This window comes from Anarhichas minor, unplaced genomic scaffold (genome assembly GCF_050575085.1).
Source record: "Anarhichas minor isolate MPS153535 unplaced genomic scaffold, ASM5057508v1 ptg000037l, whole genome shotgun sequence".
Lineage (NCBI taxonomy): Eukaryota > Metazoa > Chordata > Actinopteri > Perciformes > Anarhichadidae > Anarhichas > Anarhichas minor.
In genome coordinates, this window is record NW_027466483.1 from 413,699 (window position 1) to 485,787 (window position 72,089).

Here is a 72,089-nt window from a genome sequence, read left to right on the forward strand (position 1 = left end):
TTCTCAGCCTTTTCTGCTCTTAAAATACGTTTCAGGCTTGGAAGAAAAAAAAAAAGTGGATTTTGTGACAGTCAAAATACTTTCAAAGGTTTTCATCAAAAAACTGGCTCAGGGCAGTTCAGTTTATGATGTTTTCATTAGAACCTGATGATTACCCACCTTTACTGGTTCACGGCACATTCTCAGCCTTTTCTGCTCTTAAAATACATTTCAGATTTGGAAAAGGCCAAAAGTGGATTTTGTGAAAGTAAACATAGTTTCAAGGATGTTCTTCAAAACACTGGCTCAGGGCAGTTGATTTCATTGTTTCATGATGTTTTCATTAGAACCTGATGCGTACCCACCTTTACTGGTTTAATGTAGCCTTTTATGTTGTTAAAATACGTTTCAGGCTTGAAAGAGGCCAAAAGTGGATTTTGTGAAAGTAAACATAGTTTCAAAAAACTGGCTTAGGGCAGTGGATTTCACTGTTTCATGATGTTTTCATTTCAACCTGCTTACCCACCATTACTGGTTTACGGTACATTCTCAGCCTTTTATGCTCTTAAAATACGTTTCAGGCTTGGAAGAGGCCAAAAGTGGATTTTGTGAAAGTCAACATAGTTTCAAGGATGTTCTTCAAAAAACTGGCTCAGGGCAGTTGATTTCATTGTTTCATGATGTTTTCATTAGAACCTGATGCGTACCTACCTTTACTGGTTTAATGTAGCCATTTATGTTGTTAAAATACGTTTCAGGCTTGAAAGAGGCGAAAAGTGGATTTTGTGAAAGTAAACATAGTTTTAAAAAACTGGCTTAGGGCAGTGCATTTCACTGTTTCATGATGTTTTCATTACAACCTGCTTACCCACCTTTACTGGTTTACGGTACATTCTCAGCCTTTTATGCTCTTAAAATACGTTTCAGGCTTGGAAGAGGCCAAAAGTGCATTTTCTGAAAGTCAACATAGTTTCAAAAAACTGGCTTAGGGCAGTTGATTTCACTGTTTCATGATGTTTTCGATAGAAACTGATTCTTACCCACCTTTACTGGTTTACGGTACATTCTCAGCCTTTTCTGCTCTTAAAATACGTTTCAGGCTTGGAAGAGGCCAAAAGTGGATTTTGTGAAAGTCAACATAGTTTCAGAAAACTGGCTCAGGGCAGTTGATTTCACTGTTTCATGATGTTTTCATTACAACCTGCTTACCCACCTTTACTGGTTTACGGTACATTCTCAGCCTTTTATGCTCTTAAAATACGTTTCAGGCTTGGAAGAGGCCAAAAGTGCATTTTCTGAAAGTCAACATAGTTTCAAAAAACTGGCTTAGGGCAGTTGATTTCACTGTTTCATGATGTTTTCGATAGAAACTGATTCTTACACACCTTTATTGGTTTACGGTACATTCTTAGCCTGTTATGCTCTTAAAATACGTTTCAGGCTTGGAAGAAAAAAAAAAAGTGGATTTTGTGACAGTCAAAATACTTTCAAAGGTTTTCATCAAAAAACTGGCTCAGGGCAGTTCAGTTTATGATGTTTTCATTAGAACCTGATGATTACCCACCTTTACTGGTTCACGGCACATTCTCAGCCTTTTCTGCTCTTAAAATACATTTCAGATTTGGAAGAGGCCAAAAGTGGATTTTGTGAAAGTCAACACAGTTTCAGAAAACTGGCTCAGGGCAGTTGATTTCACTGTTTCATGATGTTTTCATTTCAACCTGCTTACCCACCTTTACTGGTTTACGGTACATTCTCAGCCTTTTATGCTCTTAAAATACGTTTCAGACTTGGAAGAGGCCAAAAGTGGATTTTGTGAAAGTCAACATAGTTTCAGAAAACTGGCTCAGGGCAGTTGATTTCACTGTTTCATGATGTTTTCATTACAACCTGCTTACCCACCTTTACTGGTTTACGGTACATTCTCAGCCTTTTATGCTCTTAAAATACGTTTCAGGCTTGGAAGAGGCCAAAAGTGCATTTTCTGAAAGTCAACATAGTTTCAAAAAACTGGCTTAGGGCAGTTGATTTCACTGTTTCATGATGTTTTCGATAGAAACTGATTCTTACACACCTTTATTGGTTTACGGTACATTCTTAGCCTGTTATGCTCTTAAAATACGTTTCAGGCTTGGAAGAAAAAAAAAAAGTGGATTTTGTGACAGTCAAAATACTTTCAAAGGTTTTCATCAAAAAACTGGCTCAGGGCAGTTCAGTTTATGATGTTTTCATTAGAACCTGATGATTACCCACCTTTACTGGTTCACGGCACATTCTCAGCCTTTTCTGCTCTTAAAATACATTTCAGATTTGGAAGAGGCCAAAAGTGGATTTTGTGAAAGTCAACACAGTTTCAGAAAACTGGCTCAGGGCAGTTGATTTCACTGTTTCATGATGTTTTCATTTCAACCTGCTTACCCACCTTTACTGGTTTACGGTACATTCTCAGCCTTTTATGCTCTTAAAATATGTTTCAGACTTGGAAGAGGCCAAAAGTGGATTTTGTGAAAGTCAACATAGTTTCAGAAAACTGGCTCAGGGCAGTTGATTTCACTGTTTCATGATGTTTTCATTACAACCTGCTTACCCACCTTTACTGGTTTACGGTACATTCTCAGCCTTTTATGCTCTTAAAATACGTTTCAGACTTGGAAGAGGCCAAAAGTGGATTTTGTGAAAGTCAACATAGTTTCAGAAAACTGGCTCAGGGCAGTTGATTTCACTGTTTCATGATGTTTTCATTACAACCTGCTTACCCACCTTTACTGGTTTACGGTACATTCTCAGCCTTTTCTGCTCTTAAAATACGTTTCAGGCTTGGAAGAGGCCAAAAGTGGATTTTGTGAAAGTAAACATAGTTTCAAGGATGTTCTTCAGAAAACTGGCTCAGGGCAGTTTAGTTTCATGATGTTTTCATTAGAACCTGATGATTACCCACCTTTACTGGTTTACGGTACATTCTCAGCCTTTTCTGCTCTTAAAATACGTTTCAGGCTTGGAAGAGGTCAAAGGTGGATTTTGTGAAAGTAAACATAGTTTCAAGGATGTTCTTCAAAAAACTGGCTCAGGGCAGTTCAGTTTCATGATGTTTTCATTAGAACCTGATGATTACCCACCTTTACTGGTGTGGAGAATTTCAGTATTAGAAATATTATAAGTAGGATTAAATAACACCCCTAGTGGTGAGTAGAAGTGTCACAATAATAATAATGTCAAAATAGGTTAAAAAGTCACAAAATATTTACTTATGGAATGTATTATGTTTACAATATTCTTACTTGTAGAGGGTATTATGTTACAGTATTTTACTCATTGAATGTATTAAACCATAGAAGTATAGTCACTAAAGGTATTAAAACACTGTATGAATAGTTTTGAGGGTCAGAAAGAGATCATTTTGAGTGAGTCTTTACAGAGGTGCAGCAGAGAACAGAGGGATGGACAACTGACCACCAGGACCTGAGGAGGAGTCCGGACGACTTCAACCAAACACTGAGATGATAACTGCCCCAAGCCAGGAGGGGCTATTGAATTTCGGCCAACCACAGAGGCTGATACTGGACATTTAAACTTTCGGACAGAGACTTTTAAATATAGGCTTAGTTCCAGAGGGTTTTGGAGAGAGTTCGCGCCGTTACCACTCTGGGTAGTTTACCAGCTGGGCTGGGCTATTTAGTGGGCCTTGTGAGAACTCTGCCCTGGGGACATATTGATATCGATAGAGTAATTCAGTTTGCAACTGTTCTAGCTTCTCTTGTTTATTAAATACTTTTTGATTGTTAACCGGATCCAGTTCATTTTTGGTGCGACTGGAAAGTCCAGCGGTCTGGGTCTCCCCTGAAAACATCTAACCCTAACACTGGTTTACGGTACATTCTCAGCCTTTTATGCTCTTAAAATACGTTTCAGGCTTGGAAGAGGCCAAAAGTGCATTTTCTGAAAGTCAACATAGTTTCAAAAACCTGGCTTAGGGCAGTTGATTTCACTGTTTCATGATGTTTTCGATAGAAACTGATTCTTACCCACCTTTTCTGGTTTACGGTACATTCTCAGCCTTTTCTGCTCTTAAAATACGTTTCAGGCTTGGAAGAGGCCAAAAGTGGATTTTGTGAAAGTAAACATAGTTTCAAGGATGTTCTTCAAAACACTGGCTCAGGGCAGTTGATTTCATTGTTTCATGATGTTTTCATTAGAACCTGATGCGTACCCACCTTTACTGGTTTAATGTAGCCTTTTATGTTGTTAAAATACGTTTCAGGCTTGAAAGAGGCCAAAAGTGGATTTTGTGAAAGTAAACATTGTTTCAAAAAACTGGCTTAGGGCAGTTGATTTCACTGTTTCATGATGTTTTCATTACAACCTGCTTACCCACCTTTACTGGTTTACGGTACATTCTCAGCCTTTTATGCTCTTAAAATACGTTTCAGGCTTGGAAGAAAAAAAAAAAGTGGATTTTGTGACAGTCAAAATACTTTCAAAGGTTTTCATCAAAAAACTGGCTCAGGGCAGTTCAGTTTATGATGTTTTCATTAGAACCTGATGATTACCCACCTTTACTGGTTCACGGCACATTCTCAGCCTTTTCTGCTCTTAAAATACATTTCAGATTTGGAAGAGGCCAAAAGTGGATTTTGTGAAAGTCAACACAGTTTCAGAAAACTGGCTCAGGGCAGTTGATTTCACTGTTTCATGATGTTTTCATTTCAACCTGCTTACCCACCTTTACTGGTTTACGGTACATTCTCAGCCTTTTATGCTCTTAAAATACGTTTCAGACTTGGAAGAGGCCAAAAGTGGATTTTGTGAAAGTCAACATAGTTTCAGAAAACTGGCTCAGGGCAGTTGATTTCACTGTTTCATGATGTTTTCATTACAACCTGCTTACCCACCTTTACTGGTTTACGGTACATTCTCAGCCTTTTATGCTCTTAAAATACGTTTCAGGCTTGGAAGAGGCCAAAAGTGCATTTTCTGAAAGTCAACATAGTTTCAAAAAACTGGCTTAGGGCAGTTGATTTCACTGTTTCATGATGTTTTCATTACAACCTGCTTACCCACCTTTACTGGTTTACGGTACATTCTCAGCCTTTTATGCTCTTAAAATACGTTTCAGGCTTGGAAGAAAAAAAAAAAGTGGATTTTGTGACAGTCAAAATACTTTCAAAGGTTTTCATCAAAAAACTGGCTCAGGGCAGTTCAGTTTATGATGTTTTCATTAGAACCTGATGATTACCCACCTTTACTGGTTCACGGCACATTCTCAGCCTTTTCTGCTCTTAAAATACATTTCAGATTTGGAAGAGGCCAAAAGTGGATTTTGTGAAAGTCAACACAGTTTCAGAAAACTGGCTCAGGGCAGTTGATTTCACTGTTTCATGATGTTTTCATTTCAACCTGCTTACCCACCTTTACTGGTTTACGGTACATTCTCAGCCTTTTATGCTCTTAAAATACGTTTCAGACTTGGAAGAGGCCAAAAGTGGATTTTGTGAAAGTCAACATAGTTTCAGAAAACTGGCTCAGGGCAGTTGATTTCACTGTTTCATGATGTTTTCATTACAACCTGCTTACCCACCTTTACTGGTTTACGGTACATTCTCAGCCTTTTATGCTCTTAAAATACGTTTCAGACTTGGAAGAGGCCAAAAGTGGATTTTGTGAAAGTCAACATAGTTTCAGAAAACTGGCTCAGGGCAGTTGATTTCACTGTTTCATGATGTTTTCATTACAACCTGCTTACCCACCTTTACTGGTTTACGGTACATTCTCAGCCTTTTATGCTCTTAAAATACGTTTCAGACTTGGAAGAGGCCAAAAGTGGATTTTGTGAAAGTCAACATAGTTTCAGAAAACTGGCTCAGGGCAGTTGATTTCACTGTTTCATGATGTTTTCATTACAACCTGCTTACCCACCTTTACTGGTTTACGGTACATTCTCAGCCTTTTCTGCTCTTAAAATACGTTTCAGGCTTGGAAGAGGCCAAAAGTGGATTTTGTGAAAGTAAACATAGTTTCAAGGATGTTCTTCAGAAAACTGGCTCAGGGCAGTTTAGTTTCATGATGTTTTCATTAGAACCTGATGATTACCCACCTTTACTGGTTTACGGTACATTCTCAGCCTTTTCTGCTCTTAAAATACGTTTCAGGCTTGGAAGAGGTCAAAGGTGGATTTTGTGAAAGTAAACATAGTTTCAAGGATGTTCTTCAAAAAACTGGCTCAGGGCAGTTCAGTTTCATGATGTTTTCATTAGAACCTGATGATTACCCACCTTTACTGGTGTGGAGAATTTCAGTATTAGAAATATTATAAGTAGGATTAAATAACACCCCTAGTGGTGAGTAGAAGTGTCACAATAATAATAATGTCAAAATAGGTTAAAAAGTCACAAAATATTTACTTATGGAATGTATTATGTTTACAATATTCTTACTTGTAGAGGGTATTATGTTACAGTATTTTACTCATTGAATGTATTAAACCATAGAAGTATAGTCACTAAAGGTATTAAAACACTGTATGAATAGTTTTGAGGGTCAGAAAGAGATCATTTTGAGTGAGTCTTTACAGAGGTGCAGCAGAGAACAGAGGGATGGACAACTGACCACCAGGACCTGAGGAGGAGTCCGGACGACTTCAACCAAACACTGAGATGATAACTGCCCCAAGCCAGGAGGGGCTATTGAATTTCGGCCAACCACAGAGGCTGATACTGGACATTTAAACTTTCGGACAGAGACTTTTAAATATAGGCTTAGTTCCAGAGGGTTTTGGAGAGAGTTCGCGCCGTTACCACTCTGGGTAGTTTACCAGCTGGGCTGGGCTATTTAGTGGGCCTTGTGAGAACTCTGCCCTGGGGACATATTGATATCGATAGAGTAATTCAGTTTGCAACTGTTCTAGCTTCTCTTGTTTATTAAATACTTTTTGATTGTTAACCGGATCCAGTTCATTTTTGGTGCGACTGGAAAGTCCAGCGGTCTGGGTCTCCCCTGAAAACATCTAACCCTAACACTGGTTTACGGTACATTCTCAGCCTTTTATGCTCTTAAAATACGTTTCAGGCTTGGAAGAGGCCAAAAGTGCATTTTCTGAAAGTCAACATAGTTTCAAAAACCTGGCTTAGGGCAGTTGATTTCACTGTTTCATGATGTTTTCGATAGAAACTGATTCTTACCCACCTTTTCTGGTTTACGGTACATTCTCAGCCTTTTCTGCTCTTAAAATACGTTTCAGGCTTGGAAGAGGCCAAAAGTGGATTTTGTGAAAGTAAACATAGTTTCAAGGATGTTCTTCAAAACACTGGCTCAGGGCAGTTGATTTCATTGTTTCATGATGTTTTCATTAGAACCTGATGCGTACCCACCTTTACTGGTTTAATGTAGCCTTTTATGTTGTTAAAATACGTTTCAGGCTTGAAAGAGGCCAAAAGTGGATTTTGTGAAAGTAAACATTGTTTCAAAAAACTGGCTTAGGGCAGTTGATTTCACTGTTTCATGATGTTTTCATTACAACCTGCTTACCCACCTTTACTGGTTTACGGTACATTCTCAGCCTTTTATGCTCTTAAAATACGTTTCAGGCTTGGAAGAAAAAAAAAAAGTGGATTTTGTGACAGTCAAAATACTTTCAAAGGTTTTCATCAAAAAACTGGCTCAGGGCAGTTCAGTTTATGATGTTTTCATTAGAACCTGATGATTACCCACCTTTACTGGTTCACGGCACATTCTCAGCCTTTTCTGCTCTTAAAATACATTTCAGATTTGGAAGAGGCCAAAAGTGGATTTTGTGAAAGTCAACACAGTTTCAGAAAACTGGCTCAGGGCAGTTGATTTCACTGTTTCATGATGTTTTCATTTCAACCTGCTTACCCACCTTTACTGGTTTACGGTACATTCTCAGCCTTTTATGCTCTTAAAATACGTTTCAGACTTGGAAGAGGCCAAAAGTGGATTTTGTGAAAGTCAACATAGTTTCAGAAAACTGGCTCAGGGCAGTTGATTTCACTGTTTCATGATGTTTTCATTACAACCTGCTTACCCACCTTTACTGGTTTACGGTACATTCTCAGCCTTTTATGCTCTTAAAATACGTTTCAGGCTTGGAAGAGGCCAAAAGTGCATTTTCTGAAAGTCAACATAGTTTCAAAAAACTGGCTTAGGGCAGTTGATTTCACTGTTTCATGATGTTTTCGATAGAAACTGATTATTACACACCTTTATTGGTTTACGGTACATTCTTAGCCTGTTATGCTCTTAAAATACGTTTCAGGCTTGGAAGAAAAAAAAAAAGTGGATTTTGTGACAGTCAAAATACTTTCAAAGGTTTTCATCAAAAAACTGGCTCAGGGCAGTTCAGTTTATGATGTTTTCATTAGAACCTGATGATTACCCACCTTTACTGGTTCACGGCACATTCTCAGCCTTTTCTGCTCTTAAAATACATTTCAGATTTGGAAGAGGCCAAAAGTGGATTTTGTGAAAGTCAACACAGTTTCAGAAAACTGGCTCAGGGCAGTTGATTTCACTGTTTCATGATGTTTTCATTTCAACCTGCTTACCCACCTTTACTGGTTTACGGTACATTCTCAGCCTTTTATGCTCTTAAAATACGTTTCAGACTTGGAAGAGGCCAAAAGTGGATTTTGTGAAAGTCAACATAGTTTCAGAAAACTGGCTCAGGGCAGTTGATTTCACTGTTTCATGATGTTTTCATTACAACCTGCTTACCCACCTTTACTGGTTTACGGTACATTCTCAGCCTTTTATGCTCTTAAAATACGTTTCAGACTTGGAAGAGGCCAAAAGTGGATTTTGTGAAAGTCAACATAGTTTCAGAAAACTGGCTCAGGGCAGTTGATTTCACTGTTTCATGATGTTTTCATTACAACCTGCTTACCCACCTTTACTGGTTTACGGTACATTCTCAGCCTTTTCTGCTCTTAAAATACGTTTCAGGCTTGGAAGAGGCCAAAAGTGGATTTTGTGAAAGTAAACATAGTTTCAAGGATGTTCTTCAGAAAACTGGCTCAGGGCAGTTTAGTTTCATGATGTTTTCATTAGAACCTGATGATTACCCACCTTTACTGGTTTACGGTACATTCTCAGCCTTTTCTGCTCTTAAAATACGTTTCAGGCTTGGAAGAGGCCAAAAGTGGATTTTGTGAAAGTAAACATAGTTTCAAGGATGTTCTTCAAAAAACTGGCTCAGGGCAGTTCAGTTTCATGATATTTTCATTAGAACCTGATGATTACCCACCTTTACTGGTGTGGAGAATTTCAGTATTAGAAATATTATAAGTAGGATTAAATAACACCCCTAGTGGTGAGTAGAAGTGTCACAATAATAATAATGTCAAAATAGGTTAAAAAGTCACAAAATATTTACTTATGGAATGTATTATGTTTACAATATTCTTACTTGTAGAGGGTATTATGTTACAGTATTTTACTCATTGAATGTATTAAACCATAGAAGTATAGTCACTAAAGGTATTAAAACACTGTATGAATAGTTTTGAGGGTCAGAAAGAGATCATTTTGAGTGAGTCTTTACAGAGGTGCAGCAGAGAACAGAGGGATGGACAACTGACCACCAGGACCTGAGGAGGAGTCCGGACGACTTCAACCAAACACTGAGATGATAACTGCCCCAAGCCAGGAGGGGCTATTGAATTTCGGCCAACCACAGAGGCTGATACTGGACATTTAAACTTTCGGACAGAGACTTTTAAATATAGGCTTAGTTCCAGAGGGTTTTGGAGAGAGTTCGCGCCGTTACCACTCTGGGTAGTTTACCAGCTGGGCTGGGCTATTTAGTGGGCCTTGTGAGAACTCTGCCCTGGGGACATATTGATATCGATAGAGTAATTCAGTTTGCAACTGTTCTAGCTTCTCTTGTTTATTAAATACTTTTTGATTGTTAACCGGATCCAGTTCATTTTTGGTGCGACTGGAAAGTCCAGCGGTCTGGGTCTCCCCTGAAAACATCTAACCCTAACACTGGTTTACGGTACATTCTCAGCCTTTTATGCTCTTAAAATACGTTTCAGGCTTGGAAGAGGCCAAAAGTGCATTTTCTGAAAGTCAACATAGTTTCAAAAACCTGGCTTAGGGCAGTTGATTTCACTGTTTCATGATGTTTTCGATAGAAACTGATTCTTACCCACCTTTACTGGTTTACGGTACATTCTCAGCCTTTTCTGCTCTTAAAATACGTTTCAGGCTTGGAAGAGGCCAAAAGTGGATTTTGTGAAAGTAAACATAGTTTCAAGGATGTTCTTCAAAACACTGGCTCAGGGCAGTTGATTTCATTGTTTCATGATGTTTTCATTAGAACCTGATGCGTACACACCTTTACTGGTTTAATGTAGCCTTTTATGTTGTTAAAATACGTTTCAGGCATGAAAGAGGCCAAAAGTGGATTTTGTGAAAGTCAACATAGTTTCAGAAAACTGGCTCAGGGCAGTTGATTTCACTGTTTCATGATGTTTTCATTACAACCTGCTCACCCACCTTTACTGGTTTACGGTACATTCTCAGCCTTTTCTGCTCTTAAAATACGTTTCAGGCTTGGAAAAGGCCAAAAGTGGATTTTGTGAAAGTAAACATAGTTTCAAGGATGTTCTTCAAAACACTGGCTCAGGGCAGTTGATTTCACTCTTTCATGATGTTTTCATTAGAACCTGATGCGTACCTTTACTGGTTTAATGTAGCCTTTTATGTTCTTAAAATACATTTCAGGCTTGGAAGAGGCCAAAAGTGGATTTTGTGAAAGTCAACATAGTTTCAAAGATTTTCTTCAAAAAACTGGCTCAGGGCAGTATATTTCACTCTTTCATGATGTTTTCATTACTACATGCTTACCCACCTTTGCTGGTTTAATGTAGCCTTTTATGTTCTTAAAATACGTTTCAGGCTTGGAAGAGGCCAAAAGTGGATGTTGTGAAAGTCAACATAGTTTCAAGGATGTTCTTCAAAAAACTGGCTCAGGGCAGTTGATTTCATTGTTTCATGATGTTTTCATTAGAACCTGATGCGTACCCACCTTTACTGGTTTAATGTAGCCTTTTATGCTCTTAAAATATGTTTCAGGCTTGGAAGAAAAAAAAAAGTGGATTTTGTGACTGTCAAAATACTTTCAAAGGTTTTCATCAAAAAACTGGCTCAGGGCAGTTCAGTTTCATGATGTTTTCATTAGAACCTGATGATTACCCACCTTTACTGGTTTACGGTACATTCTCAGCCTTTTCTGCTCTTAAAATACGTTGCAGGCTTGGAAGAGGCCAAAAGTGGATTTTGTGAAAAAAACATAGTTTCAAAGATTTTCTTCAAAAAACTGGCTCAGGGCAGTTGATTTCACTGTTTCATGATGTTTTCATTACAACCTGCTTACCCACCTTTACTGGTTTACGGTACATTCTCAGCCTTTTCTGCTCTTAAAATATGTTTCAGGCTTGGAAGAGGCCAAAAGTGGATTTTGTGAAAGTAAACATAGTTTCAAGGATGTTCTTCAAAACACTGGCTCAGGGCAGTTGATTTCATTGTTTCATGATGTTTTCATTAGAACCTGATGCGTACACACCTTTACTGGTTTAATGTAGCCTTTTATGTTGTTAAAATACGTTTCAGGCATGAAAGAGGCCAAAAGTGGATTTTGTGAAAGTCAACAGTTTCAGAAAACTGGCTCAGGGCAGTTGATTTCACTGTTTCATGATGTTTTCATTACAACCTGCTCACCCACCTTTACTGGTTTAAGGTACATTCTCAGCCTTTTATGCTCTTAAAATACGTTTCAGGCTTGGAAGAGGCCAAAAGTGCATATTCTGAAAGTCAACATAGTTTCAAAAAACTGGCTCAGGGCAGTTGATTTCACTCTTTCATGATGTTTTCATTACAACCTGCTTACCCACCTTTACTGGTTTACGGTACATTCTCAGCCTTTTCTGCTCTTAAAATATGTTTCAGGCTTGGAAGAGGCCAAAAGTGGATTTTGTGAAAGTCAACATAGTTTCAAGGATGTTCTTCAAAAAACTGGCTCAGGGCAGTTCAGTTTCATGATGTTTTCATTAGAACCTGATGATTACCCACCTTTACTGGTTTACGGTACATTCTCAGCCTTTTATGCTCTTAAAATACGTTTCAGGCTTGGAAGAGGCCAAAAGTGGATTTTGTGAAAGTCAACATAGTTTCAAGGATGTTCTTTAAAAAACTGGCTCAGGGCAGTTGATTTCATTGTTTCATGATGTTTTCATTAGAACCTGATGCGTACCCACCTTTACTGGTTTAATGTAGCCTTTTATGCTCTTAAAATATGTTTCAGGCTTGGAAGAAAAAAAAAAAGTGGATTTTGTGACAGTCAAAATACTTTCAAAGGTTTTCATCAAAAAACTGGCTCAGGGCAGTTCAGTTTCATGATGTTTTCATTAGAACCTGATGATTACCCACCTTTACTGGTTTACGGTACATTCTCAGCCTTTTCTGCTCTTAAAATACATTTCAGACTTGGAAGAGGCCAAAAGTGGATTTTGTGAAAGTCAACATAGTTTCAGAAAACTGGCTCAGGGCAGTTGATTTCACTGTTTCATGATGTTTTCATTACAACCTGCTTACCCACCTTTACTGGTTTACAGTACATTCTCAGCCTTTTCTGCTCTTAAAATACGTTTCAGGCTTGGAAGAGGCCAAAAGTGGATTTTGTGAAAGTAAACATAGTTTCAAGGATGTTCTTCAAAACACTGGCTCAGGGCAGTTGATTTCATTGTTTCATGATGTTTTCATTAGAACCTGATGCGTACACACCTTTACTGGTTTAATGTAGCCTTTTATGTTGTTAAAATACGTTTCAGGCATGAAAGAGGCCAAAAGTGGATTTTGTGAAAGTCAACATAGTTTCAGAAAACTGGCTCAGGGCAGTTGATTTCACTGTTTCATGATGTTTTCATTACAACCTGCTCACCCACCTTTACTGGTTTACGGTACATTCTCAGCCTTTTATGCTCTTAAAATACGTTTCAGGCTTGGAAGAGGCCAAAAGTGCATTTTCTGAAAGTCAACATAGTTTCAAAAAACTGGCTCAGGGCAGTTGATTTCACTCTTTCATGATGTTTTCATTACAACCTGCTTACCCACCTTTACTGGTTTACGGTACATTCTCAGCCTTTTCTGCTCTTAAAATACGTTTCAGGCTTGGAAGAGGCCAAAAGTGGATTTTGTGAAAGTCAACATAGTTTCAAGGATGTTCTTTAAAAAACTGGCTCAGGGCAGTTGATTTCATTGTTTCATGATGTTTTCATTAGAAGCTGATGCGTACCCACCTTTACTGGTTTAATGTAGCCTTTTCTGCTCTTAAAATACATTTCAGACTTGGAAGAGGCCAAAAGTGGATTTTGTGAAAGTCAACATAGTTTCAGAAAACTGGCTCAGGGCAGTTGATTTCACTGTTTCATGATGTTTTCATTACAACCTGCTTACCCACCTTTACTGGTTTAATGTAGCCTTTTATGCTCTTAAAATATGTTTCAGGCTTGGAAGAAAAAAAAAAGTGGATTTTGTGACTGTCAAAATACTTTCAAAGGTTTTCATCAAAAAACTGGCTCAGGGCAGTTCAGTTTCATGATGTTTTCATTAGAACCTGATGATTACCCACCTTTACTGGTTTACGGTACATTCTCAGCCTTTTCTGCTCTTAAAATACGTTGCAGGCTTGGAAGAGGCCAAAAGTGGATTTTGTGAAAAAAACATAGTTTCAAAGATTTTCTTCAAAAAACTGGCTCAGGGCAGTTGATTTCACTGTTTCATGATGTTTTCATTACAACCTGCTTACCCACCTTTACTGGTTTACGGTACATTCTCAGCCTTTTCTGCTCTTAAAATACGTTTCAGGCTTGGAAGAGGCCAAAAGTGGATTTTGTGAAAGTAAACATAGTTTCAAGGATGTTCTTCAAAACACTGGCTCAGGGCAGTTGATTTCATTGTTTCATGATGTTTTCATTAGAACCTGATGCGTACACACCTTTACTGGTTTAATGTAGCCTTTTATGTTGTTAAAATACGTTTCAGGCATGAAAGAGGCCAAAAGTGGATTTTGTGAAAGTCAACAGTTTCAGAAAACTGGCTCAGGGCAGTTGATTTCACTGTTTCATGATGTTTTCATTACAACCTGCTCACCCACCTTTACTGGTTTACGGTACATTCTCAGCCTTTTATGCTCTTAAAATACGTTTCAGGCTTGGAAGAGGCCAAAAGTGCATTTTCTGAAAGTCAACATAGTTTCAAAAAACTGGCTCAGGGCAGTTGATTTCACTCTTTCATGATGTTTTCATTACAACCTGCTTACCCACCTTTACTGGTTTACGGTACATTCTCAGCCTTTTCTGCTCTTAAAATACGTTTCAGGCTTGGAAGAGGCCAAAAGTGGATTTTGTGAAAGTAAACATAGTTTCAAGGATGTTCTTCAAAACACTGGCTCAGGGCAGTTGATTTCATTGTTTCATGATGTTTTCATTAGAACCTGATGCGTACACACCTTTACTGGTTTAATGTAGCCTTTTATGTTGTTAAAATACGTTTCAGGCATGAAAGAGGCCAAAAGTGGATTTTGTGAAAGTCAACAGTTTCAGAAAACTGGCTCAGGGCAGTTGATTTCACTGTTTCATGATGTTTTCATTACAACCTGCTCACCCACCTTTACTGGTTTACGGTACATTCTCAGCCTTTTCTGCTCTTAAAATACGTTTCAGGCTTGGAAGAGGCCAAAAGTGGATTTTGTGAAAGTCAACATAGTTTCAAGGATGTTCTTTAAAAAACTGGCTCAGGGCAGTTGATTTCATTGTTTCATGATGTTTTCATTAGAACCTGATGCGTACCCACCTTTACTGGTTTAATGTAGCCTTTTATGCTCTTAAAATATGTTTCAGGCTTGGAAGAAAAAAAAAAAGTGGATTTTGTGACAGTCAAAATACTTTCAAAGGTTTTCATCAAAAAACTGGCTCAGGGCAGTTCAGTTTCATGATGTTTTCATTAGAACCTGATGATTACCCACCTTTACTGGTTTACGGTACATTCTCAGCCTTTTCTGCTCTTAAAATACATTTCAGACTTGGAAGAGGCCAAAAGTGGATTTTGTGAAAGTCAACATAGTTTCAGAAAACTGGCTCAGGGCAGTTGATTTCACTGTTTCATGATGTTTTCATTACAACCTGCTTACCCACCTTTACTGGTTTACAGTACATTCTCAGCCTTTTCTGCTCTTAAAATACGTTTCAGGCTTGGAAGAGGCCAAAAGTGGATTTTGTGAAAGTAAACATAGTTTCAAGGATGTTCTTCAAAACACTGGCTCAGGGCAGTTGATTTCATTGTTTCATGATGTTTTCATTAGAACCTGATGCGTACACACCTTTACTGGTTTAATGTAGCCTTTTATGCTCTTAAAATATGTTTCAGGCTTGGAAGAAAAAAAAAAAGTGGATTTTGTGACAGTCAAAATACTTTCAAAGGTTTTCATCAAAAAACTGGCTCAGGGCAGTTCAGTTTCATGATGTTTTCATTAGAACCTGATGATTACCCACCTTTACTGGTTTACGGTACATTCTCAGCCTTTTCTGCTCTTAAAATACATTTCAGACTTGGAAGAGGCCAAAAGTGGATTTTGTGAAAGTCAACATAGTTTCAGAAAACTGGCTCAGGGCAGTTGATTTCACTGTTTCATGATGTTTTCATTACAACCTGCTTACCCACCTTTACTGGTTTACAGTACATTCTCAGCCTTTTCTGCTCTTAAAATACGTTTCAGGCTTGGAAGAGGCCAAAAGTGGATTTTGTGAAAGTAAACATAGTTTCAAGGATGTTCTTCAAAAAACTGGCTCAGGGCAGTTCAGTTTCATGATGTTTTCATTAGAACCTGATGATTACCCACCTTTACTGGTTTACGGTACATTCTCAGCCTTTTCTGCTCTTAAAATACATTTCAGACTTGAAAGAGGCCAAAAGTGGATTTTGTGAAAGTCAACATAGTTTCAGAAAACTGGCTCAGGGCAGTTGATTTCACTGTTTCATGATGTTTTCATTACAACCTGCTTACCCACCTTTACTGGTTTACGGTACATTCTCAGCCTTTTCTGCTCTTAAAATACGTTTCAGGCTTGGAAAAGGCCAAAAGTGGATTTTGTGAAAGTAAACATAGTTTCAAGGATGTTCTTCAAAACACTGGCTCAGGGCAGTTGATTTCATTGTTTCATGATGTTTTCATTAGAACCTGATGCGTACCTACCTTTACTGGTTTAATGTAGCCTTTTATGTTCTTAAAATACGTTTCAGGCTTGAAAGAGGCCAAAAGTGGATTTTGTGAAAGTAAACATTGTTTCAAAAAACTGGCTTAGGGCAGTTGATTTCACTGTTTCATGATGTTTTCGATAGAAACTGATTCTTACACACCTTTATTGGTTCACGGTACATTCTTAGCCTTTTATGCTCTTAAAATACATTTCAGGCTTGGAAGAAAAAAAAAAGTGGATTTTGTGACAGTCAAAATACATTCAAAGGTTTTCTTCAAAAAACTAGCTCAGGGCAGTTCAGTTTCATGATGTTTTCATTAGAACCTGATGATTACCCACCTTTACTGGTTTACGGTACATTCTCAGCCTTTTCTGCTCTTAAAATACGTTTGAGGCTTGGAAGAGGCCAAAAGTGGATTTTGTGAAAGTAAACATAGTTTCAAGGATGTTCTTCAAAACACTGGCTCAGGGCAGTTGATTTCATTGTTTCATGATGTTTTCATTACAACCTGCTTACCCACCTTTACTGGTTTACAGTACATTCTCAGCCTTTTCTGCTCTTAAAATACGTTTCAGGCTTGGAAGAGGCCAAAAGTGGATTTTGTGAAAGTAAACATAGTTTCAAGGATGTTCTTCAAAACACTGGCTCAGGGCAGTTGATTTCATTGTTTCATGATGTTTTCATTAGAACCTGATGCGTACACACCTTTACTGGTTTAATGTAGCCTTTTATGCTCTTAAAATATGTTTCAGGCTTGGAAGAAAAAAAAAAAGTGGATTTTGTGACAGTCAAAATACTTTCAAAGGTTTTCATCAAAAAACTGGCTCAGGGCAGTTCAGTTTCATGATGTTTTCATTAGAACCTGATGATTACCCACCTTTACTGGTTTACGGTACATTCTCAGCCTTTTCTGCTCTTAAAATACATTTCAGACTTGGAAGAGGCCAAAAGTGGATTTTGTGAAAGTCAACATAGTTTCAGAAAACTGGCTCAGGGCAGTTGATTTCACTGTTTCATGATGTTTTCATTACAACCTGCTTACCCACCTTTACTGGTTTACAGTACATTCTCAGCCTTTTCTGCTCTTAAAATACGTTTCAGGCTTGGAAGAGGCCAAAAGTGGATTTTGTGAAAGTAAACATAGTTTCAAGGATGTTCTTCAAAAAACTGGCTCAGGGCAGTTCAGTTTCATGATGTTTTCATTAGAACCTGATGATTACCCACCTTTACTGGTTTACGGTACATTCTCAGCCTTTTCTGCTCTTAAAATACATTTCAGACTTGAAAGAGGCCAAAAGTGGATTTTGTGAAAGTCAACATAGTTTCAGAAAACTGGCTCAGGGCAGTTGATTTCACTGTTTCATGATGTTTTCATTACAACCTGCTTACCCACCTTTACTGGTTTACGGTACATTCTCAGCCTTTTCTGCTCTTAAAATACGTTTCAGGCTTGGAAAAGGCCAAAAGTGGATTTTGTGAAAGTAAACATAGTTTCAAGGATGTTCTTCAAAACACTGGCTCAGGGCAGTTGATTTCATTGTTTCATGATGTTTTCATTAGAACCTGATGCGTACCTTTACTGGTTTAATGTAGCCTTTTATGTTCTTAAAATACATTTCAGGCTTGGAAGAGGCCAAAAGTGGATTTTGTGAAAGTCAACATAGTTTCAAAGATTTTCTTCAAAAAACTGGCTCAGGGCAGTATATTTCACTGTTTCATGATGTTTTCATTACAACCTGCTTACCCACCTTTACTGGTTTACGGTACATTCTCAGCCTTTTCTGCTCTTAAAATACGTTTCAGGCTTGGAAGAGGCCAAAAGTGGATTTTGTGAAAGTAAACATAGTTTCAAGGATGTTCTTCAAAACACTGGCTCAGGGCAGTTGATTTCATTGTTTCATGATGTTTTCATTAGAACCTGATGCGTACACACCTTTACTGGTTTAATGTAGCCTTTTATGTTGTTAAAATACGTTTCAGGCATGAAAGAGGCCAAAAGTGGATTTTGTGAAAGTCAACAGTTTCAGAAAACTGGCTCAGGGCAGTTGATTTCACTGTTTCATGATGTTTTCATTACAACCTGCTCACCCACCTTTACTGGTTTACGGTACATTCTCAGCCTTTTATGCTCTTAAAATACGTTTCAGGCTTGGAAGAGGCCAAAAGTGCATTTTCTGAAAGTCAACATAGTTTCAAAAAACTGGCTCAGGGCAGTTGATTTCACTCTTTCATGATGTTTTCATTACAACCTGCTTACCCACCTTTACTGGTTTACGGTACATTCTCAGCCTTTTCTGCTCTTAAAATACGTTTCAGGCTTGGAAGAGGCCAAAAGTGGATTTTGTGAAAGTCAACATAGTTTCAAGGATGTTCTTTAAAAAACTGGCTCAGGGCAGTTGATTTCATTGTTTCATGATGTTTTCATTAGAACCTGATGCGTACCCACCTTTACTGGTTTAATGTAGCCTTTTATGCTCTTAAAATATGTTTCAGGCTTGGAAGAAAAAAAAAAGTGGATTTTGTGACAGTCAAAATACTTTCAAAGGTTTTCATTAAAAAACTGGCTCAGGGCAGTTCAGTTTCATGATGTTTTCATTAGAACCTGATGATTACCCACCTTTACTGGTTTACGGTACATTCTCAGCCTTTTCTGCTCTTAAAATACGTTTCAGGCTTGGAAAAGGCCAAAAGTGGATTTTGTGAAAGTAAACATTGTTTCAAAAAACTGGCTTAGGGCAGTTGATTTCACTGTTTCATGATGTTTTCGATAGAAACTGATTCTTACACACCTTTATTGGTTCACGGTACATTCTTAGCCTTTTATGCTCTTAAAATACATTTCAGGCTTGGAAGAAAAAAAAAAGTGGATTTTGTGACAGTCAAAATACATTCAAAGGTTTTCTTCAAAAAACTAGCTCAGGGCAGTTCAGTTTCATGATGTTTTCATTAGAACCTGATGATTACCCACCTTTACTGGTTTACGGTACATTCTCAGCCTTTTCTGCTCTTAAAATACATTTCAGACTTGGAAGAGGCCAAAAGTGGATTTTGTGAAAGTCAACATAGTTTCAAGGATGTTCTTTAAAAAACTGGCTCAGGGCAGTTGATTCCACCTTTACTGGTTTAATGTAGCCTTTTATGCTCTTAAAATATGTTTCAGGCTTGGAAGAAAAAAAAAAGTGGATTTTGTGACAGTCAAAATACTTTCAAAGGTTTTCATCAAAAAACTGGCTCAGGGCAGTTCAGTTTCATGATGTTTTCATTAGAACCTGATGATTACCCACCTTTACTGGTTTACGGTACATTCTCAGCCTTTTCTGCTCTTAAAATACATTTCAGACTTGGAAGAGGCCAAAAGTGGATTTTGTGAAAGTCAACATAGTTTCAGAAAACTGGCTCAGGGCAGTTGATTTCACTGTTTCATGATGTTTTCATTACAACCTGCTTACCCACCTTAACTGGTTTACGGTACATTCTCAGCCTTTTCTGCTCTTAAAATATGTTTCAGGCTTGGAAGAGGCCAAAAGTGGATTTTGTGAAAGTAAACATAGTTTCAAGGATGTTCTTCAAAACACTGGCTCAGGGCAGTTGATTTCATTGTTTCATGATGTTTTCATTAGAACCTGATGCGTACACACCTTTACTGGTTTAATGTAGCCTTTTATGTTGTTAAAATACGTTTCAGGCATGAAAGAGGCCAAAAGTGGATTTTGTGAAAGTCAACATAGTTTCAGAAAACTGGCTCAGGGCAGTTGATTTCACTGTTTCATGATGTTTTCATTACAACCTGCTCACCCACCTTAACTGGTTTACGGTACATTCTCAGCCTTTTCTGCTCTTAAAATATGTTTCAGGCTTGGAAGAGGCCAAAAGTGGATTTTGTGAAAGTAAACATAGTTTCAAAGATGTTCTTCAAAACACTGGCTCAGGGCAGTTGATTTCATTGTTTCATGATGTTTTCATTAGAACCTGATGCGTACCTACCTTTACTGGTTTAATGTAGCCTTTTATGCTCTTAAAATATGTTTCAGGCTTGGAAGAAAAAAAAAAGTGGATTTTGTGACTGTCAAAATACTTTCAAAGGTTTTCATCAAAAAACTGGCTCAGGGCAGTTCAGTTTCATGATGTTTTCATTAGAACCTGATGATTACCCACCTTTACTGGTTTACGGTACATTCTCAGCCTTTTCTGCTCTTAAAATACGTTGCAGGCTTGGAAGAGGCCAAAAGTGGATTTTGTGAAAGTAAACATAGTTTCAAGGATGTTCTTCAAAACACTGGCTCAGGGCAGTTGATTTCATTGTTTCATGATGTTTTCATTAGAACCTGATGCGTACACACCTTTACTGGTTTAATGTAGCCTTTTATGTTGTTAAAATACGTTTCAGGCATGAAAGAGGCCAAAAGTGGATTTTGTGAAAGTCAACATAGTTTCAGAAAACTGGCTCAGGGCAGTTGATTTCACTGTTTCATGATGTTTTCATTAGAACCTGATGCGTACCTACCTGTACTGGTTTAATGTAGCCTTTTATGTTCTTAAAATACGTTTCAGGCTTGAAAGAGGCCAAAAGTGGATTTTGTGAAAGTAAACATTGTTTCAAAAAACTGGCTTAGGGCAGTTGATTTCACTGTTTCATGATGTTTTCGATAGAAACTGATTCTTACACACCTTTATTGGTTCACGGTACATTCTTACCCTTTTATGCTCTTAAAATACATTTCAGGCTTGGAAGAAAAAAAAAAGTGGATTTTGTGACAGTCAAAATACATTCAAAGGTTTTCTTCAAAAAACGAGCTCAGGGCAGTTCAGTTTCATGATGTTTTCATTAGAACCTGATGATTACCCACCTTTACTGGTTTACGGTACATTCTCAGCCTTTTCTGCTCTTAAAATACATTTCAGACTTGGAAGAGGCCAAAAGTGCATTTTGTAAAAGTAAACATAGTTTCAGAAAACTGGCTCAGGGCAGTTGATTTCACTGTTTCATGATGTTTTCATTACAACCTGCTTACCCACCTTTACTGGTTTAATGTAGCCTTTTATGTTCTTAAAATACGTTTCAGGCTTGAAAGAGGCCAAAAGTGGATTTTGTGAAAGTAAACATTGTTTCAAAAAACTGGCTTAGGGCAGTTGATTTCACTGTTTCATGATCTTTTCGATAGAAACTGATTCTTACACACCTTTATTGGTTCACGGTACATTCTTAGCCTTTTATGCTCTTAAAATACATTTCAGGCTTGGAAGAAAAAAAAAAGTGGATTTTGTGACAGTCAAAATACATTCAAAGGTTTTCTTCAAAAAACTAGCTCAGGGCAGTTCAGTTTCATGATGTTTTCATTAGAACCTGATGATTACCCACCTTTACTGGTTTACGGTACATTCTCAGCCTTTTCTGCTCTTAAAATACGTTTCAGGCTTGGAAAAGGCCAAAAGTGGATTTTGTGAAAGTAAACATAGTTTCAAGGATGTTCTTCAAAACACTGGCTCAGGGCAGTTGATTTCATTGTTTCATGATGTTTTCATTAGAACCTGATGCGTACCTACCTTTACTGGTTTAATGTAGCCTTTTATGTTGTTAAAATACGTTTCAGGCTTGAAAGAGGCCAAAAGTGGATTTTGTGAAAGTCAACATAGTTTCAGAAAACTGGCTCAGGGCAGTTGATTTCACTGTTTCATGATGTTTTCATTACAACCTGCTCACCCACCTGCTCACCCACCTTTTCTGTTCTTAAAATATGTTTCAGGCTTGGAAGAGGCCAAAAGTGGATTTTGTGAAAGTAAACATAGTTTCAAGGATGTTCTTCAAAACACTGGCTCAGGGCAGTTGATTTCATTGTTTCATGATGTTTTCATTAGAACCTGATGCGTACACACCTTTACTGGTTTAATGTAGCCTTTTATGTTGTTAAAATACGTTTCAGGCATGAAAGAGGCCAAAAGTGGATTTTGTGAAAGTCAACATAGTTTCAGAAAACTGGCTCAGGGCAGTTGATTTCACTGTTTCATGATGTTTTCATTACAACCTGCTCACCCACCTTTACTGGTTTACGGTACATTCTCAGCCTTTTCTGCTCTTAAAATACGTTTCAGGCTTGGAAAAGGCCAAAAGTGGATTTCGTGAAAGTAAACATAGTTTCAAGGATGTTCTTCAAAAAACTGGCTCAGGGCAGTTCAGTTTCATGATGTTTTCATTAGAACCTGATGATTACCCACCTTTACTGGTTTACGGTACATTCTCAGCCTTTTCTGCTCTTAAAATACATTTCAGACTTGGAAGAGGCCAAAAGTGGATTTTGTGAAAGTCAACATAGTTTCAGAAAACTGGCTCAGGGCAGTTGATTTCACTGTTTCATGATGTTTTCATTACAACCTGCTCACCCACCTTTACTGGTTTACGGTACATTCTCAGCCTTTTCTGCTCTTAAAATATGTTTCAGGCTTGGAAAAGGCCAAAAGTGGATTTTGTGAAAGTAAACATAGTTTCAAGGATGTTCTTCAAAACACTGGCTCAGGGCAGTTGATTTCATTGTTTCATGATGTTTTCATTAGAACCTGATGCGTACACACCTTTACTGGTTTAATGTAGCCTTTTATGTTGTTAAAATACGTTTCAGGCATGAAAGAGGCCAAAAGTGGATTTTGTGAAAGTCAACATAGTTTCAGAAAACTGGCTCAGGGCAGTTGATTTCACTGTTTCATGATGTTTTCGATAGAAACTGATTCTTACACACCTTTATTGGTTCACGGTACATTCTTAGCCTTTTATGCTCTTAAAATACATTTCAGGCTTGGAAGAAAAAAAAAAGTGGATTTTGTGACAGTCAAAATACATTCAAAGGTTTTCTTCAAAAAACTAGCTCAGGGCAGTTCAGTTTCATGATGTTTTCATTAGAACCTGATGATTACCCACCTTTACTGGTTTACGGTACATTCTCAGCCTTTTCTGCTCTTAAAATACATTTCAGACTTGGAAGAGGCCAAAAGTGCATTTTGTAAAAGTAAACATAGTTTCAGAAAACTGGCTCAGGGCAGTTGATTTCACTGTTTCATGATGTTTTCATTACAACCTGCTTACCCACCTTTACTGGTTTAATGTAGCCTTTTATGTTCTTAAAATACGTTTCAGGCTTGAAAGAGGCCAAAAGTGGATTTTGTGAAAGTAAACATTGTTTCAAAAAACTGGCTTAGGGCAGTTGATTTCACTGTTTCATGATCTTTTCGATAGAAACTGATTCTTACACACCTTTATTGGTTCACGGTACATTCTTAGCCTTTTATGCTCTTAAAATACATTTCAGGCTTGGAAGAAAAAACAAAGTGGATTTTGTGACAGTCAAAATACATTCAAAGGTTTTCTTCAAAAAACTAGCTCAGGGCAGTTCAGTTTCATGATGTTTTCATTAGAACCTGATGATTACCCACCTTTACTGGTTTACGGTACATTCTCAGCCTTTTCTGCTCTTAAAATACGTTTCAGGCTTGGAAAAGGCCAAAAGTGGATTTTGTGAAAGTAAACATAGTTTCAAGGATGTTCTTCAAAACACTGGCTCAGGGCAGTTGATTTCATTGTTTCATGATGTTTTCATTAGAACCTGATGCGTACCTACCTTTACTGGTTTAATGTAGCCTTTTATGTTCTTAAAATACGTTTCAGGCTTGAAAGAGGCCAAAAGTGGATTTTGTGAAAGTAAACATTGTTTCAAAAAACTAGCTTAGGGCAGTTGATTTCACTGTTTCATGATGTTTTCGATAGAAACTGATTCTTACACACCTTTATTGGTTCACGGTACATTCTTAGCCTTTTATGCTCTTAAAATACATTTCAGGCTTGGAAGAAAAAAAAAAGTGGATTTTGTAACAGTCAAAATACATTCAAAGGTTTTCTTCAAAAAACTAGCTCAGGGCAGTTCAGTTTCATGATGTTTTCATTAGAACCTGATGCGTACCCACCTTTACTGTTTTAATGTAGCCTTTTATGCTCTTAAAATATGTTTCAGGCTTGGAAGAAAAAAAAAAGTGGATTTTGTGACTGTCAAAATACTTTCAAATGTTTTCATCAAAAAACTGGCTCAGGGCAGTTGATTTCACTTTTTCATGATGTTTTCATTACAACCTGCTGTTACTTACCCACCTTTACTGGTTTAATGTAGCCTTTTATGTTGTTAAAATACGTTTCAGGCTTGAAAGAGGCCAAAAGTGGATTTTGTGAAAAAAACATAGTTTCAAAGATTTTCTTCAAAAAACTGGCTCAGGGCAGTTGATTTCACTCTTTCATGATGTTTTCATTACAACCTGCTTACCCACCTTTACTGGTTTACGGTACATTCTCAGCCTTTTCTGCTCTTAAAATACGTTGCAGGCTTGGAAGAGGCCAAAAGTGGATTTTGTGAAAAAAACATAGTTTCAAAGATTTTCTTCAAAAAACTGGCTCAGGGCAGTTGATTTCACTCTTTCATGATGTTTTCATTACAACCTGCTTACCCACCTTTACTGGTTTACGGTACATTCTCAGCCTTTTCTGCTCTTAAAATACGTTTGAGGCTTGGAAGAGGCCAAAAGTGGATTTTGTGAAAGTAAACATAGTTTCAAAGATTTTCTTCAAAAAACTGGCTCAGGGCAGTTGATTTCACTTTTTCATGATGTTTTCATTACAACCTGCTGTTACTTACCCACCTTTACTGGTTTAATGTAGCCTTTTATGTTGTTAAAATACGTTTCAGGCTTGAAAGAGGCCAAAAGTTGATTTTGTGAAAGTAAGCATAGTTTCAAAGATTTTCTTCAAAAAACTACGTCAGCACAGTTGATTTCACAGTCTGATGTCATGTTCATGAATATCTGCAGCTTTCAGCACTTTCCTGCCTAGAGATGCATTTTCACTTTTTATGCTCTTAAAAGACGTTTCAGGCAGAGAGGAGGCCAAAAGTTGATTTTGTGAAAGAAAACATAGTTTCAAAGATTTTCTTCAAAAACTACGTCAGCACAGTTGATTTAACAGTCTGATGTCATGTTCATGAATATCTGCAGCTTTCAGCACTTTCCTGCCTAGAGATGCATTTTCACTTTTTATGCTCTTAAAAGACGTTTCAGGCAGAGAGGAGGCCAAAAGTTGATTTTGTGAAAGTAAGCATAGTTTCAAAGATTTTCTTCAAAAAACTTCCTCAAGACAGTTAATTTAACAGTCTGATGTCATGTTCATGAATATCTGCAGCTTTCAGCACTTTCCTGCCTAGAGATGCATTTTCACTTTTTATGCTCTTAAAAGACGTTTCAGGCAGAGAGGAGGCCAAAAGTTGATTTTGTGAAAGTAAGCATAGTTTCAAAGATTTTCTTCAAAAAACTGGCTCAGGGCAGTTGATTTCACTGTTTCATGATGTTTTCATTAGAACCTGATGCGTACCTACCTGTACTGGTTTAATGTAGCCTTTTATGTTCTTAAAATACGTTTCAGGCTTGAAAGAGGCCAAAAGTGGATTTTGTGAAAGTAAACATTGTTTCAAAAAACTGGCTTAGGGCAGTTGATTTCACTGTTTCATGATGTTTTCGATAGAAACTGATTCTTACACACCTTTATTGGTTCACGGTACATTCTTACCCTTTTATGCTCTTAAAATACATTTCAGGCTTGGAAGAAAAAAAAAAGTGGATTTTGTGACAGTCAAAATACATTCAAAGGTTTTCTTCAAAAAACTAGCTCAGGGCAGTTCAGTTTCATGATGTTTTCATTAGAACCTGATGATTACCCACCTTTACTGGTTTACGGTACATTCTCAGCCTTTTCTGCTCTTAAAATACATTTCAGACTTGGAAGAGGCCAAAAGTGCATTTTGTAAAAGTAAACATAGTTTCAGAAAACTGGCTCAGGGCAGTTGATTTCACTGTTTCATGATGTTTTCATTACAACCTGCTTACCCACCTTTACTGGTTTAATGTAGCCTTTTATATTCTTAAAATACGTTTCAGGCTTGAAAGAGGCCAAAAGTGGATTTTGTGAAAGTAAACATTGTTTCAAAAAACTGGCTTAGGGCAGTTGATTTCACTGTTTCATGATGTTTTCGATAGAAACTGATTCTTACACACCTTTATTGGTTCACGGTACATTCTTAGCCTTTTATGCTCTTAAAATACATTTCAGGCTTGGAAGAAAAAAAAAAGTGGATTTTGTGACAGTCAAAATACATTCAAAGGTTTTCTTCAAAAAACTAGCTCAGGGCAGTTCAGTTTCATGATGTTTTCATTAGAACCTGATGCGTACCCACCTTTACTGTTTTAATGTAGCCTTTTATGCTCTTAAAATATGTTTCAGGCTTGGAAGAAAAAAAAAAGTGGATTTTGTGACTGTCAAAATACTTTCAAATGTTTTCATCAAAAAACTGGCTCAGGGCAGTTGATTTCACTTTTTCATGATGTTTTCATTACAACCTGCTGTTACTTACCCACCTTTACTGGTTTAATGTAGGCTTTTATGTTGTTAAAATACGTTTCAGGCTTGAAAGAGGCCAAAAGTGGATTTTGTGAAAAAAACATAGTTTCAAAGATTTTCTTCAAAAAACTGGCTCAGGGCAGTTGATTTCACTCTTTCATGATGTTTTCATTACAACCTGCTTACCCACCTTTACTGGTTTACGGTACATTCTCAGCCTTTTCTGCTCTTAAAATACGTTGCAGGCTTGGAAGAGGCCAAAAGTGGATTTTGTGAAAAAAACATAGTTTCAAAGATTTTCTTCAAAAAACTGGCTCAGGGCAGTTGATTTCACTCTTTCATGATGTTTTCATTACAACCTGCTTACCCACCTTTACTGGTTTACGGTACATTCTCAGCCTTTTCTGCTCTTAAAATACGTTTGAGGCTTGGAAGAGGCCAAAAGTGGATTTTGTGAAAGTAAACATAGTTTCAAAGATTTTCTTCAAAAAACTGGCTCAGGGCAGTTGATTTCACTTTTTCATGATGTTTTCATTACAACCTGCTGTTACTTACCCACCTTTACTGGTTTAATGTAGCCTTTTATGTTGTTAAAATACGTTTCAGGCTTGAAAGAGGCCAAAAGTTGATTTTGTGAAAGTAAGCATAGTTTCAAAGATTTTCTTCAAAAAACTACGTCAGCACAGTTGATTTCACAGTCTGATGTCATGTTCATGAATATCTGCAGCTTTCAGCACTTTCCTGCCTAGAGATGCATTTTCACTTTTTATGCTCTTAAAAGACGTTTCAGGCAGAGAGGAGGCCAAAAGTTGATTTTGTGAAAGAAAACATAGTTTCAAAGATTTTCTTCAAAAACTACGTCAGCACAGTTGATTTAACAGTCTGATGTCATGTTCATGAATATCTGCAGCTTTCAGCACTTTCCTGCCTAGAGATGCATTTTCACCTTTTTATGCTCTTAAAAGACGTTTCAGGCAGAGAGGAGGCCAAAAGTTGATTTTGTGAAAGTAAACATAGTTTCAAAGATTTTCTTCAAAAAACTACATCAGCACAGTTGATTTAACAGTCTGATGTCATGTTCATGAATATCTGCAGCTTTCAGCACTTTCCTGCCTAGAGATGCATTTTCACTTTTTATGCTCTTAAAAGACGTTTCAGGCAGAGAGGAGGCCAAAAGTTGATTTTGTGAAAGTAAGCATAGTTTCAAAGATTTTCTTCAAAAAACTTCCTCAAGACAGTTAATTTAACAGTCTGATGTCATGTTCATGAATATCTGCAGCTTTCAGCACTTTCCTGCCTAGAGATGCATTTTCACTTTTTATGCTCTTAAAAGACGTTTCAGGCAGAGAGGAGGCCAAAAGTTGATTTTGTGAAAGTAAGCATAGTTTCAAAGATTTTCTTCAAAAAACTGGCTCAGGGCAGTTGATTTCACTCTTTCATGATGTTTTCATTACAACCTGCTTACCCACCTTTACTGGTTTACGGTACATTCTCAGCCTTTTCTGCTCTTAAAATACGTTTGAGGCTTGGAAGAGGCCAAAAGTGGATTTTGTGAAAGTAAACATAGTTTCAAAGATTTTCTTCAAAAAACTGGCTCAGGGCAGTTGATTTCACTTTTTCATGATGTTTTCATTACAACCTGCTTACCCACCTTTACTGGTTTAATGTAGCCTTTTATGTTGTTAAAATACGTTTCAGGCTTGAAAGAGGCCAAAAGTTGATTTTGTGAAAGTAAGCATAGTTTCAAAGATTTTCTTCAAAAACTACGTCAGCACAGTTGATTTAACAGTCTGATGTCATGTTCATGAATATCTGCAGCTTTCAGCACTTTCCTGCCTAGAGATGCATTTTCACTTTTTATGCTCTTAAAAGACGTTTCAGGCAGAGAGGAGGCCAAAAGTTGATTTTGTGAAAGTAAGCATAGTTTCAAAGATTTTCTTCAAAAAACTGGCTCAGGGCAGTTGATTTCACTGTTTCATGATGTTTTCATTAGAACCTGATGCGTACCTACCTGTACTGGTTTAATGTAGCCTTTTATGTTCTTAAAATACGTTTCAGGCTTGAAAGAGGCCAAAAGTGGATTTTGTGAAAGTAAACATTGTTTCAAAAAACTGGCTTAGGGCAGTTGATTTCACTGTTTCATGATGTTTTCGATAGAAACTGATTCTTACACACCTTTATTGGTTCACGGTACATTCTTACCCTTTTATGCTCTTAAAATACATTTCAGGCTTGGAAGAAAAAAAAAAGTGGATTTTGTGACAGTCAAAATACATTCAAAGGTTTTCTTCAAAAAACTAGCTCAGGGCAGTTCAGTTTCATGATGTTTTCATTAGAACCTGATGATTACCCACCTTTACTGGTTTACGGTACATTCTCAGCCTTTTCTGCTCTTAAAATACATTTCAGACTTGGAAGAGGCCAAAAGTGCATTTTGTAAAAGTAAACATAGTTTCAGAAAACTGGCTCAGGGCAGTTGATTTCACTGTTTCATGATGTTTTCATTACAACCTGCTTACCCACCTTTACTGGTTTAATGTAGCCTTTTATATTCTTAAAATACGTTTCAGGCTTGAAAGAGGCCAAAAGTGGATTTTGTGAAAGTAAACATTGTTTCAAAAAACTGGCTTAGGGCAGTTGATTTCACTGTTTCATGATCTTTTCGATAGAAACTGATTCTTACACACCTTTATTGGTTCACGGTACATTCTTAGCCTTTTATGCTCTTAAAATACATTTCAGGCTTGGAAGAAAAAAAAAAGTGGATTTTGTGACAGTCAAAATACATTCAAAGGTTTTCTTCAAAAAACTAGCTCAGGGCAGTTCAGTTTCATGATGTTTTCATTAGAACCTGATGATTACCCACCTTTACTGGTTTACGGTACATTCTCAGCCTTTTCTGCTCTTAAAATACGTTTCAGGCTTGGAAAAGGCCAAAAGTGGATTTTGTGAAAGTAAACATAGTTTCAAGGATGTTCTTCAAAACACTGGCTCAGGGCAGTTGATTTCATTGTTTCATGATGTTTTCATTAGAACCTGATGCGTACCTACCTTTACTGGTTTAATGTAGCCTTTTATGTTGTTAAAATACGTTTCAGGCTTGAAAGAGGCCAAAAGTGGATTTTGTGAAAGTCAACATAGTTTCAGAAAACTGGCTCAGGGCAGTTGATTTCACTGTTTCATGATGTTTTCATTACAACCTGCTCACCCACCTGCTCACCCACCTTTTCTGCTCTTAAAATATGTTTCAGGCTTGGAAGAGGCCAAAAGTGGATTTTGTGAAAGTAAACATAGTTTCAAGGATGTTCTTCAAAACACTGGCTCAGGGCAGTTGATTTCATTGTTTCATGATGTTTTCATTAGAACCTGATGCGTACACACCTTTACTGGTTTAATGTAGCCTTTTATGTTGTTAAAATACGTTTCAGGCATGAAAGAGGCCAAAAGTGGATTTTGTGAAAGTCAACATAGTTTCAGAAAACTGGCTCAGGGCAGTTGATTTCACTGTTTCATGATGTTTTCATTACAACCTGCTCACCCACCTTTACTGGTTTACGGTACATTCTCAGCCTTTTCTGCTCTTAAAATACGTTTCAGGCTTGGAAAAGGCCAAAAGTGGATTTCGTGAAAGTAAACATAGTTTCAAGGATGTTCTTCAAAAAACTGGCTCAGGGCAGTTCAGTTTCATGATGTTTTCATTACAACCTGCTCACCCACCTTTACTGGTTTACGGTACATTCTCAGCCTTTTCTGCTCTTAAAATATGTTTCAGGCTTGGAAAAGGCCAAAAGTGGATTTTGTGAAAGTAAACATAGTTTCAAGGATGTTCTTCAAAACACTGGCTCAGGGCAGTTGATTTCATTGTTTCATGATGTTTTCATTAGAACCTGATGCGTACACACCTTTACTGGTTTAATGTAGCCTTTTATGTTGTTAAAATACGTTTCAGGCATGAAAGAGGCCAAAAGTGGATTTTGTGAAAGTCAACATAGTTTCAGAAAACTGGCTCAGGGCAGTTGATTTCACTGTTTCATGATGTTTTCGATAGAAACTGATTCTTACACACCTTTATTGGTTCACGGTACATTCTTAGCCTTTCATGCTCTTAAAATACATTTCAGGCTTGGAAGAAAAAAAAAAGTGGATTTTGTGACAGTCAAAATACATTCAAAGGTTTTCTTCAAAAAACTAGCTCAGGGCAGTTCAGTTTCATGATGTTTTCATTAGAACCTGATGATTACCCACCTTTACTGGTTTACGGTACATTCTCAGCCTTTTCTGCTCTTAAAATACATTTCAGACTTGGAAGAGGCCAAAAGTGCATTTTGTAAAAGTAAACATAGTTTCAGAAAACTGGCTCAGGGCAGTTGATTTCACTGTTTCATGATGTTTTCATTACAACCTGCTTACCCACCTTTACTGGTTTAATGTAGCCTTTTATGTTCTTAAAATACGTTTCAGGCTTGAAAGAGGCCAAAAGTGGATTTTGTGAAAGTAAACATTGTTTCAAAAAACTGGCTTAGGGCAGTTGATTTCACTGTTTCATGATCTTTTCGATAGAAACTGATTCTTACACACCTTTATTGGTTCACGGTACATTCTTAGCCTTTTATGCTCTTAAAATACATTTCAGGCTTGGAAGAAAAAACAAAGTGGATTTTGTGACAGTCAAAATACATTCAAAGGTTTTCTTCAAAAAACTAGCTCAGGGCAGTTCAGTTTCATGATGTTTTCATTAGAACCTGATGATTACCCACCTTTACTGGTTTACGGTACATTCTCAGCCTTTTCTGCTCTTAAAATACGTTTCAGGCTTGGAAAAGGCCAAAAGTGGATTTTGTGAAAGTAAACATAGTTTCAAGGATGTTCTTCAAAACACTGGCTCAGGGCAGTTGATTTCATTGTTTCATGATGTTTTCATTAGAACCTGATGCGTACCTACCTTTACTGGTTTAATGTAGCCTTTTATGTTCTTAAAATACGTTTCAGGCTTGAAAGAGGCCAAAAGTGGATTTTGTGAAAGTAAACATTGTTTCAAAAAACTAGCTTAGGGCAGTTGATTTCACTGTTTCATGATGTTTTCGATAGAAACTGATTCTTACACACCTTTATTGGTTCACGGTACATTCTTAGCCTTTTATGCTCTTAAAATACATTTCAGGCTTGGAAGAAAAAAAAAAGTGGATTTTGTGACAGTCAAAATACATTCAAAGGTTTTCTTCAAAAAACTAGCTCAGGGCAGTTCAGTTTCATGATGTTTTCATTAGAACCTGATGCGTACCCACCTTTACTGTTTTAATGTAGCCTTTTATGCTCTTAAAATATGTTTCAGGCTTGGAAGAAAAAAAAAAGTGGATTTTGTGACTGTCAAAATACTTTCAAATGTTTTCATCAAAAAACTGGCTCAGGGCAGTTGATTTCACTTTTTCATGATGTTTTCATTACAACCTGCTGTTACTTACCCACCTTTACTGGTTTAATGTAGGCTTTTATGTTGTTAAAATACGTTTCAGGCTTGAAAGAGGCCAAAAGTGGATTTTGTGAAAAAAACATAGTTTCAAAGATTTTCTTCAAAAAACTGGCTCAGGGCAGTTGATTTCACTCTTTCATGATGTTTTCATTACAACCTGCTTACCCACCTTTACTGGTTTACGGTACATTCTCAGCCTTTTCTGCTCTTAAAATACGTTGCAGGCTTGGAAGAGGCCAAAAGTGGATTTTGTGAAAAAAACATAGTTTCAAAGATTTTCTTCAAAAAACTGGCTCAGGGCAGTTGATTTCACTCTTTCATGATGTTTTCATTACAACCTGCTTACCCACCTTTACTGGTTTACGGTACATTCTCAGCCTTTTCTGCTCTTAAAATACGTTTGAGGCTTGGAAGAGGCCAAAAGTGGATTTTGTGAAAGTAAACATAGTTTCAAAGATTTTCTTCAAAAAACTGGCTCAGGGCAGTTGATTTCACTTTTTCATGATGTTTTCATTACAACCTGCTGTTACTTACCCACCTTTACTGGTTTAATGTAGCCTTTTATGTTGTTAAAATACGTTTCAGGCTTGAAAGAGGCCAAAAGTTGATTTTGTGAAAGTAAGCATAGTTTCAAAGATTTTCTTCAAAAAACTACGTCAGCACAGTTGATTTCACAGTCTGATGTCATGTTCATGAATATCTGCAGCTTTCAGCACTTTCCTGCCTAGAGATGCATTTTCACTTTTTATGCTCTTAAAAGACGTTTCAGGCAGAGAGGAGGCCAAAAGTTGATTTTGTGAAAGAAAACATAGTTTCAAAGATTTTCTTCAAAAACTACGTCAGCACAGTTGATTTAACAGTCTGATGTCATGTTCATGAATATCTGCAGCTTTCAGCACTTTCCTGCCTAGAGATGCATTTTCACCTTTTTATGCTCTTAAAAGACGTTTCAGGCAGAGAGGAGGCCAAAAGTTGATTTTGTGAAAGTAAACATAGTTTCAAAGATTTTCTTCAAAAAACTACATCAGCACAGTTGATTTAACAGTCTGATGTCATGTTCATGAATATCTGCAGCTTTCAGCACTTTCCTGCCTAGAGATGCATTTTCACTTTTTATGCTCTTAAAAGACGTTTCAGGCAGAGAGGAGGCCAAAAGTTGATTTTGTGAAAGTAAGCATAGTTTCAAAGATTTTCTTCAAAAAACTGGCTCAGGGCAGTTGATTTCACTCTTTCATGATGTTTTCATTACAACCTGCTTACCCACCTTTACTGGTTTACGGTACATTCTCAGCCTTTTCTGCTCTTAAAATACGTTTGAGGCTTGGAAGAGGCCAAAAGTGGATTTTGTGAAAGTAAACATAGTTTCAAAGATTTTCTTCAAAAAACTGGCTCAGGGCAGTTGATTTCACTTTTTCATGATGTTTTCATTACAACCTGCTTACCCACCTTTACTGGTTTAATGTAGCCTTTTATGTTGTTAAAATACGTTTCAGGCTTGAAAGAGGCCAAAAGTTGATTTTGTGAAAGTAAGCATAGTTTCAAAGATTTTCTTCAAAAAACTACGTCAGCACAGTTGATTTAACAGTCTGATGTCATGTTCATGAATATCTGCAGCTTTCAGCACTTTCCTGCCTAGAGATGCATTTTCACCTTTTTATGCTCTTAAAAGACGTTTCAGGCAGAGAGGAGGCCAAAAGTTGATTTTGTGAAAGTAAGCATAGTTTCAAAGATTTTCTTCAAAAAACTTCCTCAAGACAGTTAATTTAACAGTCTGATGTCATGTTCATGAATATCTGCAGCTTTCAGCACTTTCCTGCCTAGAGATGCATTTTCACTTTTTATGCTCTTAAAATACGTTTCAGGCAGAGAGAAGGCCAAAAGTTGATTTTGTGAAAGTAAGCATAGGTTCAAAGATTTTCTTCAAAAAACTACATCAGCACAGTTGATTTAACAGTCTGATGTCATGTTCATGAATATCTGCAGCTTTCAGCACTTTCCTGCCTAGAGATGCATTTTCACTTTTTATGCTCTTAAAAGACGTTTCAGGCAGAGAGGAGGCCAAAAGTTGATTTTGTGAAAGTAAGCATAGTTTCAAAGATTTTCTTCAAAAAACTACGTCAGCACAGTTGATTTCACAGTCTGATGTCATGTTCATGAATATCTGCAGCTTTCAGCACTTTCCTGCCTAGAGATGCATTTTCACTTTTTATGCTCTTAAAAGACGTTTCAGGCAGAGAGGAGGCCAAAAGTTGATTTTGTGAAAGTAAACATAGTTTCAAAGATTTTCTTCAAAAACTACGTCAGCACAGTTGATTTAACAGTCTGATGTCATGTTCATGAATATCTGCAGCTTTCAGCACTTTCCTGCCTAGAGATGCATTTTCACCTTTTTATGCTCTTAAAAGACGTTTCAGGCAGAGAGGAGGCCAAAAGTTGATTTTGTGAAAGTAAACATAGTTTCAAAGATTTTCTTCAAAAAACTACATCAGCACAGTTGATTTAACAGTCTGATGTCATGTTCATGAATATCTGCAGCTTTCAGCACTTTCCTGCCTAGAGATGCATTTTCACTTTTTATGCTCTTAAAAGACGTTTCAGGCAGAGAGGAGGCCAAAAGTTGATTTTGTGAAAGTAAACATAGTTTCAAAGATTTTCTTCAAAAAACTACATCAGCACAGTTGATTTAACAGTCTGATGTCATGTTCATGAATATCTGCAGCTTTCAGCACTTTCCTGCCTAGAGATGCATTTTCACTTTTTATGCTCTTAAAAGACGTTTCAGGCAGAGAGGAGGCCAAAAGTTGATTTTGTGAAAGTAAGCATAGTTTCAAAGATTTTCTTCAAAAAACTGGCTCAGGGCAGTTGATTTCACTCTTTCATGATGTTTTCATTACAACCTGCTTACCCACCTTTACTGGTTTACGGTACATTCTCAGCCTTTTCTGCTCTTAAAATACGTTTGAGGCTTGGAAGAGGCCAAAAGTGGATTTTGTGAAAGTAAACATAGTTTCAAAGATTTTCTTCAAAAAACTGGCTCAGGGCAGTTGATTTCACTTTTTCATGATGTTTTCATTACAACCTGCTTACCCACCTTTACTGGTTTAATGTAGCCTTTTATGTTGTTAAAATACGTTTCAGGCTTGAAAGAGGCCAAAAGTTGATTTTGTGAAAGTAAGCATAGTTTCAAAGATTTTCTTCAAAAACTACGTCAGCACAGTTGATTTAACAGTCTGATGTCATGTTCATGAATATCTGCAGCTTTCAGCACTTTCCTGCCTAGAGATGCATTTTCACCTTTTTATGCTCTTAAAAGACGTTTCAGGCAGAGAGGAGGCCAAAAGTTGATTTTGTGAAAGTAAACATAGTTTCAAAGATTTTCTTCAAAAAACTACATCAGCACAGTTGATTTAACAGTCTGATGTCATGTTCATGAATATCTGCAGCTTTCAGCACTTTCCTGCCTAGAGATGCATTTTCACTTTTTATGCTCTTAAAAGACGTTTCAGGCAGAGAGGAAGCCAAAAGTTGATTTTGTGAAAGTAAACATAGTTTCAAAGATTTTCTTCAAAAAACTACATCAGCACAGTTGATTTAACAGTCTGATGTCATGTTCATGAATATCTGCAGCTTTCAGCACTTTCCTGCCTAGAGATGCATTTTCACTTTTTATGCTCTTAAAAGACGTTTCAGGCAGAGAGGAGGCCAAAAGTTGATTTTGTGAAAGTAAGCATAGTTTCAAAGATTTTCTTCAAAAAACTTCCTCAAGACAGTTAATTTAACAGTCTGATGTCATGTTCATGAATATCTGCAGCTTTCAGCACTTTCCTGCCTAGAGATGCATTTTCACTTTTTATGCTCTTAAAATACGTTTCAGGCAGAGAGAAGGCCAAAAGTTGATTTTGTGAAAGTAAGCATAGGTTCAAAGATTTTCTTCAAAAAACTACATCAGCACAGTTGATTTAACAGTCTGATGTCATGTTCATGAATATCTGCAGCTTTCAGCACTTTCCTGCCTAGAGATGCATTTTCACCTTTTTATGCTCTTAAAAGACGTTTCAGGCAGAGAGGAGGCCAAAAGTTGATTTTGTGAAAGAAAACATAGTTTCAAAGATTTTCTTCAAATACTACGTCAGCACAGTTGATTTAACAGTCTGATGTCATGTTCATGAATATCTGCAGCTTTCAGCACTTTCCTGCCTAGAGATGCATTTTCACTTTTTATGCTCTTAAAAGACGTTTCAGGCAGAGAGGAGGCCAAAAGTTGATTTTGTGAAAGAAAACATAGTTTCAAAGATTTTCTTCAAAAACTACGTCAGCACAGTTGATTTAACAGTCTGATGTCATGTTCATGAATATCTGCAGCTTTCAGCACTTTCCTGCCTAGAGATGCATTTTCACCTTTTTATGCTCTTAAAAGACGTTTCAGGCAGAGAGGAGGCCAAAAGTTGATTTTGTGAAAGTAAACATAGTTTCAAAGATTTACTTCAAAAAACTACGTCAGCACAGTTGATTTAACAGTCTGATGTCATGTTCATGAATATCTGCAGCTTTCAGCACTTTCCTGCCTAGAGATGCATTTTCACTTTTTATGCTCTTAAAAGACGTTTCAGGCAGAGAGGAGGCCAAAAGTTGATTTTGTGAAAGTAAACATAGTTTCAAAGATTTTCTTCAAAAAACTACGTCAGCACAGTTGATTTAACAGTCTGATGTCATGTTCATGAATATCTGCAGCTTTCAGCACTTTCCTGCCTAGAGATGCATTTTCACTTTTTATGCTCTTAAAAGACGTTTCAGGCAGAGAGGAGGCCAAAAGTTGATTTTGTGAAAGTAAGCATAGTTTCAAAGATTTTCTTCAAAAAACTACGTCAGCACAGTTGATTTCACAGTCTGATGTCATGTTCATGAATATCTGCAGCTTTCAGCACTTTCCTGCCTAGAGATGCATTTTCACTTTTTATGCTCTTAAAATACGTTTCAGGCAGAGAGAAGGCCAAAAGTTGATTTTGTGAAAGTAAGCATAGGTTCAAAGATTTTCTTCAAAAAACTACATCAGCACAGTTGATTTAACAGTCTGATGTCATGTTCATGAATATCTGCAGCTTTCAGCACTTTCCTGCCTAGAGATGCATTTTCACTTTTTATGCTCTTAAAAGACGTTTCAGGCAGAGAGGAGGCCAAAAGTTGATTTTGTGAAAGTAAGCATAGTTTCAAAGATTTTCTTCAAAAAACTTCCTCAAGACAGTTGATTTCACAGTCTGATGTCATGTTCATGAATATCTGCAGCTTTCAGCACTTTCCTGCCTAGAGATGCATTTTCACCTTTTTATGCTCTTAAAAGACGTTTCAGGCAGAGAGGAGGCCAAAAGTTGATTTTGTGAAAGTAAGCATAGTTTCAAAGATTTTCTTCAAAAAACTTCCTCAAGACAGTTGATTTCACAGTCTGATGTCATGTTCATGAATATCTGCAGCTTTCAGCACTTTCCTGCCTAGAGATGCATTTTCACTTTTTATGCTCTTAAAAGACGTTTCAGGCAGAGAGGAGGCCAAAAGTTGATTTTGTGAAAGTAAACATAGTTTCAAAGATTTTCTTCAAGAAACTACATCAGCACAGTTGATTTAACAGTCTGATGTCATGTTCATGAATATCTGCAGCTTTCAGCACTTTCCTGCCTAGAGATGCATTTTCACTTTTTATGCTCTTAAAAGACGTTTCAGGCAGAGAGGAGGCCAAAAGTTGATTTTGTGAAAGTAAGCATAGTTTCAAAGATTTTCTTCAAAAAACTTCCTCAAGACAGTTGATTTCACAGTCTGATGTCATGTTCATGAATATCTGCAGCTTTCAGCACTTTCCTGCCTAGAGATGCATTTTCACTTTTTATGCTTTTAAAAGACGTTTCAGGCAGAGAGGAGGCCAAAAGTTGATTTTGTGAAAGTAAACATAGTTTCAAAGATTTTCTTCAAGAAACTACATCAGCACAGTTGATTTAACAGTCTGATGTCATGTTCATGAATATCTGCAGCTTTCAGCACTTTCCTGCCTAGAGATGCATTTTCACTTTTTATGCTCTTAAAAGACGTTTCAGGCAGAGAGGAGGCCAAAAGTTGATTTTGTGAAAGTAAGCATAGTTTCAAAGATTTTCTTCAAAAAACTTCCTCAAGACAGTTGATTTCACAGTCTGATGTCATGTTCATGAATATCTGCAGCTTTCAGCACTTTCCTGCCTAGAGATGCATTTTCACCTTTTTATGCTCTTAAAAGACGTTTCAGGCAGAGAGGAGGCCAAAAGTTGATTTTGTGAAAGTAAACATAGTTTCAAAGATTTTCTTCAAAAAACTTCCTCAAGACAGTTGATTTCACAGTCTGATGTCATGTTCATGAATATCTGCAGCTTTCAGCACTTTCCTGCCTAGAGATGCATTTTCACTTTTTATGCTTTTAAAAGACGTTTCAGGCAGAGAGGAGGCCAAAAGTTGATTTTGTGAAAGTAAGCATAGTTTCAAAGATTTTCTTCTAAAAACTTCCTCAAGACAGTTGATTTCACAGTCTGATGTCATGTTCATGAATATCTGCAGCTTTCAGCACTTTCCTGCCTAGAGATGCATTTTCACTTTTTATGCTTTTAAAAGACGTTTCAGGCAGAGAGGAGGCCAAAAGTTGATTTTGTGAAAGTCAACATAGTTTCAAAGATTTTCTTCAAAAAACTACATCAGCACAGTTGATTTAACAGTCTGATGTCATGTTCATGAATATCTGCAGCTTTCAGCACTTTCCTGCCTAGAGATGCATTTTCACTTTTTATGCTCTTAAAAGACGTTTCAGGCAGAGAGGAGGCCAAAAGTTGATTTTGTGAAAGTAAGCATAGTTTCAAAGATTTTCTTCAAAAAACTTCCTCAAGACAGTTGATTTCACAGTCTGATGTCATGTTCATGAATATCTGCAGCTTTCAGCACTTTCCTGCCTAGAGATGCATTTTCACCTTTTTATGCTCTTAAAAGACGTTTCAGGCAGAGAGGAGGCCAAAAGTTGATTTTGTGAAAGTAAGCATAGTTTCAAAGATTTTCTTCAAAAAACTACGTCAGCACAGTTGATTTCACAGTCTGATGTCATGTTCATGAATATCTGCAGCTTTCAGCACTTTCCTGCCTAGAGATGCATTTTCACCTTTTTATGCTCTTAAAAGACGTTTCAGGCAGAGAGGAGGCCAAAAGTTGATTTTGTGAAAGAAAACATAGTTTCAAAGATTTTCTTCAAAAACTACGTCACCACAGTTGATTTAACAGTCTGATGTCATGTTCATGAATATCTGCAGCTTTCAGCACTTTCCTGCCTAGAGATGCATTTTCACCTTTTTATGCTCTTAAAAGACGTTTCAGGCAGAGAGGAGGCCAAAAGTTGATTTTGTGAAAGTAAACATAGTTTCAAAGATTTTCTTCAAAAAACTACATCAGCACAGTTGATTTAACAGTCTGATGTCATGTTCATGAATATCTGCAGCTTTCAGCACTTTCCTGCCTAGAGATGCATTTTCACCTTTTTATGCTCTTAAAAGACGTTTCAGGCAGAGAGGAGGCCAAAAGTTGATTTTGTGAAAGTAAGCATAGTTTCAAAGATTTTCTTCAAAAAACTTCCTCAAGACAGTTAATTTAACAGTCTGATGTCATGTTCATGAATATCTGCAGCTTTCAGCACTTTCCTGCCTAGAGATGCATTTTCACTTTTTATGCTCTTAAAAGACGTTTCAGGCAGAGAGGAGGCCAAAAGTTGATTTTGTGAAAGTAAGCATAGTTTCAAAGATTTTCTTCAAAAAACTACATCAGCACAGTTGATTTAACAGTCTGATGTCATGTTCATGAATATCTGCAGCTTTCAGCACTTTCCTGCCTAGAGATGCATTTTCACTTTTTATGCTCTTAAAAGACGTTTCAGGCAGAGAGGAGGCCAAAAGTTGATTTTGTGAAAGTAAGCATAGTTTCAAAGATTTTCTTCAAAAAACTTCCTCAAGACAGTTGATTTCACAGTCTGATGTCATGTTCATGAATATCTGCAGCTTTCAGCACTTTCCTGCCTAGAGATGCATTTTCACTTTTTATGCTTTTAAAAGACGTTTCAGGCAGAGAGGAGGCCAAAAGTTGATTTTGTGAAAGTAAACATAGTTTCAAAGATTTTCTTCAAGAAACTACATCAGCACAGTTGATTTAACAGTCTGATGTCATGTTCATGAATATCTGCAGCTTTCAGCACTTTCCTGCCTAGAGATGCATTTTCACTTTTTATGCTCTTAAAAGACGTTTCAGGCAGAGAGGAGGCCAAAAGTTGATTTTGTGAAAGTAAGCATAGTTTCAAAGATTTTCTTCAAAAAACTTCCTCAAGACAGTTGATTTCACAGTCTGATGTCATGTTCATGAATATCTGCAGCTTTCAGCACTTTCCTGCCTAGAGATGCATTTTCACCTTTTTATGCTCTTAAAAGACGTTTCAGGCAGAGAGGAGGCCAAAAGTTGATTTTGTGAAAGTAAACATAGTTTCAAAGATTTTCTTCAAAAAACTTCCTCAAGACAGTTGATTTCACAGTCTGATGTCATGTTCATGAATATCTGCAGCTTTCAGCACTTTCCTGCCTAGAGATGCATTTTCACTTTTTATGCTTTTAAAAGACGTTTCAGGCAGAGAGGAGGCCAAAAGTTGATTTTGTGAAAGTAAGCATAGTTTCAAAGATTTTCTTCTAAAAACTTCCTCAAGACAGTTGATTTCACAGTCTGATGTCATGTTCATGAATATCTGCAGCTTTCAGCACTTTCCTGCCTAGAGATGCATTTTCACTTTTTATGCTTTTAAAAGACGTTTCAGGCAGAGAGGAGGCCAAAAGTTGATTTTGTGAAAGTCAACATAGTTTCAAAGATTTTCTTCAAAAAACTACATCAGCACAGTTGATTTAACAGTCTGATGTCATGTTCATGAATATCTGCAGCTTTCAGCACTTTCCTGCCTAGAGATGCATTTTCACTTTTTATGCTCTTAAAAGACGTTTCAGGCAGAGAGGAGGCCAAAAGTTGATTTTGTGAAAGTAAGCATAGTTTCAAAGATTTTCTTCAAAAAACTTCCTCAAGACAGTTGATTTCACAGTCTGATGTCATGTTCATGAATATCTGCAGCTTTCAGCACTTTCCTGCCTAGAGATGCATTTTCACCTTTTTATGCTCTTAAAAGACGTTTCAGGCAGAGAGGAGGCCAAAAGTTGATTTTGTGAAAGAAAACATAGTTTCAAAGATTTTCTTCAAAAACTACGTCAGCACAGTTGATTTAACAGTCTGATGTCATGTTCATGAATATCTGCAGCTTTCAGCACTTTCCTGCCTAGAGATGCATTTTCACCTTTTTATGCTCTTAAAAGACGTTTCAGGCAGAGAGGAGGCCAAAAGTTGATTTTGTGAAAGTAAGCATAGTTTCAAAGATTTTCTTCAAAAAACTACGTCAGCACAGTTGATTTCACAGTCTGATGTCATGTTCATGAATATCTGCAGCTTTCAGCACTTTCCTGCCTAGAGATGCATTTTCACCTTTTTATGCTCTTAAAAGACGTTTCAGGCAGAGAGGAGGCCAAAAGTTGATTTTGTGAAAGAAAACATAGTTTCAAAGATTTTCTTCAAAAACTACGTCACCACAGTTGATTTAACAGTCTGATGTCATGTTCATGAATATCTGCAGCTTTCAGCACTTTCCTGCCTAGAGATGCATTTTCACCTTTTTATGCTCTTAAAAGACGTTTCAGGCAGAGAGGAGGCCAAAAGTTGATTTTGTGAAAGTAAACATAGTTTCAAAGATTTTCTTCAAAAAACTACATCAGCACAGTTGATTTAACAGTCTGATGTCATGTTCATGAATATCTGCAGCTTTCAGCACTTTCCTGCCTAGAGATGCATTTTCACCTTTTTATGCTCTTAAAAGACGTTTCAGGCAGAGAGGAGGCCAAAAGTTGATTTTGTGAAAGAAAACATAGTTTCAAAGATTTTCTTCAAAAACTACGTCACCACAGTTGATTTAACAGTCTGATGTCATGTTCATGAATATCTGCAGCTTTCAGCACTTTCCTGCCTAGAGATGCATTTTCACCTTTTTATGCTCTTAAAAGACGTTTCAGGCAGAGAGGAGGCCAAAAGTTGATTTTGTGAAAGTAAACATAGTTTCAAAGATTTTCTTCAAAAAACTACATCAGCACAGTTGATTTAACAGTCTGATGTCATGTTCATGAATATCTGCAGCTTTCAGCACTTTCCTGCCTAGAGATGCATTTTCACCTTTTTATGCTCTTAAAAGACGTTTCAGGCAGAGAGGAGGCCAAAAGTTGATTTTGTGAAAGTAAGCATAGTTTCAAAGATTTTCTTCAAAAAACTTCCTCAAGACAGTTAATTTAACAGTCTGATGTCATGTTCATGAATATCTGCAGCTTTCAGCACTTTCCTGCCTAGAGATGCATTTTCACTTTTTATGCTCTTAAAAGACGTTTCAGGCAGAGAGGAGGCCAAAAGTTGATTTTGTGAAAGTAAGCATAGTTTCAAAGATTTTCTTCAAAAAACTACGTCAGCACAGTTGATTTCACAGTCTGATGTCATGTTCATGAATATCTGCAGCTTTCAGCACTTTCCTGCCTAGAGATGCATTTTCACTTTTTATGCTCTTAAAAGACGTTTCAGGCAGAGAGGAGGCCAAAAGTTGATTTTGTGAAAGAAAACATAGTTTCAAAGATTTTCTTCAAAAACTACGTCAGCACAGTTGATTTAACAGTCTGATGTCATGTTCATGAATATCTGCAGCTTTCAGCACTTTCCTGCCTAGAGATGCATTTTCACCTTTTTATGCTCTTAAAAGACGTTTCAGGCAGAGAGGAGGCCAAAAGTTGATTTTGTGAAAGTAAACATAGTTTCAAAGATTTTCTTCAAAAAACTACATCAGCACAGTTGATTTAACAGTCTGATGTCATGTTCATGAATATCTGCAGCTTTCAGCACTTTCCTGCCTAGAGATGCATTTTCACCTTTTTATGCTCTTAAAAGACGTTTCAGGCAGAGAGGAGGCCAAAAGTTGATTTTGTGAAAGAAAACATAGTTTCAAAGATTTTCTCCAAAAACTACGTCAGCACAGTTGATTTAACAGTCTGATGTCATGTTCATGAATATCTGCAGCTTTCAGCACTTTCCTGCCTAGAGATGCATTTTCACTTTTTATGCTCTTAAAAGACGTTTCAGGCAGAGAGGAGGCCAAAAGTTGATTTTGTGAAAGTAAACATAGTTTCAAAGATTTTCTTCAAAAAACTACATCAGCACAGTTGATTTAACAGTCTGATGTCATGTTCATGAATATCTGCAGCTTTCAGCACTTTCCTGCCTAGAGATGCATTTTCACCTTTTTATGCTCTTAAAAGACGTTTCAGGCAGAGAGGAGGCCAAAAGTTGATTTTGTGAAAGAAAACATAGTTTCAAAGATTTTCTCCAAAAACTACGTCAGCACAGTTGATTTAACAGTCTGATGTCATGTTCATGAATATCTGCAGCTTTCAGCACTTTCCTGCCTAGAGATGCATTTTCACTTTTTATGCTCTTAAAAGACGTTTCAGGCAGAGAGGAGGCCAAAAGTTGATTTTGTGAAAGTAAACATAGTTTCAAAGATTTTCTTCAAAAAACTTCCTCAAGACAGTTGATTTCACAGTCTGATGTCATGTTCATGAATATCTGCAGCTTTCAGCACTTTCCTGCCTAGAGATGCATTTTCACTTTTTATGCTCTTAAAAGACGTTTCAGGCAGAGAGGAGGCCAAAAGTTGATTTTGTGAAAGTAAACATAGTTTCAAAGATTTTCTTCAAAAAACTACATCAGCACAGTTGATTTAACAGTCTGATGTCATGTTCATGAATATCTGCAGCTTTCAGCACTTTGCTGGCTAGCCCTTGTGTTGTCCTCCCGATTGCCATACACTTGTTGTCCTCTGGGGTCAAAAATGACCCCACCTGGTTTGACTGTTTTTAAAGCATATAGTATAAATTGTCAATCAATTCTGTTTTACACCTTTAGTCTTACTTCAGTCCAACACATTTTTACCTTCGTTTTGGAATTTAGGCCCAATAGACCTTGTTTACATAAAAGTATACCCTGTTTTTGAGTGAAAATACAATGAAACAATGAATTATTTTGACTTTATATTATTTTTGACTATTTGACTTATCACAGAGAGGTATATATCAAAGTTTAGTGAGGATGCTGTTCTTGAATCATTTGAATTTTTTTAATGGCAGCAAATAATAACACCTGTTGTCCTCTGGGGTCAAAAATGACCCCGCCTGGTTTGACTGTTTATAAAGTATAAATTATCACCCAACTCTGTGTTTCAACTTTTTAGTCAACTTTATTCCAACTCATTACTGACATAAAACATGTCAACATTCATTTCCAAAACATTTAACTTTTCAAAACTAACTTTTCAGAAAAAAACAGTCTGAATGTGAATGTGTGCCTGGATCGTACATCAGATGCATGCAAGGCAGGTTGTAATGGCATGACTTTTGCAGATGTATGCATTGCATTTTTGGCACGTTTGTGTTGTTTTGAGATCACTCTGGCACAATTGGCACCTTCCCCTTTTGCATGGAGGGGCAGCTGGGCGAGGGGGAGCTGCTGCAGAGGTAGAGCTGGAGTAGAGCTGCTGGATAGACATAACCATTCTGGCAGCGGCTGGCGTGCGGGGAATAACCTGTCAAGTCAAGTCAAACTTTATTATAACAAATCACAGTACAAATACAAATAGTTCAAATTGTGAGGTCACTACAGAAGGAAGAGCAACATAAATGTAGCTTAATGCTGACCATGCGTCGCTTGATGTGAGGTATCACCAGTTGTCGCCCAAGCTCCTCCATGAACAGTCTCCTCCTGTTGGACTTCCCCTGATTCCAGGCTGGCTTGATCTCAGACCACAGGACAAATGAGTTGTATGCAGACACGTCGAGAATGTTGAAGAAGACAACGAGGGGCCAACGGGCTGTCTTCCTTTTGCACGTGTACACACTGTAACCTGAAACAAAAGAAACAAACCAAAAAATATTCAGAAATGTAGGTTTATTTTCCTACATACAAATTCAATGCATTATCCTTTCCATATATAATATTATAAATATTATGAATAATAAAAGTGCATTACCTTGTCAAGGTTATCGACACCCCCTTTGTTGTGATTGTAATCTTCGATGATTTTTGGCCTTTTGTCATCCCTGTTGCTCACAGCAGCATCCCGATGCAGAGTGCTCATCAGAAGAACATTTCTCTGTTTTTTGGGGTGATAGGACACCAGAGCATGGGTCTCGGTGAAGGCAAACTTCGATGAGAACAGAGCCCTGTCCGTTTTTGACACCAGTGCAGGGGGAAGCTCAGGCTTATTCCTCCGTACTGTTCCCACCATGTACAGCTTTCTTTTCAGCAGCTGCAGGCCAAGGGCATGTGAAGTGAAGAAGTTGTCACAGGTGATCGTTTTCCCCTGGAGACCTCCTGTCATGTCAAGGACAACTCGCATGCCCTGATTTTTTTCTGACTGCGCACCAGCAGGTTTGCCAGTGTATATTTGCATGTTCCATGCATAGCTGGACCTGGCATCGCATGCTGCCCATATTTTGATCCCATATTTCCTTGGTTTACTCGGGATGTACTGTTTGAATGGACAGCGACCTCTGAAGGGGACCAGGCGCTCATCCACAGTCACATTTGTGCCTGGATCGTACATCAATGGCAGGAGAGACACCCACTTGTCCCATACGTCTCGAATGTGAGCAAGTTTGTCTCGTGCACGGCGGTCTTCTCTTGTGTCTTTATCATCAAATCGAATCACTCTTGAGATTTTATGAAACATCTTGAGTGTCATGGTAGCACGGAAAATTGCCCTACCAGACTCTGCATGCCATAAACTAGATGTAGCTTCTTTACTGGATCGGTACACGCCTGCGAGAATCAACAAACCCACATATGCCTGCAGGTCCATTCGATCCATCTTTCTCCACTTGTTGCCATACACACGTCGCCCCTCCTTGTTTGTCATGTTCAGCACCACCTCTTCAATAGGCTTGGGCAGAAACAGGTCAAAAGTGGACTTTATGTCATCAATACGAGACCTTGCATATGCGGTTGGACCATGGTGGCTTGTCTCTCTCTCTGCTCTCTCGACTGTCAACATGCGTCGTCTGTCACTGGGAGGGATGGAAGACCAGATCATTTTTTCATCCTTTGACTGGAAATATTCTTCTTCATCATAAGTGCAGTCCTCCACTTCTGACACTTCTTCCATTTCAGCTTCAGATTTGACCTCATCAGTTGATTCTTCCTCTTCATCATAATAAGTGCAGTTCTCCACTTCTGACACTTCTTCCATTTCAGCTTCAGATTCTACCTCATCATGGTCATCATTTTCCTTCACTTCATGCCCTTCTTCCATTTCAGCGGGCGATGTGGGGGCTTCTTCAGAGGAAGTAGTAGCATGTGGTCTGTAGGTTGGATCCATCGCCTCATCATTATTTTCCGTCTCTTCTGACCCTGAATCGTCCTCATCAGTTGATTCTTCCTCCTCATTATGTTCAGCATTGTCCTCCTGGTTATTCTTTTCCACATCATAGTTCAAAATTACCTCACAAGCCTCCTGTGCAGTATAGCGCTTCTGCCTCCTCATTGTGCTGCCTGTCTCTCTCTAAAATGTGAAATGCCCCAACACCTGTGAGAAAAGACCTATTTTTTTATTGTCATAACCATTGCTTGACCCCACACATCAAACATCCAAGATCAAAGATGTTTTGGAAAGCAGTATGGTGTGACAACTTGCCTCATTGAGCCACTTTGTGCTGCGGGGTCTTTTTGACCCCAGAGGACAACAGAAGTTATTCAATTCAATAAATCACCGTTAATTCAATCAAATTACCTCAAATTTATTTTAATCATGAAGAGCATAGTATCGAACGCCCCCCATTATTTTCAGACCATTTGATGAATAAAAAACATATTTTGACAGCAAAAGATTTCTTCTGGGGTCATTAATGACCCCAGGACAACACAAGGGCTAGAGATGCATTTTCACTTTTTATGCTCTTAAAAGACGTTTCAGGCAGAGAGGAGGCCAAAAGTTGATTTTGTGAAAGTAAACATAGTTTCAAAGATTTTCTTCAAAACAGTACCTCAGGACAGTCTGATGTCAAGTTCATGAATATCTGCAGCTTTCAGCACTTTACTGGCTAGAGATGCATTTTCACTTTTTATGCTCTTAAAAGACGTTTCAAGCAGAGAGGAGGCCAAAAGTGGATTGTGTGAAAGCAAACAGTTTCAAAGATTTTCTTCAAAAAAGTGGATTTTGTGAAAGTAAACATAGTTTCAAAGGTTTTCTTCAAAAAACTGGCTCAGGACAGTTGATTTCACTGTTTCATGATGTTTTCGATAGAAACTGATTCTTACACACCTTTATTGGTTCACGGTACATTCTTAGCCTTTTATGCTCTTAAAATATGTTTCAGGCGTGGAAGAAAAAAAAAAGTGGATTTAGTGACAATCAAAATACTTTCAAAGGTTTTCTTCAAAAAACTGGCTCAGGGCAGTTCAGTTTCATGATGTTTTCATTAGAACCTGATGATTACCCACCATTACTGGTTTCCGGTACATTCTCAGCCTTTTCTGCTCTTAAAATACATTTCAGATTTGGAAGAGGCCAAAAGTGGATTTTGTGAAAGTCAACACAGTTTCAGAAAACTGGCTCAGGGCAGTTCATTTCACTGTTTCATGATGTTTTCATTACAACCTGCTTACCCACCTTTACTGGTTTACGGTACATTCTCAGCCTTTTCTGCTCTTAAAATACGTTTCAGGCTTGGAAGAGGCCAAAAGTGGATTTTGTGAAAGTAAACATAGTTTCAAGGATGTTCTTCAAAACACTGGCTCAGGGCAGTTGATTTCATTGTTTCATGATGTTTTCATTAGAACCTGATGCGTACCCACCTTTACTGGTTTAATGTAGCCTTTTATGTTCTTAAAATACGTTTCAGGCTTGAAAGAGGCCAAAAGTGGATTTTGTGAAAGTAAACATAGTTTCAAGGATGTTCTTTAAAAAACTGGCTCAGGGCAGTTGATTTCATTGTTTCATGATGTTTTCATTAGAACCTGATGCGTACCCACCTTTACTGGTTTAATGTAGCCTTTTATGCTCTTAAAATATGTTTCAGGCTTGGAAGAAAAAAAAAAAGTGGATTTTGTGACAGTCAAAATACTTTCAAAGGTTTTCATCAAAAAACTGGCTCAGGGCAGTTCAGTTTCATGATGTTTTCATTAGAACCTGATGATTACCCACCTTTACTGGTTTACGGTACATTCTCAGCCTTTTCTGCTCTTAAAATACATTTCAGACTTGGAAGAGGCCAAAAGTGGATTTTGTGAAAGTCAACATATTTTCAGAAAACTGTCTCAGGGCAGTTGATTTCACTGTTTCATGATGTTTTCATTAGAACCTGATGCATACCTACCTTTACTGGTTTAATGTAGCCTTTTATGTTTTTAAAATACGTTTCAGGCTTGAAAGAGGCCAAAAGTGGATTTTGTGAAAGTCAACATAGTTTCAAAAAACTGGCTTAGGGCAGTTGATTTCACTGTTTCATGATGTTTTCGATAGAAACTGATTCTTACCAACCTTTACTGGTTTACGGTACATTCTCAGCCTTTTCTGCTCTTAAAATACGTTTCAGGCTTGGAAGAGGCCAAAAGTGGATTTTGTGAAAGTAAACATAGTTTCAAGGATGTTCTTCAAAACACTGGCTCAGGGCAGTTGATTTCATTGTTTCATGATGTTTTCATTAGAACCTGATGTGTACCCACCTTTACTGGTTTAATGTAGCCTTTTATGTTGTTAAAATACGTTTTAGGCTTGAAAGAGGCCAAAAGTGGATTTTGTGAAAGTCAACAGTTTCAGAAAACTGGCTCAGGGCAGTTGATTTCACTGTTTAATGATGTTTTCATTACAACCTGCTCACCCACCTTTACTGGTTTACCGTACATTCTCAGCCTTTTCTGCTCTTAAAATACGTTTCAGGCTTGGAAAAGGCCAAAAGTGGATTTTGTGAAAGTAAACATAGTTTCAGAAAACTGGCTCAGGGCAGTTGATTTCACTGTTTCATGATGTTTTCATTACAACCTGCTCACCCACCTTTACTGGTTTACGGTACATTCTCAGCCTTTTCTGCTCTTAAAATATGTTTGAGGGTTGGAAGAGGCCAAAAGTGGATTTTGTGAAAGTAAACATAGTTTCAGAAAACTGGCTCAGGGCAGTTGATTTCACTGTTTCATGATGTTTTCATTACAACCTGCTTACCCACCTTTACTGGTTTACGGTACATTCTCAGCCTTTTATGCTCTTAAAATACGTTTCAAGCTTGAAAGAGGCCAAAAGTGGATTTTGTGAAAGTCAACATAGTTTCAAGGATGTTCTTCAAAAAACTGGCTCAGGGCAGTTGATTTCATTGTTTCATGATGTTTTCATTAGAACCTGATGCGTACCCACCTTTACTGGTTTAATGTAGCCTTTTATGTTGTTAAAATACGTTTTAGGCTTGAAAGAGGCCAAAAGTGGATTTTGTGAAAGTCAACATAGTTTCAGAAAACTGGCTCAGGGCAGTTGATTTCACTGTTTAATGATGTTTTCATTACAACCTGCTCACCCACCTTTACTGGTTTACCGTACATTCTCAGCCTTTTCTGCTCTTAAAATACGTTTCAGGCTTGGAAAAGGCCAAAAGTGGATTTTGTGAAAGTAAACATAGTTTCAAGGATGTTCTTCAAAAAACTGGCTCAGGGCAGTTCAGTTTCATGATGTTTTCATTAGAACCTGATGATTACCCACCTTTACTGGTTTACGGTACATTCTCAGCCTTTTCTGCTCTTAAAATACGTTTGAGGGTTGGAAGAGGCCAAAAGTGGATTTTGTGAAAGTAAACATAGTTTCAGAAAACTGGCTCAGGGCAGTTGATTTCACTGTTTCATGATGTTTTCATTACAACCTGATGCTTACCCACCTTTACTGGTTTACGGTACATTCTCAGCCTTTTATGCTCTTAAAATACGTTTGAGGCTTGGAAGAGGTCAAAAGTGGATTTTGTGAAAGTAAACATAGTTTCAGAAAACTGGCTCAGGGCAGTTGATTTCACTGTTTCATGATGTTTTCGTTAGAACCTGATGCGTACCCACCTTTACTGGTTTACGGTACATTCTCAGCCTTTTCTGCTCTTAAAATACGTTTGAGGCTTGGAAGAGGTCAAAAGTGGATTTTGTGAAAGTAAACATAGTTTCAGAAAACTGGCTTAGGGCAGTTGATTTCACTGTTTCATGATGTTTTCATTACAACCTGCTCACCCACCTTTACTGGTTTACGGCACATTCTCAGCCTTTTCTGCTCTTAAAATACATTTCAGACTTGGAAGAGGCCAAAAGTGGATTTTGTGAAAGTCAACATAGTTTCAGAAAACTGGCTTAGGGCAGTTGATTTCACTGTTTCATGATGTTTTCATTACAACCTGCTTACCCACCTTTACTGGTTTACGGTATATTCTCAGCCTTTTATGCTCTTAAAATACGTTTCAAGCTTGGAAGAGGCCAAAAGTGGATTTTGTGAAAGTCAACATAGTTTCAAGGATGTTCTTCAAAAAACTGGCTCAGGGCAGTTGATTTCATTGTTTCATGATGTTTTCATTAGAACCTGATGCGTACCCACCTTTACTGGTTTAATGTAGCCTTTTTTGCTCTTAAAATACGTTTCAGGCTTGAAAGAGGCCAAAAGTGGATTTTGTGAAAGTAAACATAGTTTCAAAAAACTGGCTTAGGGCAGTTGATTTCACTGTTTCATGATGTTTTCGATAGAAACTGATTCTTACACACCTTTATTGGTTCACGTTACATTCTTAGCCGTTTATGCTCTTAAAATATGTTTCAGGCTTGGAAGAAAAAAAAAAAGTGGATTTAGTGACAATCAAAATACTTTCAAAGGTTTTCTTCAAAAAACTGGCTCAGGGCAGTTCAGTTTCATGATGTTTTCATTAGAACCTGATGATTACCCACCGTTACTGGTTTACGGTACATTCTCAGCCTTTTATGCTCTTAAAATACGTTTCAGGCTTGGAAAAGGCCAAAAGTGGATTTTGTGAAAGTAAACATAGTTTCAGAAAACTGGCTCAGGGCAGTTGATTTCACTGTTTCATGTTTTCATTACAACCTGCTTACCCACCTTTACTGGTTTACGGTACATTCTCAGCCTTTTATGCTCTTAAAATACGTTTCAAGCTTGGAAGAGGCCAAAAGTGGATTTTGTGAAAGTCAACATAGTTTCAAGGATGTTCTTCAAAAAACTGGCTCAGGGCAGTTGATTTCATTGTTTCATGATTTTTTCATTAGAACCTGATGCGTACCCACCTTTACTGGTTTACGGTACATTCTCAGCCTTTTCTGCTCTTAAAATACGTTTGAGACTTGGAAGAGGTCAAAAGTGGATTTTGTGAAAGTAAACATAGTTTCAGAAAACTGGCTCAGGGCAGTTGATTTCACTGTTTCATGATGTTTTCATTACAACCTGCTTACCCACCTTTACTGGTTTACGGTACATTCTCAGCCTTTTATGCTCTTAAAATACGTTTCAGGCTTGGAAAAGGCCAAAAGTGGATTTTGTGAAAGTAAACATAGTTTCAAGGATGTTCTTCAAAACACTGGCTCAGGGCAGTTGATTTCATTGTTTCATGATGTTTTCATTAGAACCTGATGCGTACCCACCTTTACTGGTTTAATGTAGCCTTTTTTGCTCTTAAAATATGTTTCAGGCTTGGAAGAAAAAAAATAAGTGGATTTTGTGACAGTCAAAATACTTTCAAAGGTTTTCTTCAAAAAACTGGCTCAGGGCAGTTCAGTTTCATGATGTTTTCATTAGAACCTGATGATTACCCACCGTTACTGGTTTACGGTACATTCTCAGCCTTTTATGCTCTTAAAATACGTTTGAGGCTTGGAAGAGGTCAAAAGTGTTTTTTGTGAAAGTAAACATAGTTTCAGAAAACTGGCTCAGGGCAGTTGATTTCACTGTTTCATGATGTTTTCATTACAACCTGCTTACCCACCTTTTCTGGTTTACGGTACATTCTCAGCCTTTTATGCTCTTAAAATACGTTTCAGGCTTGGAAAAGGCCAAAAGTGGATTTTGTGAAAGTAAACATAGTTTCAAGGATGTTCTTCAAAAAACTGGCTCAGGGCAGTTCAGTTTCATGATGTTTTCATTAGAACCTGATGATTACCCACCTTTACTGGTTTACGGTACATTCTCAGCCTTTTCTGCTCTTAAAATACGTTTGAGGCTTGGAAGAGGTCAAAAGTGGATTTTGTGAAAGTAAACATAGTTTCAAGGATGTTCTTCAAAAAACTGGCTCAGGACAGTTGATTTCATTGTTTCATGATGTTTTCATTAGAACCTGATGCGTACCCACCTTTACTGGTTTACGGTACATTCTCAGCCTTTTCTGCTCTTAAAATACGTTTGAGGCTTGGAAGAGGCCAAAAGTGGATTTTGTGAAAGTAAACATAGTTTCAAAGATTTTCTTCAAAAAACTGGCTCAGGGCAGTTGATTTCACTGTTTCATGATGTTTTCATTACAACCTGCTTACCCACCTTTACTGGTTTAATGTAGCCTTTTAAGTTGTTAAAATACGTTTCAGGCTTGAAAGAGGCCAAAAGTGGATTTTGTGAAAGTAAACATAGTTTCAAGGATGTTCTTTAAAAAACTGGCTTAGGGCAGTTGATTTCACTGTTTAATGATGTTTTCATTACAACCTGCTCACCCACCTTTACTGGTTTACGGTACATTCTCAGCCTTTTCTGCTCTTAAAATACGTTTCAGGCTTGGAAGAGGCCAAAAGTGCATTTTGTAAAAGTAAACATAGTTTCAGAAAACTGGCTCAGGGCAGTTGATTTCACTGTTTCATGATGTTTTCATTACAACCTGCTTACCCACCTTTACTGGTTTACGGTACATTCTCAGCCTTTTCTGCTCTTAAAATACGTTTCAGGCTTGGAAAAGGCCAAAAGTGGATTTTGTGAAAGTAAACATAGTTTCAAGGATGTTCTTCAAAACACTGGCTCAGGGCAGTTGATTTCATTGTTTCATGATGTTTTCATTAGAACCTGATGCGTACCTACCTTTACTGGTTTAATGTAGCCTTTTATGTTCTTAAAATACGTTTCAGGCTTGAAAGAGGCCAAAAGTGGATTTTGTGAAAGTAAACATTGTTTCAAAAAACTGGCTTAGGGCAGTTGATTTCACTGTTTCATGATGTTTTCGATAGAAACTGATTCTTACACACCTTTATTGGTTCACGGTACATTCTTAGCCTTTTATGCTCTTAAAATACATTTCAGGCTTGGAAGAAAAAAAAAAGTGGATTTTGTGACAGTCAAAATACATTCAAAGGTTTTCTTCAAAAAACTAGCTCAGGGCAGTTCAGTTTCATGATGTTTTCATTAGAACCTGATAATTACCCACCTTTACTGGTTTACGGTACATTCGCAGCCTTTTATGCTCTTAAAATACGTTGCAGGCTTGGAAGAGGCCAAAAGTGGATTTTGTGAAAAAAACATAGTTTCAAAGATTTTCTTCAAAAAACTGGCTCAGGGCAGTTGATTTCACTCTTTCATGATGTTTTCATTACAACCTGCTTACCCACCTTTACTGGTTTACGGTACATTCTCAGCCTTTTCTGCTCTTAAAATACGTTGCAGGCTTGGAAGAGGCCAAAAGTGGATTTTGTGAAAGTAAACATAGTTTCAAAGATTTTCTTCAAAAAACTGGCTCAGGGCAGTTGATTTCACTGTTTCATGATGTTTTCATTACAACCTGCTTACCCACCTTTACTGGTTTACAGTACATTCTCAGCCTTTTCTGCTCTTAAAATACGTTTCAGGCTTGGAAAAGGCCAAAAGTGGATTTTGTGAAAGTAAACATAGTTTCAAGGATGTTCTTCAAAACACTGGCTCAGGGCAGTTGATTTCATTGTTTCATGATGTTTTCATTAGAACCTGATGATTACCCACCTTTACTGGTTTACGGTACATTCTCAGCCTTTTCTGCTCTTAAAATACGTTGCTGGCTTGGAAGAGGCCAAAAGTGGATTTTGTGAAAAAAACATAGTTTCAAAGATTTTCTTCAAAAAACTGGCTCAGGGCAGTTGATTTCACTCTTTCATGATGTTTTCATTACAACCTGCTTACCCACCTTTACTGGTTTAATGTAGCCTTTTATGTTGTTAAAATACGTTTCAGGCTTGAAAGAGGCCAAAAGTGGATTTTGTGAAAGTAAACATAGTTTCAAGGATGTTCTTTAAAAAACTGGCTCAGGGCAGTTGATTTCACTGTTTCATGATGTTTTCATTACAACCTGCTTACCCACCTTTACTGGTTTACGGTACATTCTCAGCCTTTTATGCTCTTAAAATACGTTTCAGGCTTGGAAGAGGCCAAAAGTGCATTTTCTGAAAGTCAACATTGTTTCAAAAAACTGGCTTAGGGCAGTTGATTTCACTGTTTCATGATGTTTTCGATAGAAACTGATTCTTACACACCTTTATTGGTTCACGGTACATTCTTAGCCTGTTATGCTCTTAAAATACGTTTCAGGCTTGGAAGAAAAAAAAAAAGTGGATTTTGTGACAGTCAAAATACTTTCAAAGGTTTTCATCAAAAAACTGGCTCAGGGCAGTTCAGTTTATGATGTTTTCATTAGAACCTGATGATTACCCACCTTTACTGGTTTACGGTACATTCTCAGCCTTTTCTGCTCTTAAAATACATTTCAGATTTGGAAGAGGCCAAAAGTGGATTTTGTGAAAGTCAACATAGTTTCAGAAAACTGGCTCAGGGCAGTTCATTTCACTGTTTCATGATGTTTTCATTACAACCTGCTTACCCACCTTTACTGGTTTACGGTACATTCTCAGCCTTTTATGCTCTTAAAATACGTTTCAGGCTTGGAAGAGGCCAAAAGTGCATTTTCTGAAAGTCAACATAGTTTCAGAAAACTGGCTCAGGGCAGTTGATTTCACTGTTTCATGATGTTTTCATTACAACCTGCTTACCCACCTTTACTGGTTTACGGTACATTCTCAGCCTTTTATGCTCTTAAAATACGTTTCAGGCTTGGAAGAGGCCAAAAGTGCATTTTCTGAAAGTCAACATAGTTTCAGAAAACTGGCTCAGGGCAGTTCATTTCACTGTTTCATGATGTTTTCATTACAACCTGCTTACCCACCTTTACTGGTTTACGGTACATTCTCAGCCTTTTATGCTCTTAAAATACGTTTCAGGCTTGGAAGAGGCCAAAAGTGGATTTTGTGAAAGTAAACATAGTTTCAAGGATGTTCTTCAAAAAACTGGCTCAGGGCAGTTTAGTTTCATGATGTTTTCATTAGAACCTGATGATTACCCACCTTTACTGGTTTACGGTACATTCTCAGCCTTTTCTGCTCTTAAAATACGTTTCAGGCTTGGAAGAGGCCAAAAGTGGATTTTGTGAAAGTAAACATAGTTTCAAGGATGTTCTTCAAAAAACTGGCTCAGGGCAGTTCAGTTTCATGATGTTTTCATTAGAACCTGATGCGTACCCACCTTTACTGGTTTAATGTAGCCTTTTATGCTCTTAAAATACGTTTCAGACTTGGAAGAGGCCTAAAGTGGATTTTGTGAAAGTCAACATAGTTTCAGAAAACTGGCTCAGGGCAGTTGATTTCACTGTTTCATGATGTTTTCATTACAACCTGCTTACCCACCTTTACTGGTTTTCGGTACATTCTCAGCCTTTTATGCTCTTAAAATACGTTTCAGGCTTGGAAGAGGCCAAAAGTGCATTTTCTGAAAGTCAACATAGTTTCAGAAAACTGGCTCAGGGCAGTTGATTTCTCTGTTTCATGATGTTTTCATTACAACCTGCTTACCCACCTTTACTGGTTTACGGTACATTCTCAGCCTTTTATGCTCTTAAAATACGTTTCAGACTTGGAAGAGGCCAAAAGTGGATTTTGTGAAAGTCAACATAGTTTCAGAAAACTGGCTCAGGGCAGTTGATTTCACTGTTTAATGATGTTTTCGATAGAAACTGATTCTTACACACCTTTATTGGTTCACGGTACATTCTTAGCCTTTTATGCTCTTAAAATATGTTTCAGGCGTGGAAGAAAAAAAAAAGTGGATTTAGTGACAATCAAAATACTTTCAAAGGTTTTCTTCAAAAAACTGGCTCAGGGCAGTTCAGTTTCATGATGTTTTCATTAGAACCTGATGATTACCCACCATTACTGGTTTCCGGTACATTCTCAGCCTTTTATGCTCTTAAAATACGTTTCAGGCTTGGAAAAGGCCAAAAGTGGATTTTGTGAAAGTAAACATAGTTTCAAGGATGTTCTTCAAAACACTGGCTCAGGGCAGTTGATTTCATTGTTTCATGATGTTTTCATTAGAACCTGATGCGTACCCACCTTTACTGGTTTAATGTAGCCTTTTATGCTCTTAAAATACGTTTCAGACTTGGAAGAGGCCAAAAGTGGATTTTGTGAAAGTCAACATAGTTTCAGAAAACTGGCTCAGGGCAGTTGATTTCACTGTTTCATGATGTTTTCATTACAACCTGCTTAACCACCTTTACTGGTTTACGGTACATTCTCAGCCTTTTATGCTCTTAAAATACGTTTCAGGCTTGGAAGAGGCCAAAAGTGCATTTTCTGAAAGTCAACATAGTTTCAAAAAACTGGCTTAGGGCAGTTGATTTCACTGTTTCATGATGTTTTCATTACAACATGCTTACCCACCTTTGCTGGTTTAATGTAGCCTTTTATGTTCTTAAAATACGTTTCAGGCTTGGAAGAGGCCAAAAGTGGATTTTGTGAAAGTAAACATAGTTTCAAGGATGTTCTTCAAAACACTGGCTCAGGGCAGTTGATTTCACTTTTTCATGATGTTTTCATTACAACATGCTTACCCACCTTTGCTGGTTTAATGTAGCCTTTTATGTTCTTAAAATACATTTCAGGCTTGGAAGAGGCCAAAAGTGGATTTTGTGAAAGTCAACATAGTTTCAAAGATTTTCTTCAAAAAACTGGCTCAGGGCAGTATATTTCACTTTTTCATGATGTTTTCATTACAACATGCTTACCCACCTTTGCTGGTTTAATGTAGCCTTTTATGTTCTTAAAATACGTTTCAGGCTTGGAAGAGGCCAAAAGTGGATTTTGTGAAAGTCAACATAGTTTCAAGGATGTTCTTCAAAAAACTGGCTCAGGGCAGTTCAGTTTCATGATGTTTTCATTAGAACCTGATGATTACCCACCTTTACTGGTTTACGGTACATTATCAGCCTTTTCTGCTCTTAAAATACGTTTCAGGCTTGGAAAAGGCCAAAAGTGGATTTTGTGAAAGTAAACATAGTTTCAAGGATGTTCTTCAAAACACTGGCTCAGGGCAGTTGATTTAACTCTTTCATGATGTTTTCATTAGAACCTGATGCGTACCTTTACTGGTTTAATGTAGCCTTTTATGTTCTTAAAATACATTTCAGGCTTGGAAGAGGCCAAAAGTGGATTTTGTGAAAGTCAACATAGTTTCAAAGATTTTCTTCAAAAAACTGGCTCAGGGCAGTATATTTCACTCTTTCATGATGTTTTCATTACTACATGCTTACCCACCTTTGCTGGTTTAATGTAGCCTTTTATGTTCTTAAAATACATTTCAGGCTTGGAAGAGGCCAAAAGTGGATTTTGTGGAAGTCAACATATTGTCAAAAAACTGGCTCAGGTCAGTTGATTTCACTGTTTCATGATGTTTTCGATAGAAACTGATTCTTACACACCTTTATTGGTTTACGGTACATTCTCAGCCTTTTCTGCTCTTAAAATACGTTTCAGGCTTGGAAGAGGCCAAAAGTGCATTTTCTGAAAGTCAACATAGTTTCAAAAAACTGGCTTAGGGCAGTTGATTTCACTGTTTCATGATGTTTTCAATAGAAACTGATTCTTACCCACCTTTACTGGTTTACGGTACATTCTCAGCCTTTTCTGCTCTTAAAATACGTTTGAGGCTTGGAAGAGGCCAAAAGTGGATTTTGTGAAAGTCAACATAGTTTCAAGGATGTTCTTCAAAAAACTGGCTCAGGGCAGTTGATTTCATTGTTTCATGATGTTTTCATTAGAACCTGATGCGTACCTACCTTTACTGGTTTAATGTAGCCTTTTATGTTGTTAAAATACGTTTCAGGCTTGAAAGAGGCCAAAAGTGGATTTTGTGAAAGTAAACATAGTTTTAAAAAACTGGCTTAGGGCAGTGCATTTCACTGTTTCATGATGTTTTCATTACAACCTGCTTACCCACCTTTACTGGTTTACGGTACATTCTCAGCCTTTTATGCTCTTAAAATACGTTTCAGGCTTGGAAGAGGCCAAAAGTGGATTTTGTGAAAGTCAACATAGTTTCAAGGATGTTCTTCAAAAAACTGGCTCAGGGCAGTTCAGTTTCATGATGTTTTCATTAGAACCTGATGATTACCCACCTTTACTGGTTTACGGTACATTATCAGCCTTTTCTGCTCTTAAAATACGTTTCAGGCTTGGAAAAGGCCAAAAGTGGATTTTGTGAAAGTAAACATAGTTTCAAAAAACTGGCTTAGGGCAGTTGATTTCACTCTTTCATGATGTTTTCATTACAACCTGCTTACCCACCATTACTGGTTTACGGTACATTCTCAGCCTTTTATGCTCTTAAAATACGTTTCAGGCTTGGAAGAGGCCAAAAGTGGATTTTGTGAAAGTCAACATAGTTTCAAGGATGTTCATCAAAAAACTGGCTCAGGGCAGTTGATTTCATTGTTTCATGATGTTTTCATTAGAACCTGATGCATACCTACCTTTACTGGTTTAATGTAGCCTTTTATGTTGTTAAAATACGTTTCAGGCTTGAAAGAGGCCAAAAGTGGATTTTGTGAAAGTAAACATAGTTTTAAAAAACTGGCTTAGGGCAGTGCATTTCACTGTTTCATGATGTTTTCATTACAACCTGCTTACCCACCTTTACTGGTTTACGGTACATTCTCAGCCTTTTCTACTCTTAAAATATGTTTGAGGCTTGGAAGAGGCCAAAAGTGGATTTTGTGAAAGTAAACATAGTTTCAGAAAACTGGCTCAGGGCAGTTGATTTCACTGTTTCATTAAAACCTGCTTACCCACCTTTACTGGTTTACGGTACATTCTCAGCCTTTTATGCTCTTAAAATACGTTTCAGGCTTGGAAGAGGCCAAAAGTGCATTTTCTGAAAGTCAACATAGTTTCAAAAAACTGGCTTAGGGCAGTTGATTTCACTGTTTCATGATGTTTTCGATAGAAACTGATTCTTACCCACCTTTACTGGTTTACGGTACATTCTCAGCCTTTTCTGCTCTTAAAATACGTTTCAGGCTTGGAAGAGGCCAAAAGTGGATTTTGTGAAAGTAAACATAGTTTCAAGGATGTTCTTCAAAACACTGGCTCAGGGCAGTTGATTTCACTTTTTCATGATGTTTTCATTACAACATGCTTACCCACCTTTGCTGGTTTAATGTAGCCTTTTATGTTCTTAAAATACATTTCAGGCTTGGAAGAGGCCAAAAGTGGATTTTGTGAAAGTCAACATAGTTTCAAAGATTTTCTTCAAAAAACTGGCTCAGGGCAGTATATTTCACTTTTTCATGATGTTTTCATTACAACATGCTTACCCACCTTTGCTGGTTTAATGTAGCCTTTTATGTTCTTAAAATACGTTTCAGGCTTGGAAGAGGCCAAAAGTGGATTTTGTGAAAGTCAACATAGTTTCAAGGATGTTCTTCAAAAAACTGGCTCAGGGCAGTTCAGTTTCATGATGTTTTCATTAGAACCTGATGATTACCCACCTTTACTGGTTTACGGTACATTATCAGCCTTTTCTGCTCTTAAAATACGTTTCAGGCTTGGAAAAGGCCAAAAGTGGATTTTGTGAAAGTAAACATAGTTTCAAGGATGTTCTTCAAAACACTGGCTCAGGGCAGTTGATTTAACTCTTTCATGATGTTTTCATTAGAACCTGATGCGTACCTTTACTGGTTTAATGTAGCCTTTTATGTTCTTAAAATACATTTCAGGCTTGGAAGAGGCCAAAAGTGGATTTTGTGAAAGTCAACATAGTTTCAAAGATTTTCTTCAAAAAACTGGCTCAGGGCAGTATATTTCACTTTTTCATGATGTTTTCATTACAACATGCTTACCCACCTTTGCTGGTTTAATGTAGCCTTTTATGTTCTTAAAATACGTTTCAGGCTTGGAAGAGGCCAAAAGTGGATTTTGTGAAAGTAAACATAGTTTCAAGGATGTTCTTCAAAACACTGGCTCAGGGCAGTTGATTTCACTTTTTCATGATGTTTTCATTACAACATGCTTACCCACCTTTGCTGGTTTAATGTAGCCTTTTATGTTCTTAAAATACATTTCAGGCTTGGAAGAGGCCAAAAGTGGATTTTGTGAAAGTCAACATAGTTTCAAAGATTTTCTTCAAAAAACTGGCTCAGGGCAGTATATTTCACTTTTTCATGATGTTTTCATTACAACATGCTTACCCACCTTTGCTGGTTTAATGTAGCCTTTTATGTTCTTAAAATACGTTTCAGGCTTGGAAGAGGCCAAAAGTGGATTTTGTGAAAGTCAACATAGTTTCAAGGATGTTCTTCAAAAAACTGGCTCAGGGCAGTTCAGTTTCATGATGTTTTCATTAGAACCTGATGATTACCCACCTTTACTGGTTTACGGTACATTATCAGCCTTTTCTGCTCTTAAAATACGTTTCAGGCTTGGAAAAGGCCAAAAGTGGATTTTGTGAAAGTAAACATAGTTTCAAGGATGTTCTTCAAAACACTGGCTCAGGGCAGTTGATTTAACTCTTTCATGATGTTTTCATTAGAACCTGATGCGTACCTTTACTGGTTTAATGTAGCCTTTTATGTTCTTAAAATACATTTCAGGCTTGGAAGAGGCCAAAAGTGGATTTTGTGAAAGTCAACATAGTTTCAAAGATTTTCTTCAAAAAACTGGCTCAGGGCAGTATATTTCACTCTTTCATGATGTTTTCATTACTACATGCTTACCCACCTTTGCTGGTTTAATGTAGCCTTTTATGTTCTTAAAATACATTTCAGGCTTGGAAGAGGCCAAAAGTGGATTTTGTGGAAGTCAACATATTGTCAAAAAACTGGCTCAGGTCAGTTGATTTCACTGTTTCATGATGTTTTCGATAGAAACTGATTCTTACACACCTTTATTGGTTTACGGTACATTCTCAGCCTTTTCTGCTCTTAAAATACGTTTCAGGCTTGGAAGAGGCCAAAAGTGCATTTTCTGAAAGTCAACATAGTTTCAAAAAACTGGCTTAGGGCAGTTGATTTCACTGTTTCATGATGTTTTCAATAGAAACTGATTCTTACCCACCTTTACTGGTTTACGGTACATTCTCAGCCTTTTCTGCTCTTAAAATACGTTTGAGGCTTGGAAGAGGCCAAAAGTGGATTTTGTGAAAGTCAACATAGTTTCAAGGATGTTCTTCAAAAAACTGGCTCAGGGCAGTTGATTTCATTGTTTCATGATGTTTTCATTAGAACCTGATGCGTACCTACCTTTACTGGTTTAATGTAGCCTTTTATGTTGTTAAAATACGTTTCAGGCTTGAAAGAGGCCAAAAGTGGATTTTGTGAAAGTAAACATAGTTTTAAAAAACTGGCTTAGGGCAGTGCATTTCACTGTTTCATGATGTTTTCATTACAACCTGCTTACCCACCTTTACTGGTTTACGGTACATTCTCAGCCTTTTATGCTCTTAAAATACGTTTCAGGCTTGGAAGAGGCCAAAAGTGGATTTTGTGAAAGTCAACATAGTTTCAAGGATGTTCTTCAAAAAACTGGCTCAGGGCAGTTCAGTTTCATGATGTTTTCATTAGAACCTGATGATTACCCACCTTTACTGGTTTACGGTACATTATCAGCCTTTTCTGCTCTTAAAATACGTTTCAGGCTTGGAAAAGGCCAAAAGTGGATTTTGTGAAAGTAAACATAGTTTCAAAAAACTGGCTTAGGGCAGTTGATTTCACTCTTTCATGATGTTTTCATTACAACCTGCTTACCCACCATTACTGGTTTACGGTACATTCTCAGCCTTTTATGCTCTTAAAATACGTTTCAGGCTTGGAAGAGGCCAAAAGTGGATTTTGTGAAAGTCAACATAGTTTCAAGGATGTTCATCAAAAAACTGGCTCAGGGCAGTTGATTTCATTGTTTCATGATGTTTTCATTAGAACCTGATGCATACCTACCTTTACTGGTTTAATGTAGCCTTTTATGTTGTTAAAATACGTTTCAGGCTTGAAAGAGGCCAAAAGTGGATTTTGTGAAAGTAAACATAGTTTTAAAAAACTGGCTTAGGGCAGTGCATTTCACTGTTTCATGATGTTTTCATTACAACCTGCTTACCCACCTTTACTGGTTTACGGTACATTCTCAGCCTTTTCTACTCTTAAAATATGTTTGAGGCTTGGAAGAGGCCAAAAGTGGATTTTGTGAAAGTAAACATAGTTTCAGAAAACTGGCTCAGGGCAGTTGATTTCACTGTTTCATTAAAACCTGCTTACCCACCTTTACTGGTTTACGGTACATTCTCAGCCTTTTATGCTCTTAAAATACGTTTCAGGCTTGGAAGAGGCCAAAAGTGCATTTTCTGAAAGTCAACATAGTTTCAAAAAACTGGCTTAGGGCAGTTGATTTCACTGTTTCATGATGTTTTCGATAGAAACTGATTCTTACCCACCTTTACTGGTTTACGGTACATTCTCAGCCTTTTCTGCTCTTAAAATACGTTTCAGGCTTGGAAGAGGCCAAAAGTGGATTTTGTGAAAGTAAACATAGTTTCAAGGATGTTCTTCAAAACACTGGCTCAGGGCAGTTGATTTCATTGTTTCATGATGTTTTCATTAGAACCTGATGCGTACACACCTTTACTGGTTTAATGTAGCCTTTTATGTTGTTAAAATACGTTTCAGGCATGAAAGAGGCCAAAAGTGGATTTTGTGAAAGTAAACATAGTTTCAAGGATGTTCTTCAAAAAACTGGCTCAGGGCAGTTCAGTTTCATGATGTTTTCATTACAACCTGCTTACCCACCTTTACTGGTTTACGGTACATTCTCCGCCTTTTATGCTCTTAAAATACGTTTCAGGCTTGGAAAAGGCCAAAAGTGGATTTTGTGAAAGTAAACATAGTTTCAAGGATGTTCTTCAAAACACTGGCTCAGGGCAGTTGATTTCATTGTTTCATGATGTTTTCATTAGAACCTGATGCGTACCCACCTTTACTGGTTTAATGTAGCCTTTTTTGCTCTTAAAATATGTTTCAGGCTTGGAAGAAAAAAAATAAGTGGATTTTGTGACAGTCAAAATACTGTCAAAGGTTTTCATCAAAAAACTGGCTCAGGGCAGTTCAGTTTATGATGTTTTCATTAGAACCTGATGATTACCCACCTTTACTGGTTTACGGTACATTCTCAGCCTTTTCTGCTCTTAAAATACATTTCAGGCTTTGAAGAAAAAAAAAAAGTGGATTTTGTGACAGTCAAAATACTTTCAAAGGTTTTCATCAAAAAACTGGCTCAGGGCAGTTCAGTTTATGATGTTTTCATTAGAACCTGATGATTACCCACCTTTACTGGTTTACGGTACATTCTCAGCCTTTTCTGCTCTTAAAATACATTTCAGATTTGGAAGAGGCCAAAAGTGGATTTTGTGAAAGTCAACATAGTTTCAGAAAACTGGCTCAGGGCAGTTCATTTCACTGTTTCATGATGTTTTCATTAGAACCTGATGCGTACACACCTTTACTGGTTTAATGTAGCCTTTTATGTTGTTAAAATACGTTTCAGGCATGAAAGAGGCCAAAAGTGGATTTTGTGAAAGTCAACATAGTTTCAGAAAACTGGCTCAGGGCAGTTGATTTCACTGTTTCATGATGTTTTCATTACAACCTGCTCACCCACCTTTACTGGTTTACGGTACATTCTCAGCCTTTTCTGCTCTTAAAATACGTTTCAGGCTTGGAAAAGGCCAAAAGTGGATTTTGTGAAAGTAAACATAGTTTCAAGGATGTTCTTCAAAACACTGGCTCAGGGCAGTTGATTTAACTCTTTCATGATGTTTTCATTAGAACCTGATGCGTACCTTTACTGGTTTAATGTAGCCTTTTATGTTCTTAAAATACATTTCAGGCTTGGAAGAGGCCAAAAGTGGATTTTGTGAAAGTCAACATAGTTTCAAAGATTTTCTTCAAAAAACTGGCTCAGGGCAGTATATTTCACTCTTTCATGATGTTTTCATTACTACATGCTTACCCACCTTTGCTGGTTTAATGTAGCCTTTTATGTTCTTAAAATACATTTCAGGCTTGGAAGAGGCCAAAAGTGGATTTTGTGAAAGTCAACATATTGTCAAAAAACTGGCTCAGGTCAGTTGATTTCACTGTTTCATGATGTTTTCGATAGAAACTGATTCTTACACACCTTTATTGGTTTACGGTACATTCTCAGCCTTTTCTGCTCTTAAAATACGTTTCAGGCTTGGAAGAGGCCAAAAGTGCATTTTCTGAAAGTCAACATAGTTTCAAAAAACTGGCTTAGGGCAGTTGATTTCACTGTTTCATGATGTTTTCAATAGAAACTGATTCTTACCCACCTTTACTGGTTTACGGTACATTCTCAGCCTTTTCTGCTCTTAAAATACGTTTGAGGCTTGGAAGAGGCCAAAAGTGGATTTTGTGAAAGTCAACATAGTTTCAAGGATGTTCTTCAAAAAACTGGCTCAGGGCAGTTGATTTCATTGTTTCATGATGTTTTCATTAGAACCTGATGCGTACCTACCTTTACTGGTTTAATGTAGCCTTTTATGTTGTTAAAATACGTTTCAGGCTTGAAAGAGGCCAAAAGTGGATTTTGTGAAAGTAAACATAGTTTTAAAAAACTGGCTTAGGGCAGTGCATTTCACTGTTTCATGATGTTTTCATTACAACCTGCTTACCCACCTTTACTGGTTTACGGTACATTCTCAGCCTTTTATGCTCTTAAAATACGTTTCAGGCTTGGAAGAGGCCAAAAGTGCATTTTCTGAAAGTCAACATAGTTTCAAAAAACTGGCTTAGGGCAGTTGATTTCACTGTTTCATGATGTTTTCGATAGAAACTGATTCTTACCCACCTTTACTGGTTTACGGTACATTCTCAGCCTTTTCTGCTCTTAAAATACGTTTCAGGCTTGGAAGAGGCCAAAAGTGGATTTTGTGAAAGTAAACATAGTTTCAAGGATGTTCTTCAAAACACTGGCTCAGGGCAGTTGATTTCATTGTTTCATGATGTTTTCATTAGAACCTGATGCGTACACACCTTTACTGGTTTAATGTAGCCTTTTATGTTGTTAAAATACGTTTCAGGCATGAAAGAGGCCAAAAGTGGATTTTGTGAAAGTAAACATAGTTTCAAGGATGTTCTTCAAAAAACTGGCTCAGGGCAGTTCAGTTTCATGATGTTTTCATTAGAACCTGATGATTACCCACCTTTACTGGTTTACGGTACATTCTCAGCCTTTTATGCTCTTAAAATACGTTTCAAGCTTGGAAGAGGCCAAAAGTGGATTTTGTGAAAGTAAACATAGTTTCAAAAAACTGGCTTAGGGCAGTGGATTTCACTGTTTCATGATGTTTTCATTACAACCTGCTTACCCACCATTACTGGTTTACGGTAAATTCTCAGCCTTTTATGCTCTTAAAATACGTTTCAGGCTTGGAAGAGGCCAAAAGTGGATTTTGTGAAAGTCAACATAGTTTCAGAAAACTGGCTCAGGGCAGTTCATTTCACTGTTTCATGATGTTTTCATTAGAACCTGATGCGTACACACCTTTACTGGTTTAATGTAGCCTTTTATGTTGTTAAAATACGTTTCAGGCATGAAAGAGGCCAAAAGTGGATTTTGTGAAAGTCAACATAGTTTCAGAAAACTGGCTCAGGGCAGTTGATTTCACTGTTTCATGATGTTTTCATTACAACCTGCTCACCCACCTTTACTGGTTTACGGTACATTCTCAGCCTTTTCTGCTCTTAAAATACGTTTCAGGCTTGGAAAAGGCCAAAAGTGGATTTTGTGAAAGTAAACATAGTTTCAAGGATGTTCTTCAAAACACTGGCTCAGGGCAGTTGATTTAACTCTTTCATGATGTTTTCATTAGAACCTGATGCGTACCTTTACTGGTTTAATGTAGCCTTTTATGTTCTTAAAATACATTTCAGGCTTGGAAGAGGCCAAAAGTGGATTTTGTGAAAGTCAACATAGTTTCAAAGATTTTCTTCAAAAAACTGGCTCAGGGCAGTATATTTCACTCTTTCATGATGTTTTCATTACTACATGCTTACCCACCTTTGCTGGTTTAATGTAGCCTTTTATGTTCTTAAAATACATTTCAGGCTTGGAAGAGGCCAAAAGTGGATTTTGTGAAAGTCAACATATTGTCAAAAAACTGGCTCAGGTCAGTTGATTTCACTGTTTCATGATGTTTTCGATAGAAACTGATTCTTACACACCTTTATTGGTTTACGGTACATTCTCAGCCTTTTCTGCTCTTAAAATACGTTTCAGGCTTGGAAGAGGCCAAAAGTGCATTTTCTGAAAGTCAACATAGTTTCAAAAAACTGGCTTAGGGCAGTTGATTTCACTGTTTCATGATGTTTTCAATAGAAACTGATTCTTACCCACCTTTACTGGTTTACGGTACATTCTCAGCCTTTTCTGCTCTTAAAATACGTTTGAGGCTTGGAAGAGGCCAAAAGTGGATTTTGTGAAAGTCAACATAGTTTCAAGGATGTTCTTCAAAAAACTGGCTCAGGGCAGTTGATTTCATTGTTTCATGATGTTTTCATTAGAACCTGATGCGTACCTACCTTTACTGGTTTAATGTAGCCTTTTATGTTGTTAAAATACGTTTCAGGCTTGAAAGAGGCCAAAAGTGGATTTTGTGAAAGTAAACATAGTTTTAAAAAACTGGCTTAGGGCAGTGCATTTCACTGTTTCATGATGTTTTCATTACAACCTGCTTACCCACCTTTACTGGTTTACGGTACATTCTCAGCCTTTTATGCTCTTAAAATACGTTTCAGGCTTGGAAGAGGCCAAAAGTGCATTTTCTGAAAGTCAACATAGTTTCAAAAAACTGGCTTAGGGCAGTTGATTTCACTGTTTCATGATGTTTTCGATAGAAACTGATTCTTACCCACCTTTACTGGTTTACGGTACATTCTCAGCCTTTTCTGCTCTTAAAATACGTTTCAGGCTTGGAAGAGGCCAAAAGTGGATTTTGTGAAAGTAAACATAGTTTCAAGGATGTTCTTCAAAACACTGGCTCAGGGCAGTTGATTTCATTGTTTCATGATGTTTTCATTAGAACCTGATGCGTACACACCTTTACTGGTTTAATGTAGCCTTTTATGTTGTTAAAATACGTTTCAGGCATGAAAGAGGCCAAAAGTGGATTTTGTGAAAGTAAACATAGTTTCAAGGATGTTCTTCAAAAAACTGGCTCAGGGCAGTTCAGTTTCATGATGTTTTCATTAGAACCTGATGATTACCCACCTTTACTGGTTTACGGTACATTCTCAGCCTTTTATGCTCTTAAAATACGTTTCAAGCTTGGAAGAGGCCAAAAGTGGATTTTGTGAAAGTAAACATAGTTTCAAAAAACTGGCTTAGGGCAGTGGATTTCACTGTTTCATGATGTTTTCATTACAACCTGCTTACCCACCATTACTGGTTTACGGTAAATTCTCAGCCTTTTATGCTCTTAAAATACGTTTCAGGCTTGGAAGAGGCCAAAAGTGGATTTTGTGAAAGTCAACATAGTTTCAAGGATGTTCTTCAAAAAACTGGCTCAGGGCAGTTGATTTCATTGTTTCATGATGTTTTCATTAGAACCTGATGCGTACCTACCTTTACTGGTTTAATGTAGCCTTTTATGTTTTTAAAATACGTTTCAGGCTTGAAAGAGGCCAAAAGTGGATTTTGTGAAAGTAAACATAGTTTTAAAAAAACTGGCTTAGGGCAGTGCATTTCACTGTTTCATGATGTTTTCATTACAACCTGCTTACCCACCTTTACTGGTTTACGGTACATTCTCAGCCTTTTATGCTCTTAAAATACGTTTCAGACTTGGAAGAGGCCAAAAGTGGATTTTGTGAAAGTCAACATAGTTTCAAGGATGTTCTTCAAAAAACTGGCTCAGGGCAGTTGATTTCATTGTTTCATGATGTTTTCATTAGAACCTGATGCGTACCTACCTTTACTGGTTTAATGTAGCCTTTTATGTTGTTAAAATACGTTTCAGGCTTGAAAGAGGCCAAAAGTGGATTTTGTGAAAATCAACATAGTTTCAGAAAACTGGCTCAGGGCAGTTGATTTCACTGTTTCATGATGTTTTCATTACAACCTGCTTACCCACCTTTACTGGTTTACGGTACATTCTCAGCCTTTTATGCTCTTAAAATACGTTTGAGGCTTGGAAGAGGTCAAAAGTGGATTTTGTGAAAGTCAACATAGTTTCAGAAAACTGGCTCAGGGCAGTTGATTTCACTGTTTCATGATGTTTTCATTACAACCTGCTTACCCACCTTTACTGGTTTACGGTACATTCTCAGCCTTTTATGCTCTTAAAATACGTTTCAAGCTTGGAAGAGGCCAAAAGTGGATTTTGTGAAAGTCAACATAGTTTCAAGGATGTTCTTCAAAAAACTGGCTCAGGGCAGTTGATTTCATTGTTTCATGATGTTTTCATTAGAACCTGATGCGTACCCACCTTTACTGGTTTACGGTACATTCTCAGCCTTTTCTGCTCTTAAAATACGTTTGAGGCTTGGAAGAGGTCAAAAGTGGATTTTGTGAAAGTAAACATAGTTTCAGAAAACTGGCTCAGGGCAGTTGATTTCACTCTTTCATGATGTTTTCATTACAACCTGCTTACCCACCTTTACTGGTTTACGGTACATTCTCAGCCTTTTATGCTCTTAAAATACGTTTCAGGCTTGGAAAAGGCCAAAAGTGGATTTTGTGAAAGTAAACATAGTTTCAAGGATGTTCTTCAAAACACTGGCTCAGGGCAGTTGATTTCATTGTTTCATGATGTTTTCATTAGAACCTGATGCGTACCCACCTTTACTGGTTTAATGTAGCCTTTTTTGCTCTTAAAATATGTTTCAGGCTTGGAAGAAAAAAAATAAGTGGATTTTGTGACAGTCAAAATACTTTCAAAGGTTTTCATCAAAAAACTGGCTCAGGGCAGTTCAGTTTATGATGTTTTCATTAGAACCTGATGATTACCCACCTTTACTGGTTTACGGTACATTCTCAGCCTTTTCTGCTCTTAAAATACATTTCAGGCTTTGAAGAAAAAAAAAAAGTGGATTTTGTGACAGTCAAAATACTTTCAAAGGTTTTCATCAAAAAACTGGCTCAGGGCAGTTCAGTTTATGATGTTTTCATTAGAACCTGATGATTACCCACCTTTACTGGTTTACGGTACATTCTCAGCCTTTTCTGCTCTTAAAATACATTTCAGATTTGGAAGAGGCCAAAAGTGGATTTTGTGAAAGTCAACATAGTTTCAGAAAACTGGCTCAGGGCAGTTCATTTCACTGTTTCATGATGTTTTCATTAGAACCTGATGCGTACACACCTTTACTGGTTTAATGTAGCCTTTTATGTTGTTAAAATACGTTTCAGGCTTGGAAAAGGCCAAAAGTGGATTTTGTGAAAGTAAACATAGTTTCAAGGATGTTCTTCAAAACACTGGCTCAGGGCAGTTGATTTAACTCTTTCATGATGTTTTCATTAGAACCTGATGCGTACCTTTACTGGTTTAATGTAGCCTTTTATGTTCTTAAAATACATTTCAGGCTTGGAAGAGGCCAAAAGTGGATTTTGTGAAAGTCAACATAGTTTCAAAGATTTTCTTCAAAAAACTGGCTCAGGGCAGTATATTTCACTCTTTCATGATGTTTTCATTACTACATGCTTACACACCTTTGCTGGTTTAATGTAGCCTTTTATGTTCTTAAAATACATTTCAGGCTTGGAAGAGGCCAAAAGTGGATTTTGTGAAAGTCAACATATTGTCAAAAAACTGGCTCAGGTCAGTTGATTTCACTGTTTCATGATGTTTTCGATAGAAACTGATTCTTACACACCTTTATTGGTTTACGGTACATTCTCAGCCTTTTCTGCTCTTAAAATACGTTTCAGGCTTGGAAGAGGCCAAAAGTGCATTTTCTGAAAGTCAACATAGTTTCAAAAAACTGGCTTAGGGCAGTTGATTTCACTGTTTCATGATGTTTTCAATAGAAACTGATTCTTACCCACCTTTACTGGTTTACGGTACATTCTCAGCCTTTTCTGCTCTTAAAATACGTTTGACGCTTGGAAGAGGCCAAAAGTGGATTTTGTGAAAGTCAACATAGTTTCAAGGATGTTCTTCAAAAAACTGGCTCAGGGCAGTTGATTTCATTGTTTCATGATGTTTTCATTAGAACCTGATGCGTACCTACCTTTACTGGTTTAATGTAGCCATTTATGTTGTTAAAATACGTTTCAGGCTTGAAAGAGGCGAAAAGTGGATTTTGTGAAAGTAAACATAGTTTTAAAAAACTGGCTTAGGGCAGTGCATTTCACTGTTTCATGATGTTTTCATTACAACCTGCTTACCCACCTTTACTGGTTTACGGTACATTCTCAGCCTTTTATGCTCTTAAAATACGTTTCAGACTTGGAAGAGGCCAAAAGTGGATTTTGTGAAAGTCAACATAGTTTCAGAAAACTGGCTCAGGGCAGTTGATTTCACTGTTTCATGATGTTTTCATTACAACCTGCTTACCCACCTTTACTGGTTTACGGTACATTCTCAGCCTTTTATGCTCTTAAAATACGTTTCAGGCTTGGAAGAGGCCAAAAGTGCATTTTCTGAAAGTCAACATAGTTTCAAAAAACTGGCTTAGGGCAGTTGATTTCACTGTTTCATGATGTTTTCGATAGAAACTGATTCTTACACACCTTTATTGGTTTACGGTACATTCTTAGCCTGTTATGCTCTTAAAATACGTTTCAGGCTTGGAAGAAAAAAAAAAAGTGGATTTTGTGACAGTCAAAATACTTTCAAAGGTTTTCATCAAAAAACTGGCTCAGGGCAGTTCAGTTTATGATGTTTTCATTAGAACCTGATGATTACCCACCTTTACTGGTTTACGGTACATTCTCAGCCTTTTCTGCTCTTAAAATACATTTCAGATTTGGAAGAGGCCAAAAGTGGATTTTTGTGAAAGTCAACATAGTTTCAGAAAACTGGCTCAGGGCAGTTCATTTCACTGTTTCATGATGTTTTCATTACAACCTGCTTACCCACCTTTACTGGTTTACGGTACATTCTCAGCCTTTTATGCTCTTAAAATACGTTTCAGGCTTGGAAGAGGCCAAAAGTGCATTTTCTGAAAGTCAACATAGTTTCAGAAAACTGGCTCAGGGCAGTTGATTTCACTGTTTCATGATGTTTTCATTACAACCTGCTCACCCACCTTTACTGGTTTACGGTACATTCTCAGCCTTTTCTGCTCTTAAAATACGTTTCAGGCTTGGAAAAGGCCAAAAGTGGATTTTGTGAAAGTAAACATAGTTTCAAGGATGTTCTTCAAAACACTGGCTCAGGGCAGTTGATTTAACTCTTTCATGATGTTTTCATTAGAACCTGATGCGTACCTTTACTGGTTTAAT